General features: G+C 34.0%; 5 protein-coding genes, 2 long non-coding RNA genes and 1 pseudogene across 7 annotated transcripts; 4 read left to right on the plus strand and 4 right to left on the minus strand.

Annotated features, from left to right (window-relative positions):
* Positions 1-975: 975 nt before the first annotated feature.
* Positions 976-5,944, plus strand: LOC135121255 (lysine--tRNA ligase-like; annotated as a pseudogene).
* Positions 5,945-15,528: 9,584 nt separating this feature from the next.
* LOC135121253 (uncharacterized) lies at positions 15,529-17,553 on the plus strand. The gene is made up of 8 exons (XR_010278904.1): positions 15,529-15,652; positions 15,727-15,851; positions 15,911-15,976; positions 16,026-16,187; positions 16,250-16,335; positions 16,386-16,497; positions 16,553-16,699; positions 17,070-17,553. It is a non-coding gene; the product is annotated as an uncharacterized LOC135121253 (long non-coding RNA).
* Positions 17,554-25,761: 8,208 nt separating this feature from the next.
* On the minus strand, positions 25,762-27,630 carry LOC135121254 (uncharacterized). Its single transcript, XM_064045560.1, has 14 exons — positions 27,586-27,630; positions 27,440-27,518; positions 27,317-27,385; positions 27,185-27,253; positions 27,079-27,123; positions 26,920-27,027; positions 26,811-26,866; positions 26,649-26,736; positions 26,484-26,585; positions 26,268-26,430; positions 26,153-26,208; positions 26,055-26,097; positions 25,905-25,951; positions 25,762-25,835 (listed from the first exon to the last, which is right to left on the minus strand). The coding sequence occupies exons 7-14, from the start codon at positions 26,835-26,837 to the stop codon at positions 25,813-25,815; spliced, it is 549 nt and encodes a 182-aa protein (XP_063901630.1). The 5' UTR covers positions 26,838-26,866; positions 26,920-27,027; positions 27,079-27,123; positions 27,185-27,253; positions 27,317-27,385; positions 27,440-27,518; positions 27,586-27,630; the 3' UTR covers positions 25,762-25,812.
* A 642-nt stretch (positions 27,631-28,272) lies between these two features.
* On the minus strand, positions 28,273-28,555 carry LOC135121248 (uncharacterized). Its single transcript, XR_010278903.1, has 3 exons — positions 28,493-28,555; positions 28,396-28,440; positions 28,273-28,328 (listed from the first exon to the last, which is right to left on the minus strand). It is a non-coding gene; the product is annotated as an uncharacterized LOC135121248 (long non-coding RNA).
* A 47-nt stretch (positions 28,556-28,602) lies between these two features.
* On the minus strand, positions 28,603-29,638 carry LOC135121256 (calcium/calmodulin-dependent protein kinase type 1G-like). The gene is made up of 5 exons (XM_064045561.1): positions 29,534-29,638; positions 29,308-29,451; positions 29,106-29,180; positions 28,962-29,054; positions 28,603-28,799 (listed from the first exon to the last, which is right to left on the minus strand). The coding sequence occupies exons 1-5, from the start codon at positions 29,619-29,621 to the stop codon at positions 28,603-28,605; spliced, it is 597 nt and encodes a 198-aa protein (XP_063901631.1). The 5' UTR covers positions 29,622-29,638.
* A 15,278-nt stretch (positions 29,639-44,916) lies between these two features.
* On the minus strand, positions 44,917-47,182 carry LOC135121247 (histone-binding protein RBBP7-like). Its single transcript, XM_064045554.1, has 13 exons — positions 47,136-47,182; positions 46,916-47,069; positions 46,629-46,768; positions 46,501-46,576; positions 46,300-46,449; positions 46,091-46,244; positions 45,973-46,040; positions 45,626-45,752; positions 45,500-45,566; positions 45,302-45,447; positions 45,136-45,246; positions 45,007-45,082; positions 44,917-44,950 (listed from the first exon to the last, which is right to left on the minus strand). Exons 1-12 carry the CDS (start codon positions 47,152-47,154, stop codon positions 45,023-45,025), a joined length of 1,272 nt encoding a protein of 423 aa, XP_063901624.1. The 5' UTR covers positions 47,155-47,182; the 3' UTR covers positions 44,917-44,950; positions 45,007-45,022.
* A 577-nt stretch (positions 47,183-47,759) lies between these two features.
* LOC135121252 (uncharacterized) lies at positions 47,760-52,294 on the plus strand. Its single transcript, XM_064045558.1, has 11 exons — positions 47,760-47,764; positions 47,912-48,020; positions 48,082-48,241; positions 49,535-49,648; positions 49,747-49,815; positions 50,397-50,483; positions 50,561-50,755; positions 51,430-51,604; positions 51,826-51,931; positions 51,997-52,129; positions 52,215-52,294. Exons 2-11 carry the CDS (start codon positions 47,934-47,936, stop codon positions 52,286-52,288), a joined length of 1,200 nt encoding a protein of 399 aa, XP_063901628.1. The 5' UTR covers positions 47,760-47,764; positions 47,912-47,933; the 3' UTR covers positions 52,289-52,294.
* Positions 52,295-63,873: 11,579 nt separating this feature from the next.
* LOC135121257 (AFG1-like ATPase) lies at positions 63,874-65,537 on the plus strand (the record flags this gene model as incomplete). Its single annotated transcript, XM_064045562.1, has 13 exons — positions 63,874-63,961; positions 64,017-64,123; positions 64,181-64,280; positions 64,329-64,439; positions 64,505-64,532; positions 64,603-64,673; positions 64,730-64,781; positions 64,832-64,880; positions 64,935-65,075; positions 65,138-65,186; positions 65,246-65,322; positions 65,382-65,409; positions 65,463-65,537. Coding segments are annotated over exons 1-13 (976 nt in total), but the record flags the coding sequence as incomplete, so codon positions are not given.
* Between the last annotated feature and the right edge of the window lie 14 nt (positions 65,538-65,551).

Genomic DNA, 65,551 nt, shown 5'->3' on the forward strand with positions numbered 1-65,551 from the left:
AAAGCACTGAAATTGATACTCTGTGCCTAGGTTAGTGACTAAATTAATTAGGATACTGGTAAGGACAGCAGTTTCTCAGAGATGGGTACTAAACAGAGGTATTCAGGATCACCTTGAATGTTAAACCATCTGTAGAAACCCTTTAAATGTAGAATTCCTTTCAGGGAAGCGTAAAATTTATACACTATCTGATTACTCTACTTCACCCTCTTGACACTATTTAAGCAAGGCACCCAGCTACAGAATGGCTAATTCTCTAGAAAGCATATTACTCATCGCTATCAAGCAGAGAATTGTTTCCTATCTCGTTTATCTAACTTAAATTAGTAACTTACCAAGTCTTGCCAAGGCTCTCACCAAAAGCCAAAAGAATCTTTTTAATCACCTGAGAAAGCCCCAAGACACAATGTAAACGGAACAATAACGCCACATGTTAAGATCAAAGGCAAGCTTAGTGAACCAAGAAGATTGACTAAGTTATTTCATTCTTATAACTAACTAGTAAACAAGGTAACAATTCACTATTAGAGAAGTTAACAACTCTTTATTAGACAAGGTTTGTCTGCTCAAGATAGTAACATTGCCCAGTCAGCAGGGAAAGAGTTTAAATAGTATCTTCTACAATGCCACTTCCTTTTCCGCATGCGGCCCTATGTCTAAAACTACTGTCATTAAAAGTCTTCTTCTCGATCGAGTCCATAATACTGTTGCGTGTAGCATTTGCAGCTTCGTCAACAATCAACAAATACATTACTATTAAGGTTGGCTAACATCCTGAGATAAATCGTAACATTAGTTTAAAGAAGCTCACAAACTTTGTGGACTGAAGTTTAGCTCTTAACTAGGACCGTCCTCCTGTAAATAGATATATTACAAAGTTAAAGGAGTTATCTGTAGGCTTGTCTTGTGGCTACTTCCCTGTAAAGCTTTGAAACTATACCAGCTCAGCCCTAGACTCATCCAATTCATATAACTATGCCAGTTTACAGTGTGAGTAAACCCCCTGGGTCTATCAGGCCTTATTCTTTCCATTTAAGTTGAATATAGAAACTAGTGTGCAACTCGTGCTGACAAAGTTTTTGCATTATTATGAGTAAAAAGCACTAAAATAAATACTAAAATGTTGAATAAAAAAGGAAAAGCTTAGAATTGTCTCTCCTTTTTAGAGGACGATCAAAGCTAGGGCTTTACCACTTGACCATGCTAATAACCATTCTTAGATCGTATTATTAGTGCTGCTGGACCGTTCATCTTTGTTAACTTGCTTGCTTATCCATAGTTTAGTCCTCCAGCATTTGATGAAGTCAATAAGGACCCCATTCTAGGCCAGTATGCAATTTTTACACCTTGTGTTATAAACCTTTCTTACTAATTTTCGCATAATTCGAGCTCATTCCACCAACCTTATTAAGTTGAGGTGATTTTATTTCTATTAAGGATAACCACAGAGTTCTATCAAACCTTCCTACTAATATCGTACTGGCCAGAATCGAATTAGCTTCTTCCTTCGAAGTTTGTTTGCCACCTCAACTACAATACGATATGAACCTAAACTTCTATTTCTTTGAGCCAATGTTATTACTGTCTTAATGAAAAAAGCCCTAATTTAAGGCTAGTGACGTTCTTTTAGACAGTGAATAATCCTTTTACACGGTCCTATTATTTAGAGGAAACAGTGCTCTTCTCACCTCTTGACAGGCATACTATTATGTGCAACTGCTAGTGCAAAGCTCTCATTACTAAGCCCAAGTCATTCTATTCATGAATGGTTGGAGGATCTTATTGCTAGTTAAGAATGTTTAAGTAATACTTAGTTGATTGTCCCTTCAGCCCTAGTAGAAAGCTCGTAATTAAATTCTATGTTCAGGGATAGATGAATTTTTCTTCAGGACATTTGCTACAGCCACCCATCCCGATTCCCTGAGATAAAGATCTTTAGTATAGACTACACCTTAAGCTATAAGAATAAATCCTTATTTTGACTAGAATTAAACTAGTTTCAGAGCCTTCCCTCCAACATTTGATGAACTAAACTATAAACCAAGAAGCTTTCTGATGCTTTATGAGACTTTATGATAAGATAATTTTGGTTCTTCTTTTTTTCTACTACTGGATTACTAGCCACATTAGAGTGTAAATAAAGTTTAATTGTATTCAAGTTAAGTTAATTTTATTCTAATTTAATTAGATTTATTTAGCTTTAACTTTTTTTTTTAATAAGTTATCTTCGTTTTTCTTAGAAGAATGTACTTAAAGTAGTACTAATGTTGACTAGAACTGAACTAGTTTTAGAGCCTTCCTCCAACATTCGATGAAGTAAGCTACAAACACCCAACGCCGTTTTTACACAACGTCGGGGTAAAGCCACTATTTGGCGACAAAAACAGGGAGCTTTAGAAGACTCTTCTTTAGCTCCGTAAAACAATCAAGATATTTCTAAGCTTATTTAGAATTCTAACCATTTATTTTCTTCATTATTAACCTTCTACTATTTCAAAAAAATTTATCTAAAACTTGAGCATCTTTTAGTATTATTACTTTAATAGTTATAGTTGCAATAAGGTGCAGCATAGCCAAAATCCCCCTCCTTAGAGGGATATAAACCAGGGAAGTATAAACCCCCTTTTACGTGGCTAGATCCTATGGATGACTCCAAGTAGTCACCTCAGAGGCGTGGTCTGTAACTGAGGTCAAAGAAGTGGAAACTCTCACAGATAAATTCAAATCCGTACCTTCGAGTACATGATTTATTAACTGGTAAAAATTAAAATTCTGATGAGTAAAATCTAAAGATATAAGTACTAAAAAAATGAATAAATAATTACTTGGAGCCCTTAAAATTTACTTTATTTCCCCCTAAGTTAATTGGCTCACACCGCAAGATAAACTGTTACTCTATTAAGAAGTAATAATGGATTGTAAAATTATATTGTTTATCTTCTTTAAACTAACACTCAGCTCGCTTATTGTCTAACTATAGCGCCTATAAAATTTAGCGAAGAATAACAAAAGTTATTTAATAACAGTTTTATTGCGTTGGTCGCCAGATATACGAATGAAAATGCATTGAATCAACTACTAAACCAAAATCCACCTCGCGCAAGCTTCAACGCACACCAGAAAGAACTTTCTGAGCAGAGTTATTTATTCCTTATATCGAGACACATGCCGAAGTTCACCATGAACAATCGGGAACATACTGCTAACACAATAAATACTTAAAACATTTTAGTAGTAAGAATTTTTTTCTGCGGTAGGGAATCTATAGTACCAAGAGTACGTTCAAAAACAACATAATAGCAATATACAATAAATGAATTCACTGTTATTTTCTTAAAAGTGTTAGTCCTAGTGGGAAAACTTTATATTGCCCTGTTTAAGGCCTTTTACTCTCATATAATTAACCTCAGCTTCAGTAATACCTAAAAACTCCCTTTTCAGTTTTAAAATATAGTTTACAGACGTTAACCTTGAACTCTTCAATCCAGCCCTGCTAAGTTTTTCAAATCCTTTAATAAGCGCAAGTATTTTTACTGAAAGAGAGTACAAATAATTAAATAAGAGATATTTTTATTTTTCAAAGCATCTTTTGCTAGTAATGCAAAAGTTATCAAAACCAGGTACAAAAAAAGTAATTCCAAAAAAACCAACGAGAAAGAAAAATGATTTTTACCTGCGGAACACAAGTCATTTAATTACTTAACCCCTTATAGGTGCTGGTTACGGTTACCAATTGTCGTCTAAGAGTAGGTCTATGGAAAAATGACCCAAAACGTCAGACTCGGTCCCTGAAAAAATCTCTGGTAAGTTTGAGTACCACGCTCTAACGGATTAGACAGAAATCTGCAAAACATAAAAAAGTGGTAAATTTAGTTACCAGAGAACATTAACTTGAGCATGTATTGCGCGATATCTGTAAGAAGTTTATTTCGGTTAGATAGATAAGTAAACATTTGTTTTACTGTTTTATTTTAAAATATTAGCTGGGATATATAGAATCAAATTTTGAAAAAAATTTTGGACTTTAAAGTATAGTTTCAACACAGGAAGTGATTTCGCAGAAATAAACAATCTATTTTAAGGCCCTGAGTTTGCCCTTTAAAGGGTTAAGTGTTCAAGCTTGGCCTATTGAGGTGTGCGAAAACTACCAGTATCATTATAAAACACGAAAGCATGTGGTCATGGGTTTCAATTTGTTTCGTTAAGCCTTCTTTTATTTGTAGGCGATAGAAATAATGACTGAGACCGATTTTGAAGGCCGTAATGTTTTACCACCTATTCCTTTAACTGAAACAGGCGAACAGGCATTTTCGAAAACTCAGTGGAAAAAAATATGTAAAGAACAGTTTCGAAAGTCAAGTAAGTCTTCGGTACCTACTGAAGCATGTTCTAGAGTTATAATTAAAGAAGGTGACATGGATGCTTCTCAGTATTTTAACTTTCGCTCTAAAATTATCGAAGGTTATAAAGAAAGAAAGGAATTTGAACCATATCCTCATAAATTTATAGTTAATATTGCTTTACCAGATTTTATAAGCCAGTACGACAGCTTAGAAAGAAGTCAACACAGCGATGATCGAAATGTTAGGCTTTCTGGAAGAATTTTCTCGAAACGGGAAGCGTCTAAAAAATTAATTTTTTATGATTTAAGGGGTGAATTGGTAAAAATTCAAGTTATGGCCGATGCACGCTCTCATGCTATGAATATTGACTTTTCTACAATTCATTCAAGAATAAAGCGCGGTGACGTTGTTGGTATTGTTGGTACCCCAGTACGCACTAAAACAGGAGAGTTAAGTATTGTTCCCTCTGAAATACATCTTTTGTCACCTTGTCTTCATCAGCTTCCTGCTTTACATTTTGGCGTTAAAGATCAAGAAATTAGATATAGAAAGCGCTATTTAGATATGATAGTTAGTGAAGATGTTCGCCGAAAATTTATCATAAGAACCAAAATTATTAAGTTCCTGAGGAGTTTTTTAGATGACTTGGGTTTTTTAGAAGTAGAAACACCGATGCTTAACTCTATAGCAGGTGGTGCTTCGGCGAAACCTTTTGAGACTTACCATAATGATTTAAAGTCCAAGATGTATATGAGAGTGGCCCCTGAACTTTACTTAAAAATGCTTGTTGTAGGCGGTTTAGATCGTGTTTATGAAATAGGTCGCCAATTTAGAAATGAGCAAATAGATTTAACTCATAATCCAGAATTTACCACCTGCGAGTTTTACATGGCCTACGCGGATTATAACGATCTTATGTCGTTAACTGAAAGTTTATTTTCAAGCATGGTAAAAGATATCACAGGTAGATACAAGATTACATATCATCCCCAAGGGCCCGGAACTGAACCGGTTGTTATTGATTTTACACCTCCTTTTAAACGTTATGACATGATAACCACTTTAGAAGAAAAGTTGAAAGTTTCTTTTCCTCTCGCAAGTACTTTTGGCTCAGAGGATGCAAGGATTTTTTTGGACGAATTGTGCGTCAGATACAACGTAGAGTGCCCGGCCCCTCGAACGTCTGCGCGTCTTTTGGACAAACTAGTCGGCGAATTTATAGAAACGGAATGCGTTAATCCTTCTTTTATAATCAACCATCCTCAAGTTATGTCCCCCCTGGCTAAATGGCACCGAAATGTCCCGGGTTAACTGAGCGTTTTGAACTTTTCGTGGCTTTTAAAGAGATTTGCAATGCTTACACAGAGTTAAACGATCCTGTTTACCAGCGAAGGATGTTTGAATTACAAGCAAATGACAAAGCTCTTGGAGATGATGAGGCACAGCTGATAGATAATAACTTTTGCGAAGCTCTAGAGTATGGTCTTCCCCCTACTGCTGGTTGGGGATGCGGTATCGATCGCTTGGCCATGTTTTTTACGGATTCAAATAATATTAAAGAGGTTTTATGTTTTCCTGCTATGAGACCTGAGTGGGATTAGCTCATATTATCTTTTTTAATAAATGTTTATTGTTCTATCTTTTTGATTTGTAACATATAAGTTTGTTATCTAGACAAGTTCAATAAGGAATTAATTGCTAGTTTATTTGGTTAAGGTTGTATCTTTCTCCATTAAAGAAAAGTACATATAAAAAGTTTACCATGTTAAGGGTGATATTCAGCCAGTTGACGCTTTAAGAGCATTTTAAATAACCCTACTTTACACTAAACTAACTTTTACTGCAATTGAAGAAACTACAGGACATCTAATTCGCGGGTGCTGCGACCCTTACTAATGTTAAAGCTAAGCCATTAAACCTAATTTCAAAAAGGATCCGAGGTTTAAGGAAAACTTAAAATAGGAAACTCTTAATTTTGGATCGTAAACAATGATTAGTTTATTAAAGCATATAACGATAAATTAAAAAAATATATATCAGAAATGCAAGCTTCCCCTTGGTGTTTAAAGAAAGGGGAAAGATGAAACAGCTAAATACTTGCTAAACACTCCTTGAGTAATTCTAACGACGTGTATTGCTTTTTTTTATTCTAAGCATTTATAGTGTGAAAGAAAGGGCACACAAGCTTAGAAATAAAATTTTGTTAAAGCAGTTTGCGCTTGCATCAAAGGTAAAAATCCCTTATATAGATTATTTTTTTTAACGTACATATATTATTTAACGATTACACTCTAGTCGAACCGCCGGGCTATGATTGTAACCCCGCGCACCTCAAACTAGTTAGAAATTGGAATAAAGGTTTCACTTATTTACATAGCGATTTATTTAAAATATACTTATACATATTAACAAACTTAAACTACGTAAATTATAACTACTGACTATAGGTTACAGGCCTTACATATATTATATTTTTATTTATTACCATTATTTTTTATATATGTATTTATTTTCTTTTAATTACTATTTTTCTTTTATAATATATATGTATTTATCTTTATATTAATTATGAGTCCTTCCTCTATAGAAAGGCTTCGAGCATTTACTGCTAACTTATTGACTATAAATGAAGAACTCAGAAAAGAGTTAGATTCTAGCAAGGCAAAACTTCTTGAAGTTACTAAAATCACTCAAGACAAAAACAAGTTTAAAAGGCGAAATGAACCTTTTGATAATATAACTAACAATAATAATGTATTTTCAACCTTATGAATTCTAGATCAGCCAGCCAGCCGGGTCTTCAAATGATGGCTAACGCCTACATCTCGGTGGTCTTCAAAACTTAATTTCGACTTCGCTATTCTGAATATTCTTAGCCCTGATTTAGGCAGCTGAGGAAAAGATTAGAAGGCTTCGAAAACATTGTAATTATGAGCCTTAAATTATATAAGAAATTTATTTATAGGGGTAACTCTGTTTTGGGACTCGCACGGTTGAAAGACCAAATGAAGGAGATCCATTCGACCCTAGGGTAACATACTAGGTTAAAATTCAGTGATAGTGGCACACAAGCTATTCAACATCTTTCAGCAAGTATGTGCGACCGAAAGCTGGGAGTTACCGTTTTGGTGGACTTTCGGTTTTCACAGTTAATAGCTATTTTTGTCCAAAATGAGTTCAGGGGAATCACTCCGGAGAGTTTCAATTTGCGTGACGCACGGTTCGAAAGAACTACTCAAAAATTATACTATAATTATGCCCGCCCCTGATCGGAGTGCGATCTCTTGGCTCCAAAATTGACAAGTTATTATCGAATGAAAGGTCTTAACTTAGTTAAATTCGAGTCGACATGAAGAAGAAGCGAAGCAAAGATAGCTGTCCTTGCTTACTAGGCCGTTTTAGAGTTTAATTAAATGGATCCGCTTGCGTGTCTTCTACGATGTCTGGTCTTGGGTCTCGGTTGGCATGGTTAAGGTTAAACTCCCACCGCCCTCCCCGGGGGGGGTGGGGGTTGTACGTTCAATGTATTAACTCAATAAATATGCCTTTGAGTTTTAGTATTTAGCTGACAACCACACAATAAGCTATACTGCAATGTAATTATGCTCAACAACAGTTGTTGGGCAAGGTTTCCAGCTTTGTACCAAGGTTACTCGGGCGATGCCCTCGGTTGTAAGCAGCTCCTCGTTGACCTGGGAAACCCTCTGGCAGATAAGGGACCTGTGTAAGATAGTAGATTATTTTTAAGTTAAGCAGGCTAAGTTTTCATCGATTGGAGATTCATTCTCTTTTTGGTTGTTGGTCTACTATATAGCATCCGTTTGCAACTATTGGCTCTTCTTTCTTATTGCTATGACTTTTTATTAGATTAGTAGGCCCTTCTGGCTCTCTCTTTAATATTTTAGCTTTTGTACTCAAGTAAGCTTTTTACATGATTAAGCAAATAACTTGGTACACCTGGCTTAAATGTACAATCAAGTTGCAACAGCCGTAAACACAAGCCGATAAAGAAATCTTTTTTGGATATCTAAAAAATATTAATGAAAGGGACACAACTTGGTAATTAATAAATAAATAAATAAATTAAATCCCAGGCATAAGAAAGTTAACTTTAAGATCAAGGACGAACAATAACATCTAAAATTTAAATTAATCATACCAACTGTCTACATACTAATGCATTATCTCCCAGATAAGTTCTATGAGGAAGGGGACCCCTCCCAGGTTTAAACTATTAAACGTAAATAAAGGTTGACCTTAGAGGCTGCTTAGTAAAGTGGAACCCAGCATAAGGGGCCATGCTAAATTAGGTCCGTGGTGCTTCTTTGTCTTAGGTTCATTAGTTAATAAGTTAGTTAGCTGAGAACCATACATCGATATAAGAAAAATAATCTCTATAGCGAACTACTGTAAAGAAAAGACTTTACTTTTACTATCCAGAGCACTACAGCCATAAACACGACCAACCCGTAATAAACTTGGTAGTCCTTTTCTTGCTCAAAGTTAGAAACACTATTTAACCGTTCGGAGAGTTCATTTTAATTAATAAAGGGCATCAAAAATCCGTTATAGGGGAATGGAACTTGTTCTTTCTCGTTGCTTACACATGCCCTGTATGCTAATTATACCTTTATACCTTTAACTTTACTTTTGTGCGGAATATGCGTAGGCAACCATTTTTGGGCTTTGATCGTAGCGATCTAGGCTGGTTTTTGTCATGGTTTAAATTCAAGCTACAAGGCTTCAGCTGAGCAGGTCGACCTTGTAAGAGTGGGCTAGGCTTTTTGTGGCCTTAAACCGTTAGCTATATTTTGCAGCTTTCGTTCAATAATGTACATTCTTCATGCTTGTGAGGATTGCTCTTTGTCCCTAGGTGCATGTCAGATATGCGTCCACCGGCGCTCTTAGTAACACTCAAATAGGTATCATACAAACTATTTCACTTTGATTCTAAGCTTAGCGTTGAATACTAGACTCGCCTTCCGGAGACGCTCCTTTAGTGAAAATCAATGGAAGATCAGTCGTAGTCAATATATTCACTATTAAATTGTTGACGAAAGCTGCTAAGTTGTTCTGTTAAACTTCTGTCATGTTAGTACCAAAGACGAACGTAGACGGAAGGAGTGGCCGACCAATGAGTGATCCTTTATTTAGAAACTAGTCCTTGATGCATGTTTGACCTTAGATTAGACTTGTAATAGTACTGCTTTGCAGTAGCATACGTCGCGGCTTCTAGCGCATTACTTGTTCTAACTTGTTGAGGTATGCTATTAGCACTGTTATTAGAACAGTGCTATTATATATAGTACTAGTACTATTAAGAAAGTACCAATAGCATACATAACAGCTCAGACAAGTCACGAAAAGCTATGCCGAGCCGCGACGTATGCGATAGATACTAAAATAATAGTACAAGTGCTATACTACATGCCTAACCAATAAGGTAAGATTAAACATGCATCCTTCGGATCCAAAGGAGAAAGCAATAGTAAACATTACTCATTAATATACTAGGCATCCTGTGGGCCTTCGTCTTCGGTACTCACCTTTCACAGAATTTATATTAACTTAGCAGCTTTCATCAACGTGTAATAGTATCAATGTTGATTATGACTGATCTTCCCTTGATTTTCACTAAAGGAGCGTCTCCGGAAGGCAATGCTAGTACACAATGTGAAGCAATCCAATTGGTTACCTATTTGTGTTATATTGTTAGATTTTGCTCTAAAATCATTCCACTTGCGAGCAATTCTCGTGACTAACTCATCAGCTAAATTGAGCACAAGTGTAATACAGGTAAGATAGAACCTGCCTAAGTACTTTACAAACTAACGCCTTTTTGCCATTTTTTAAGAGCAACTGTTTCCAGCCGTGCGTCTCTAACATAACTTGTAACCAAGCTAGTTAACTTTTGCAACCTGCTTCTCTCCACAGAAATGCATGACTCTCGATCCTTACATTGTCTCAGGAAGGTATCGTAATCACGATCCCTTGGGGGTACGTAGTTTGCTATTAAGTTCAAGTATCAAATCGGAAACTAGCTATGTTTGACCTTAGGTTAATGTACATTATCCGTCTAAGCAGAGGGCTTGGAGAAGCATAATAGACAAACGCCGCTGGATAGTAGAGGGTGACATGATCCGGGAAAATAGTAGTCTGCTTTTAAACATTCATTCGTCTGTGGATGGCAACCTATTGAGCGACGTAGATCGAAACCATTCGTAACCCGCAAGGACTAAGGCGCTAGAAAGCGCGAATTTGAATATATAAACACGATCTTTTTCGTGCGCTTATACTATGTTAAACCTCAAGACCGCAGTTGTCGGCAAGTCTGTTACGCCTAACAAAGAGTGTACGCTACAGAGCGAACGCTCACAAGGTTCGAGCAAACAGTCAGAGCCAGAACAAATCGTCCGGCAAAGCATAACCACTAATTATCCGATCTATGCAGTTGCCAATGAATTGAACTATAAATTTACAGGCCTTACCTGCTGCAGTTACAGCTAAGTAGCGGAGGCTAAACAAGCTCGTGTACCGATGAATAAGTGAACGAGAGAAAGTTACCCTGGAGAACAAGTTAATTAGCTTGCTCTCTTAATACGGTGTTTTCAAGCACCTAAGAATGATAAAAATGACCCGAATGGTCAAAAAGAGTGCTTCTACCTATTAAAATAAAAAGGCATAAAGTTAGTTGAGTTTATTTGAGTTAAATCTAGGTAGAAGCACTGATAATAATATATAATATTATGTAAAATAAAAATTTTAAAATATAAAGTATATTAAATATAAAATATAATGTATAGAAATTATATAACTATTAGATAAAAAATATATAAATTATATAAAGATATTTCAGTTTAAGATATTTAAATTTAAAATATATAAAATTTAAAGATATTAATTAAAATAGATCTGTTAGAGGTAGCTTTAGTTATAAATAGTGAAATTTAAATTTAGTTAGAGTGAGATATAAAAAGTTAAATTATTTATCACCTCAATGTAACCAACCTAGGATCGTTATTATGGTCGCACTGTCCAGATCTCTAGATCAGTCGTCAATGCTAGAAAATTAGCACGAGATTACTACAACACCAATATAAACAGGTAGCAGAGTCTCGATTTCGACTATGGTCAAAAAGCAAGATTACTTCCTAGTGGTAAAGATGCTAACTAGTTTCTACCTCTACGAGTTAAAGTTGAAGCATGTTCTTTCACCTTGGTGAATAATTTATATAACTATATAAAATATATAAAATTATAAATATAAAATATATAAATTATTAAAATATAAAAATATATATTAATTATTTCTTTGAGCATCGGTGACATTATCGTAAACGAAATGATTATATCAACTTGAGTCTATTAATATATAAAGTTAAGCTGATTATTGTATTAAATTAAGCTAATCATTGTCTTCTAACATTAGCTACAAAGCTAAAATCAAAATTACTTCCTAGTTTTGATATCATTACTAGTAACTTCCTGTTAGTAAACAGGTTGTTTCTCCTTGTAAAAGTTATAACTAACTAACAGTCTAGACATGTTTAGCTAGTTAATTATAACTTTTACAAGGAGAAACAACCTGTTTACTAACAGGAAGTTACTAGTAATGATATCAAAACTAGGAAGTAATCTTGGTTTAACCATAGTTAACATCTAGACTCTGCTACTAACTTAATGTGTAGTAATCTAGTTCTTGTAGCATTAACGATTGGTTAATAGATCTGGACAGTGATAATCTGGCACCTTATTAAAGGTCATCATTGAGGTAGCGAATTCTTTAACTTTCTATTTTGCTATATAAATATTTATAACTAAGCTACCTCTAACAGATATATTTTCATTTGTGATAGTCGGTTTACGTAATTAATTCAACCGACTAGAATCTTCCTGGTCTTTTAATCAGTTGTCTAAATACAGACCAATTAACTTATGAGGGCTGATATAAAGAAGTGAAATAGCAATTATGGGAAGTTTTAGCTTTCTCCTAACGAAGTTGAATTTATTAAAGTCAAGCCTATTAGTTCGTAAGACGATAGACCAAAGAGAGTAACTCTAATTTGTAGCTAAAGTTATTGAGGTAAACTATAAACCTAAGCTTAAAGATCGAAAAATGAAATAAAACAGTTAAGCTGTAATTTTACTGTAATACTAAAGTTTATACACTGAAGCTCAAAATCGTTTATACACAATGGTAGTAAGGTAAAACCCTTATTAAACTCATCTAGGGGACTAGCTGGCTTTAGAAATTAAAATATAAATAATTTAATACAATATAAATTAATAAAATCATTTAAATCAAAATGAAATAACTTAGCTAGTACTTTAGTACGATCCTTAGCTTGGAAGGTGCCATAATCACTTACATTTTTTTGAAGGTACCATAACCACTTAATAATAATATATTTTATATCTTAAATTAAAATAATTAATATGTTTATATCTTGAATAATAATAATTTATATCTCAAACTAATTTGTTATATTTGAGTGCTTCTACCTAAATTTAACTCAAATAAACTCAACTAACTTTATGCATCCTTATTTTACAAGGTAGAAGCACTATTTGTGATTTTAAAGAGCGATTTTTTAATTCTTAAGCTCTCCAAAATCACGTATAAGAGCAGAGAAATTTGCTCGTTGTTATTTGCTCGTCCTGCGCGGTCATTTAACTTAGACATTTCATCTATCTTAACTTTTAGGGCGGGACGTGCGATGCATCTTTAACTTGACTGCGTCTGCAGCAGGTAAGACCATGGTTTATATAGTTGTTAACTATGGCGACTGCATAGCCTGGTGCTATTAATGGTAGCATTAGGGACGTGTTCTGTCACGAACCTCGGGCTGTTAGTCAATCTTGGGACTTTCGTCAAGTTAAGTACATTCTTCGTGTTCGTAAGGATTAGGCCGACAACTGCCGTCCCCAGGGGCATGTTCGTAAAATTGGTTTAAAAAGATCAGTCATATATATAAAATTCGTGCTAACGAACGCCTTAGTCCTCGAGGGTTCAGGATGGTTTCGATCCACGGCGCTCAAAAGGCTTCCATCCACAGACGGATGAATGCCTGAAAGCAGACTACTATTGTCTCGGGTCATGTCACCCTCTACTATTCGATGGTGTTAGCAAACGTATATCCTTGAAGTCCTCTGCTTAGGCGGATAATGTACATTAACCTAAGACCAACATTAGTATCCGATTTGATACTTGGAATCGTTTAAATAACTATTTACCAACCTAAGATCGTGATTATGGTACCTTCCTGAGACAATGTAAGGGTCGAGAGTCACGCATTTCTGTGGAGAGTAGCAGGTTGCAATAGCTAACTAATTAAAACAAATTTGAGTTATGTTAGAGACGCACGTGTCGAAAGACATCCTCTTAAAACTGGTAAAAAGGCGTTCGTTTGTAAAGTCCTTAGACAGGTGCTAACTTCCCTGTATTCATTGGTACTCAGTTTAGCTAACTAGTTCGTTACGAGAATTGCTCGCTCTTGAAATGACTTTATGAAAGTATTAAACAATACCACACAAATAGATCTCATACAAACTATTTTACTTGTTTGACTTCTTCACGTTGAGTACTAACCTCGCCTTTCGGAGACGCTCCTTAGTGAAAATCAATGAAAGATCTGACGTAATTAACTTGAACACTAGATAAATAGTTAATGTAACCAGCTAAGTTGCTAGATTAAACTTCTGTTAAGTTAGTACCAAAGACGAAAGCAAACGGAAGGAATTGTCTAGCAACGAGTGATACTATACTTTAGCTTCTTCCTTTGGATCCGAAGGATGCATGCTTGACCTTACCTTATTGTTTAGGCATGTAATATCGTGCTTATACTAGTATGATAAATACTATCGCATACGCCGCGGCCTTTATCGCATTACTTTACTTGTGCTATCTTGTCGTTGAGGTATGCTCTTGGTACTATTGTATTAGTACTAGTACTGTATAAAAGCTATAGTGCTAGTACTATATATACTAACGCGGTCGCTCTCCTTGAGGATTCCTGTGGGTTACGATCTATGATTGGCGAATGGTTATCACTCGGGGACACAAGGTAGATGCAGGAGAACCTGTCTTGGGTCATCTCACCCTCTACCGTTCGGCGGGGTCGTGTGCGAAGTCACAGTAAGCTATAACACTTGTCATTGCTAGTATCCTTTTGATACTTGACCCACCTATAACCATTTTCAAACAACGTGGTTATGGTATCTTCCTGAGGGTTGCCTTGGTCTTCGAAAGCTTGTTGCTTAACGCACAGGGTCGAAAGCTCTGTCTTAAAAATGGTCCAAAGGCCTCGGTGTCTTACTCCCGCGGCAGGTTTTTTCATGCCTATATCCAAAGGTAGAACATTATGGTTAGTAATAAGCGTGGACCGGGCGCCTTCGTGTTCATTAACGAGACCTGTTTGACTCTAGGATTGACTTTCGTAGCTTTCAAACAAATTGAGCAACGAGGCTAATTAACCTTGAGCTTTTCCGTAAAAGCTGACGCGTTGTATACTGGCATTGCCTCTTAATGCTATTTATTTTGGTAAGTAGCTAAAAAGAGCCTGTTGAGTCTTGGAGTAGTGCCCTTGGTGAGACTTTCTAAGTTGCCAAAGTAAATTGACGTCAGGTGCGAGCAACTAAGACAAAAGCAAACGTTGTGACTGCTCTGGCAACGAGTGATGACTAATAACACTATACTCCTATCCGGAGCCGCTGGTACTCATATATTTAAATATATTTTTTATAAACTCAGTATGAAAAATTTAAAGAAAGACTTTTTTGTCACTTTGAACTTTTTCTAATAAAAATTTTGCTATTTATTCGTTAATTTTAAAAAATTCAGTTTTTATGTTCTTACAATAATAATTTATAGATTACTATTTATATGATAAATTACTTATTTATTAGTGTTTTTGTATAATTTTCTGGATTTATTTTTTTGTTTTATTCCTTGAATTTTCTAGGCCATGTTAAAAATTTAAAAGCGCATAAAGGAGTTACCTGACTTGTGGTTCATGAACTGAAAAAAGACTAATCCTTCAGTAAATATTTTAATAATTTTTTAATTTACTAAATTTTGTTAAAGTTGAGATAATAACTTTTGTAAAAGATGTAATTTCCATTAAAGTTATTATTGTTTGAAAGGATTTTCTTAATTTTTTTTCTTACAAATTAACGTTAGATTCGTCGCACTCTGAGGAACTTGCGTTAAGTTCTTTACATCATTCTCTTCTCCACCAGTTAAGAGGTGTCTGGTTTCAAACATCTCCTTAAACAAAGTTCACTATTTAAAGAAGTGACCGAACTATTGGGTATTAAGTCTCTGCTTTGATTTTTAATTTCGTCTCAGTTAACTTTCTTTTTCTAATACGAACAACTATTTAAGCGAGTACGACCGTGTAACTTTTTATCACTACTTGGAATCTCTTCATGCATCCTCTAACGCAGAAAACTTTATCGACTTTAAAAAGAATCTGTGGCTCCTGCTCGACCAATCAGCCCTTCTTACAGGTCTACTGCTCGCGCCAAGTTGGCTCGTATCTGTTCTTCGTTCCTGATATAACCAATAGCCAGCAAAATAGGGCGTGTATACAAAAATAGATCAGAACAAACTTCTGGCCTTCGAGCAATTAAATGTAGAGCGCTGTTGTTTTCCGCGGATTGCTAGTATTTATTATTTTTCAGTTATGTATATATATTTCCATGTGGAAAAGAATTCGAAGTGGAAGCTACTAGAAGAAGTACTCTAGGAGATCAAAAGTGGCTTGACCCCGTCGTTTGTTTCCTTGCTCCTGTATGGTTACGGTTGCAACAGACATGAACGCCTACCTAAGTTTTAGAGGAAACGTGATAATCTTTGCTTAAAATGAAATTACCTGCGCCCCTAATTTGAAACTTCTTGTTGGTAGGAGGTTTCCTCTCCATTGTAGCTGCTCTTCAAAACGTTGATGCCGTTGCACTCAGAGAAGAAGATGCTGATGGCTCTCTACAAGCAGTACCTTCAGTGTAAGCCCGCTTTGTCCACTCTAAACCACTCACCGTTAGACTCCGCCGTATGAGCTGCGCTCTTCTTGCATTGTTTTTGTTTTTCTTATTGACTCTGTTTGTGATTAAGAGGAACCCGCAAAGAAGCATTCACAGCATTCATCTAAAAAAGGTTGATCTGCTTGCCACAGAGAGGATGTACGTGGTCATGGTTACTTACTTCCAAGGGCTGCAGCGTCGCCTAGTCCTGTTGGCTGAGGACTCTGCCCCCGGCGCTTGGAAGGTCCGGCACTATCGTAGACGGGCCAATGATATGTAGCCACACGAACCATGCCGAGTGTCGTGAGTGGCCAAAACTGCAACTTAATATCAAGGTAAAACTATTTTAAGTTTTTGAGAATCTTAAAAAAACTATATTATTTACTATAACATGAATTTTGAAGGCTTAACCATATTCTTCTTTGAGGTAGCTTATTTATTTAGGGGTAAATACTTTATTAAAAATAGAATTTGTAGTTTAAGCCTCCAATAGATGAGTTAAGTATTGTAATTTATGTGGTAAAATATTTTACTTCTAGTTTGAGATAAAATTGTAGCAATGAGTGAATAATCGGCCATTTTTTAGTTGTGCAGGCTAACTACAAAAACAGTAGTAAAGTGAACAAATGAGTAATAGTTTTCAAAAGGCTTTGGTTAGTTGTTAATTTTTTCAATCGAGCTTACCAACAGTGATTCTCTTCTAAGGCAGAGAATCGTGGAGGCACTAAAACGGCTATAAATGAAACAGCAGCAGAGAGGATGACAATTACCACAAGACAGGTCGTATTAAACGGGATTATGATATAAGTGGTCCTATAACGCTAATGGCTACCACCGGATTCTCCGGGCTAAAATGGTATAATGATTTACTTCAATAATTAAGCTAACCTAACTCTAGTAGAATCGACTTCATGGTGTGCGGTAGTAAACCCCGTAAGCGAAAGTAACATGTTTCAGTTGAAGTCGTGGTCCGGAAGGCAGGGCACCAAACGATTGGAGACCGTTGTAAGCTTGGCCTTTGAGCTGATAGCGAGTTATAATATAACTGATCGCTCACTGAACGCTCAATATAAAAAATGAGTACTACGTCCACGTAGAAAAAAAAAAAAACTGTAAAAGGAAGTTTTTTGACTTGAGTCTTATAATACGACAACACATGTGTCGCTTCAGTTAGTTCAATGAACGTTATTCATGGCTGTCGAAACCCCAAAGTATTATTAAACAAGTAACTACCCCTCTATACTCCTTTACGATTTTACTTAAGACGTCTGTAGGCACTTAAAAGAAGTGATGGACAATATTAAGATCGGGTAGTATCACAAGAATATAATGATAACGATGAAATGAAAAAATTGACTGTAAGAGGTAAAAAAGACGTTAAACCTTTTTACTTATTGAGCATATTCAGCCATTACAGATGCCTCGAAAGCACAATCACTTTAATTAACATAAATTCTACTTGAAATGACAGCTAAAAACTAGCTTCTCCTATTTAAAATGAATAAGTGATCCTAACTAAACAAGATACACACACTACAAAGAACGTTATTTCGAGGGTCATCTTAACAAGTGCGTAACAGAAACAACCACGGATTTTAAGTTACTAATAAAAACATTTCAAACTAGCATTAGTTGTGAAACTAATAAGTTATTCAATACAATTAACGAACTCCGAAAATGAGACCGAGGTAAGAAATACTAGCCCAAAGTTTAAACTTAGTCCCAATTTAACAATAAATAATTAACGACCTATACTAACTTAAACGTGTAAAATAAAGGTTACCTCACGGGCATACACGAAAAAAGAAAATATTTACAACCATATTTTTTTTGGTACCATGCGATATATGTATGAAACTTTAAATGCCAAAACGAAAAAGCTACTTAAAATAGAAACTTATTACCATATCTAAAATGGGGAAAGCAGTTATGCAAGCGCTTTACCATAAGCTGTTCTAACTATGCAAGGAACATATACGCTACTATTGCCATAAATGCTGAAGCTATAAAGGTATAAATAAAGTTACATAACTAAAGAAAGCATCTTTTAAAGCTGTGAGTAATAAAACAAGGAGGAGCGTAAGTTTAAATAATAATACATTGCTGCCTTTTTAAAAAAAATTAAAAGGGATAACGAAACTAAGTTAATTATAGGGAACTTCTCAAATGTTCGGGTAGCCAACCACTCTCAAAGACTGTCCACAGTATATTATATTCTCGGCGAAAGAGCAAAAATACATTTCAAGTAGCAATGAGTTTTATTATATTCGGGCCTGCTATTAACTAGCCCTCTTTTACAGATGAAGCATACGGGTTTAGCTTTAACTCTAGCTTCAATCCCGCACACCGCACAATGGATGTCCTGCAAAGGTGGGTAATAAACATAGTATTAAGTATCTTTTGTGGTTCTGTGACTGAGCACTTGATTCCTTGTGCTCTTAGGCTAAGTGCAATATGTACAAAACATGCTAATTAGCTTGTTCTTTTCAAGTGGAACAAACACCTTATGTAACACTCAAAGCAATTTGAAAGCGTCCTATGGACCGATATTGTATTAGGTATCTAAGACTCAAGGGCTAACGGCCATACGGTTATACGACCGTAAAAGCGTAGGCGGATTCTAACCCAGGATTGAAAGATTATTCCTTAGCGAACTAGGGCGATCTTGTACTTAAAAGTGCTTTAGAGTGGTAGTTTACGCCAGATCAGAAAATTTGCTTTAAAAATAATAAGAAACCTAGCTATACCTATGATCTGCGCAAGTAAGATTTTTCTTGCCAATCTCTATGATAGAGTAACACTGAAACCAAGCCTAGTTTAATAACGTGGAAATATTCTAATTACGTCAAAGCATATGCCATTTTTAAAGTTAAAAGTTTGTATTGAGCTTTAAATACATTTAGATATTAACGCACGGTTCCCCAATATACAGGGAATAAACTCTAACGAATGCAGGAAAAGTTGCATATTACTTTTTTTTTTAACAACAAACAAAGCTTCTGGGACCATCGTTTATAACGTAGAGGTGATGATTTTTGAATTTTAAACGTTGGTATCCGTTTTTCTTCTTTATTCGAACGCCAAACGTTATTTAAGCTAATAGACGCTCTCTTTTCTTAAAGTATCCAGAAATTGTGCAAATAATTAAAATTTAAGACTTTAATTTTCTGAATTCGATTAGGTGTTTTTTATTGTAAGTAAAGCAAATCGCATTAACTAAGGTCGGCCGGTAAACATTTTAAGGAGGTTGTAATATTAATTCTTGAGACTGCAAAGCAGAGCAGGTGGACTATATACATTCTGACTTTATATATAAGAGGTAAATTTTAGCTTCAATTAGCTTCTTGAGGGAGGTGTTAACTTTTTAACAAGGTACTCAACAAAAAGCTTACAAAAACCTAGAGTTAATATTAATTCGAAAGTATTTTAACCAATTACACCCAAAAAAAAAAAAGAGAAAAGTAAATTCTGATTATCACCTTTAGGCAATAAACATCGCATAACATTTATTAAAGTTTACCTTAACTTACCCGTCAGCAAACCGATTTCAAGTAAATAAAAGCAGGCCTGCTAAATTAATAACAATGTAGGTGGTTTTGAATTAGTATATATGACGGTATCTCAGGGTACAAAGCTAGGGAAAATCTGTTGGCAGAAAGAAAATTTCGCCACGGATATAAAAATATAGTAAAGATATAATAAAGAGCTCTTGAGGGCCTCAGCTTAGTAGATCTTAGCAGCGAAAAAGTCCTTGCTACGAATAACCTATTGCCAGCAAAAATCGCAAGGCACGTGTTAAAATTCTGGCCCGTGCTTTATCTTTATAAACATGCCTATCTTGACACACTTTATCAAAAACATTTTCAAATTTTAACTAACTAGTTGCGATTTTTTATAATTAAAGGTTTCTAAGTTGTTCGTCAAAATTTTTAATAACTACTGTGGTGTTGGCTTAATGCTCAAAAATTTAATGAGTGAAGGAATAATATTTGCAGACTTTGCCTACATTTGTAAGTGGGAATAAAGTATGACTCCAGCAAATCCGTTAACCCAGGAAAGTAAACTATTAGGTTACTTTTATGGTGTAAAAGTAACTTCTAATGATTTCCAGCTTGTAAAAAGTACTTACAACGGCCGCTGCATGAAGAGATCTTTTAGCATCAAACTCGATATAACATCCGGGTTTAAACTTTTTAAGTTAATTTTATTAACTTCGGGTCGTAAACACTTGAGGATAAGGAAATAAGGAATTTTAGCGGAAGGAAGTTAATTGTGGTTATGTACGTAGTATTCTTTTGTATTACAAATAATACTGAAGGGATAGGGTTAAGGGTTAGCCATATGTATCCCTTGCCAAAAGCAAATTTCATTTAATTCTTAATTTTTTTTTAAGGCAAGGGCACTATGTAAAATTTAGTGACACGAGTGCTAATGTTTTGCTTTTGAGGGCATATTATTATTATTTTTATGTTTACAGGTGTACTATGTTTTTATCATATATTTGTTTTGTCTGCGGTTGGTCTTCGCGTATTACTTATACAATTTTTTGTTTTCTGGGTGTCAAAGGTATAGAGTTTTAAATATTTTGCGTTATTTTTAATATAAGAATTGTACTAGATTTTATCTTTATGCCCTCAGGTGGAATTGTCTCCGTTGTTTGTTATTTATAGTCGTTAACGAGTACATTAAAATTACAATCTCTTTGCTGGGTATTCTTTAGGGATGTTATCCTTGTTCATAGCACACTAAATTTCTTATTTTATTAATTTTTTTTTACTATTTTAATTAAGGATTCTGCATTTTTTGTCTTATGTTCCGCCTAATGATATAAAAAATGTCGCCCTTTCTTAATATTTTTGCTTAGTAAAGGGTTGCGGTAGATGGCTTTGAACTAGAGTGGCAGTTGGTTCTATTATTTTTCACGAATTTCATATTTCATTTGGAGTTTATTGACAAGCATTGTATGAGGGGCTCATGGTATTAAAAACTGCTTTATTTATGGTTTCGTCCCAGTACTTTGGTTTCTAAAATGTTTTAAATTCACCTTAACATGTTGGAAAGAATCTGTGTCGCTTATACGTTGAGCATTTATTTGAACAATTTTTGGGTTAAGTGGTTATCCTCCCAAATTGTATACGTAGTTCCATGGCCCACCCGAATCTCTACAATGAGGGCAGCGTGACTTAGTTACTTTGTATTTAATTTGTCTATTTTTGATTAGTTGCCCGTTGTTAAGTATTTGCTTGAGCGGGTTTCCTGTTCTTAAAAATCTTATAAATACTTTCTCAGTTTTAGCAGCTGTAGCAACAACGGCCTATTTATACCCGTGTATGCATGCTCCCAACGTAGTACTTTTTCGGATTTTCTATTAAATTGTGCATTATTATATCTGCTAACGCTTGTTTAGTTGCTAAAATGGTTTATTGTTCAGATTACATAATTTATGAATTTATAGGGATAATATTATAGTTTGTATTCTTTTGGTAGCTTATTTGTTTTCCCTAGTCGTGTGTACTGTAAAGGTGATCTTTGTTTAAATATTTAATTTTGTATAGTCCCTCCACTTTGTGATCTTGAGGTAGTGTTTAATTTTTGTCTGTAGATTAACACTATATAATTCTTAGTCGTTTATACGTGTCCACCAACCTCGAACTTTTCTTCTGGTAATAAATTAAGTTTAAAGTTAAGGTTGAGTTTTGCTTTGCCTAAAACTAATTATTTATAAATTACCGTTTACTTCACATAACTTCTGCTATTTACTATGTTAATTATATTAGTTTAGTGTTTGATCTAAGTAAGTAGCGTTATTCTTCTACTGTATGTGGGTCAGCGTCTGTCTTTGCGATGAGGTCGTAGGGGCATGCGAGTCTACTCACGTCTTAATTTTTTTGATGGTGAGTGTGCTTTGCTTTGAGTAGGATTACCTGCTTCGTCCTTGTGGAATAGACCATCGTCAGATTGCGCATTAACTTATGTAAAATTACATGTGAGGCCTACGTATGCTTTTGGAGGCTCTTTAAAATATGACCTAATTTTTAACAGTAGGTGCAGCTAAGCGTACGATAGTGTTGCAAGACGTGACTGTGCTTTCTCTGTCTTTATAACAATAAAACATGCTATTTGTTGGGTTTCAAGAATTTAAGTTATCTATTTGGGTTTAGTTTTAGTAGCCAGTACATGACTTGTTGCGCAATCCTTGTTACTAATAAATGTGCAAACTACTTATATTCATTTTATTATCGGCGTGAAATAAAGTGTTTAGCTCTATACCTGTCTATTTTCCCTTCATTGTTTGCTTAGCGTCGTTCTAAAGATACGGCCACGTATTAATATTGCTTTCCTTCTTTGTACATGATTAAAATCAAATTTAAATAGAGTCATAAAGACATTTATGTGGAGTTTAATTTGTTTACTATTACAGTTTCCTAACAATGCTGATATTTGCTCCATGCTCTAAGTATATTGTTAAGTGCTCTCGTGATCCCCTTTAGAAATGTTGCATAGTTCTTAGTAAATTGGTCATTAAAGTAACCAGCCATTTTTTGCCAGAATACTTTTACCCTTTCGTAGCGTGATCTTTGGACTAATAAGTCAGCTCTTAAAGTCTTGATTTAACTTCTTTTTTAATAATTCTTCTTTGCTAATGAAATTTCCTCCAATTTTTTCATCTTTATAAAGAGTTCATGAATACTATTTTTTGTTTAGCGCAATTTTAGTCCCTTAACCGTTAGCCGGATTCCCTGATATCTTTTTCTTTTCATGTAGTAGGTTGTTGTTCGCATCCATTTACCTCAGTGTAATAGGGACTAAATGCTAATACTGTGAAAACAATATACGGGAAAGCAAAAGAGCAGAGAAAATGAAAACCTGTTGCTAGTTTATGTAGTTAAAGTTGATTAATTAAGTACTAAGCACATTATAAACCAGATTACCTCAAAGTGTTGTTGTGCGGTTGTTACATCTTAAATTTAGATAAATTTTCCTGTTACAACTAACTTCGAAGTACAGATATTTCGTATGTTCAAATAACTTGCAGCAAAATTAATCAATTAATTTTAACACTTTTTTAAGACTAAAAGAAAACGGGAATAAATTTAATGTTTTTTATAATTTTTACTTTATAAAAATGAGAGGGAAAGGGGGCCCTGTTTATACCATATTTACGCGATAATATAACTTTGGTGTGGGTGAAACCCCAATTCTTAGTTATTTTTAAATTACTGTTTGTTTTTATAAAAATATAGAGGAAAATGACCCTGAGCTCTTTTTCGAGTGGAGAAGATAAGTGTGCTACATAAATTTAAGATATATTAAACGTCTGTAGTCTTGTTTACTAGGCGCATGGACCCTCAGCCTTTGTATCCGATTTCTTACTACTGTACAACAAGGGCGCACATGGAAAATCTAGTACCAAACATTGTCGTATTTGGTTAATTATTTATGTATTTATACGAGAGAACTGAACGTCTATTCTCTCTGGTCTTTGTCTTTTGGATGCGTTGATTTTTAACTGATTGACCGAAAGAAACTTTTTAAGAATACTTTTCCTAGTCAGAACTCATAAAAATTAGAGAATTCTTCTCCTCTGAAAAAAAATTAAATGTAATATACGGTTTATTTAAAATTTATAAAAATGGAAAACAATTTTTTGATAGTATATAGCACCTGGTTAGCAAGGTTAAAAAAAAGGTTGAGGGACATTTGCGTTCGGAGTCTGTAAAATATTCTAGCTCTGGAGAGATCTTTTGTTAAACTCATTTATTTACGGGTCTTAAACACCCAGGATCACTTTTTTCTTAGATATGACCCTTTTTTTCCGGATAAGTGCATGTTTTACTAAGTATTCTCATAGCCTCGTTCAAATTATATATTAGACTTTATATGTTGAGGTAGTCTATATATGCTGTCTGAGCTAAAAACATCTAGGCATGTTGCGAAAATTGTCAAGATACACTGAGGTACAAACAAGGCCAGTATTTAAAGTATTCTCCTAGTACCAAAAGGTTGTTTCTGTACTCAGCAACTACACCAGAAACGTTTGATTACGAGTTTACTAAATTAGGGCCAGATGCTTTATTTCGTGGTTCCCAGTGTTAAAAGCAGTTCTTTCGAGCCATCCGAATTAGGAGTACATTGCCGAAAAGAGGCATGCAAACCTAAGTCTTAGTTGTAACACACATACTGTATCATTCCTTTTTCGCTAAGCATGAGTATTGACCAAAACCAAAAAAGGGATCGTTTCCATTAAATTGAATAGGAAAAAGAACGTTGCCTATAAAAATCTTAACGACTTGTAATTTGTTTGAAAATAATAGAACTAACAGGAAGACCAAAAGAAGTGGTTTTGCCACCGATCCGCAGTGCCAAATAAAGCGTACATAAAATCAGCTTCCTACTGGAAACCTTGAATTTTGCAGGATACGCATTAATTTCTTAATAAGGCATTTTGCATAAATTTTAAATAAAATTATTCCGCTTTTAGGTAATGTGGTAAAGTTTTATTATAATCACTTTTATAACGTCTTGGTCTTGAGTAACACCAGGTAGTTTAGGAGCTAAGACAACCTCGTGTTTCTCTGGCCATCTCTTTCGAATATTTTAGGTACCTGCTCGCTACCTATTTTAGCAATTATAATTCCTTTTATCATTCCTCCACTTTGCAATTCATCTAAACAAGAATTTAACTACTACTATTTTAGAAGATTTAGATCTGCTCTTAATGACCTCAGGATAAAGATACTAAGATAGCGTAAAGTTACAACACATTTCTTTTTTACTCCCTCTTTTAAATGTGAGGGTCACGCGTGTCGAGAAGCGTAACCAGCAGGTACACAAATCTTGAAATTAAAGTTGTTAGGTTAAAGCTTAAATATAAAGCACCCCAGAATTTATATGGATATAAACCTCTCTAATTATTAAAAAATAAGGTCGTGGGCAAATAGTTTTGTAAAACATAAAACCATACTTTTTAAAAAAAAAGAAAATAATAGTAACTAAAGGTAGAGTATATATAACCATAAAACCTACGCCCGCGCATATATTTACTCAAGTAGGGAAATTAAAACGCAGATAACTTTATGCCTTGCTAAAAAGGCTCAAGTTTACTGTTAGTACAAGCAACAAGAGAGTACTAACGGTTTTTTGCTTCTTCTAAGAGTTACTCTCTTAAGTCAGTTTACTGTGCGCTTATTATTTTTGACCACATTATTTGTTTTCAAAAGAATAAATAATACTAGTTTTTAGGTGCGAACGCCAATAACGAGAGAATACTGAAAATATATATTAAAAGCAGGTGTAGTCGTATTAATTAGGAGTCTTGCTGACGCGTTTGTAAGTGTTTTATCGTTACCATTAAAGGAAAGCTTTATTGTAGTAAATAATAAGGTAAGGAAGTTTAGCCGTGAAAGTTGAATTGATTTTGTAAGCTGGTACACCATTAAATACTTATTTAATTCTTTTCAATTTTCAGACCTTACCAAAAGTATACATAGTTCAAGGTAAGTAGTGGTTGACTGCAAACACTATTAACAAAGTCAATACCTGCAGAGTCGAACAGCTTAGCCCAAGCCGAAAGCTCCGCGTTGGAACTGCATGATATAATATTTTTAGTGTTAGATATATTTAAAAAAATATGAACTAAAATTTGTATAAACGGTCATCGTGAGAGCTTAAAGCAAAAGTATTGCTCACCGTGCTTCTAAAAACTTCTTTCCGATTTCAAAATTTGCTCTTTCTGCGAAAAAAAATTAAAGAACTCATAAGTGAGGAAAAAGAGATACAAAAATTACCAGAAGAGTGCTCAGAGGCGGCCTTATAGGTGATGCTGTACTTCTCAAGATCAAGACTGGCAGACAGCAAAAATTGAATCAAGAGACGTTCAGTCTTTTACATATGAAAACACACCAAAACTTTGGCTTCTCTCTTTTCCTAAAAGAACTCATATTGCTGTAAAAATAGAGAGATTTTTCAGAGGTTTGAAAAAAGCAGATCTTTTCTCGAAACTTTCTCTTGCCAAAAAAGGAAAAAGAATCTGACCCCGCTATAAAGATGCTTCCTAACTTTTGTTCTTGGTTATATATAAAAAAGTTGTTTCATAAAAAAATAAACAATACAACATACTCGTAATTTTTTCAACTCTTTCATCGATAAAATGTTTAGTGTTAGAAACCACTCTTTCCACTTGGGTAAGATATTTTTTTAAGTGGTAGTTTTTTTCAGTAGCTAAAAAAGTTAAGACAAGTAGACAACGGATTGGAAAAAAGGGGTATTGAATATATATATAACCAAGGGAGAACTCTTCTTTCGAGATATAGCCGTCGTTGTTTTCATCAGCATCCTTAAATTCCTCGCACAATTTCCAGTAAGTAGCGTCCTAGTGGAGTCGATATGTGGAGCAAAAAAGAAAGAGGTAGAATAAAAACAAAGGAATCAGTTTCTTTTAAGAACTTTTGAGGGAGTCAAGGTTCTCAGCATACTTACAAAGTCGTCAAGCTCCAGGAAGCCTTCATAAACTAGTATTTTAGCAATAGAAGGGGTTGACGGGATAAAGAGATACCCTTCCCCTGGTAATCAAAAAGGTCGAAAGCGTAGCCTAAAAACTGTTCTCGCGGTAACTTCAATTTCGCTGCAAGAAGCAAGAAGATCTTCCGCGGGTCCACCTTGCCTATTAAAATCAAAGTGAAGACGACAACAAGCGAGCATAAGAGGCAATCACCGCCGCTTTGATAGCTTTCGACCAATTTATCACAAAAGCCGTAGTCTTTTTTATTATTTTATAGTAAGTCGTGCCAAGCGCTATAAAGCTGTTCAACTCCTCTAACCTGGGAGTTGGATAGTTTTGCAAAAAAACTTTTTAAAAGTCGCTGCTTCAACCCAGTAACTCTGGTTGGCTATCGAAGTACCCAAGATATATTAGTTTGAGAGCTTTCTTTGTTTAAAAATATTAGTTATACCTCGAAACTTTTCTTTAAGCAACTGAAAGAGATTATGCACATCTTTCGCCTGAACGTCAAACTCAGTGACTGCCTAACAGGTAAATAGAAAGTTTGTCAAAATTTTGTGAAAGCCACTAGCACATGCCAGCGAAGTGTATTCGTTTTTGATGCCCTCCGTTAGCTGGAACAGCCGTTTGGTAGCAATAATAGCTTTAATGACCTGCTCATTAGCGAGTGCAGTGCAAATGAACACGTGCCCCGTAGTGTGGTTAAAAACAAAAAAATACAGCACGCAGTTTATTTTTGGCATTAAAAAGTCTTAGTGCTTCAACTGTCTCGTTTATGCTTCGGGTGGCAGCGGCCTCGCCTACTTAAAAAATGAACGAAACGACTTCGGGACACAAGAGTTACGTATTTACACCGTGCGAAGTAAGGTTTACAGTCACGTTAAAAAGAAAACGACCTGTCATCCATGGATCTTCAAGGACCTCATAAATATTCTTTCGCTTTTCTTTCTGCTATAAGAACCATAAAAGATTTTAACAGGTTATTGTAGGAAGGGTAAATCATAGCGCTTTTTCTACACTATTATTTTATTAGCCTTTCTCTAACTATACACTATTAGAGAAGTTTATCTTCGCGTTGAATACGAAGCGGTTATAAGGAAAAGTGCAAAGCAGCTGAGTGGAGTCCTCTACCGACCATCTTTACAAAGTCAAGAACTTGAAAAGCTTACTTTCGACAACAAGTTCCTAAGCAACTCTTTGCAAGGAGACGATATACGCAAATCTATTATACAGAAAATGAAGTGCGTTACGGCTAGTTAACTCAAGTAGTTAGGGAAAAGAAATTCGCCCTTAAATCGTTAGTATTGAGGTTTGAGCCTCTTTGCATAAATTTTAAGTCCGGAATGTACACCGTTAAAACTTTCTTAAATTACTTAACGGAAAAAATTTAACTACAGAGACTTTACCTTCATAAGAGGGGTGGTGCGAGGAACATATCATACTTTTGGTTTCTTCGTCGGTACCTGTTTTAAAACGGACGACTCAGGCATTCAAAGGCAAAACTAATTAAACTTGAGCGGAGTAACCCACCATAAAAAGGAAAACTGCCTTTAACTAGAATGTACAAAATTACACCTGAGCGATGGAACAATTAGAAGTGTAGTATGTCTTGTAAGAGCGGTTTAACCTATACTCCAGATGTCAGAGGTTTCGTTATAAGGCTGGCTAAGGCATCTTTCCGGTGCCATGTAGTTGAGGGTCCCGATTCCACTGTGCTTTTCTCTTTTAATATTGACTTTATCTACTTCCTTCATAATGTTGGTGAAACCATAACAGATAAACACCAAGAGTTTGTACTATTGCCAATCCAAAATCACAAAGCTTTAATGCATTTAGAGCTATTTTTTCATTAAAAACCGTTCCTCTGCGTACAAGAACATTTTCAGGTTTCAAGTCCCTATGAATTATTTGGTTTTTATGGCAGTGCGCTACTGCTAAAATAACATTTTAGTTAAACTCAAGTATGAAAATGGATGCGTAAACAATTAAAGTAAAATAACAGCGACGCAAAGTTAGGCGAGTCAATATCAAGCGACAAATTGCCAACAATAGCATATGTAAAAGTAGGTATTCTAGTGAATTTGTATTTTTAATACCATTGCAAACTTGTCTTAATATCAATGCAACTGTGGCCTCACTATAGGCTTCGCCGTTCTCCAAGTTATACAAAAGTATGTCCAATAATTCTCCTATGTAAAAGGAGTTTACTTTATTTTAAATCATGACTTCGAAGGAGAAACCTCCTTCCATGTATTCAAGAACAATGTAATAACAAGTAGGAGATTCATAAAGTCCCACGTACTTGATAATGTTTTCTAAGTAAAACAAAAATTATCAGCGCTTTTATAAGTTGTAGGCTTAAAGCTAAGTTAAAAAGCGCATTCATTTATTACAGTTAACGGTATGACAGCAAGGGACTAGTATATATCTTAAATTAAAAACCATGGCGTCCAAGTTTTCTGAGTAGACTGCACTCTACACCTAAATTCATGCCTAAAAATGCTTGTGTTTTTTTGATCCTTTTTATGGCCACCAAGTTACTTTGATCATTTAAAAAATGTCCTAAATAGACACTAGAAAAAGCCCCTAATTGAAAGGTTGAATTAAAATAATTACGGAAAAAAAACTGAGCTGGATTGTATTTTAAGAAACGTGATAAAGTGAAAACCTTCTCCAATAGATTTTAGTAAAGTAAAACTTTCTCTTGCCTGCCCGTCGATCAATGATCTCAAAGAATTATTTAACTCTTTTTCCATTTTTTCAAATATTTATATTATCGACCTTGCTCTTGCCTGTGCATGAATGTACGGATGCCCAAACTACTTTCGGATGTAAATTGCTTGGCGACCCATTCCCTATCTTCGTAAGGATATCATAGTGATACCAAATTTGGTAATAAAGTTTTAGTTTAGTTTCAGGTATTACGTGGTTTAATCACAACTACAATTAAATTGGTTACACTTATACATAAATATACATATTTTTTCTCTAAATTGCCTGCAACTTGTACCCTTCATTAACTCTTTTTAACTCATTTATTAAAGTTCCTTATATACAATTCAAATTAGTTGAGTCTCACCTCCCGTAATTCTTACGTAGCATTTGAATGTAATTAGCCGATTCAGAACTATAAACACTTAATACCCCTTTTTTTTAGGGCAACGAAAAGTTAATTTATGAGCGTGACTGTTTTAACTCCACTTTTCAGAGGATTTGAAAGCGCAAAAAAAGTTTAATTGAAGTAGCGTTGCTAAAGCTGGCATTTTCTTTTCACAAAATTAAAACTGGTCACTTTTTTTTATTGCCAAACCACTGAATTGCTATTATGTAATCTCCCCGAAAACAATTACCTAATAAGTAAATTTAATTGTTTTAGTTTTGCGTTTATTGCTATCAGGGTCTACTACTCTACGCTTTCAAAAATCTTCTCATCCAATTATCTCTTTTAATTAGAATGCAAAAATGGATTATTTTTGCAAAAGCTGGGATTAAATGATTCTTTTATCTTGCGGAGAAAAACTTATATTGGGCGTTAGTTACTGCTTTAATCTATAAAAAATTTTTAATAATCATAAGATGTCGGATTTCTTTACTGAGCGTGACATAGTTACAAATGACAAACTGTATTAAAGGGTTCCTTTGAATTATTTTCTTAAAGGTATCATGCCTCAAAGTTGCGGATCTATTTTTACTTTGTAGAACAAGTAAACTTCCATAGCATTATTGATTACTTCTTTACAAAGATGCATACGAGGTATTGCGCTTAATCATAAGTAGACAAAGTGTAAAAGCCTGAAAAAAAAAACCGTCTAACGCTAAAATCTATTTGGTCATTTAAAATTAGCTTTGTTTAAAATTTTTCAACTAGTAACAAGCTACGCTTTAAATAAATTACCAAATAAAAAAAGAACTAAGAGCCTAAGAAGAGAACAGAAAAAGCTTAGACTGGATAGAGAGAATAAAGAATTCGGCTTCAATTTTGGCCAGTGCCGGAAGTTTATATACCCTTAACTTTATAGTTATATACGAAACTTTTTTAAAATATTATTTTTTACTTTATATAATACGACTATATATGTATGATTTATTATTTGTTTTCTAAAAAGTGGTAGAATCTAGCTCAGAACTACTAACTGAATTGCTACCAACGGTAAAAAGACTTGGAGAAAAAAAAAGTTAGCTCATAGTAATCAGAGATTTTATATTTACGACCCAGTTAGAAGTAATAACACCAACGCTAATATTAGAAGTGCAAGAGTATTTGTAAACTATTAATAAAAATAGCAATATTATAATAATATAATAACAATAGTATTATTTTTAGTAACCCTAACATTCCCCCATCTTGCCAAATTTTGAACGTTCACCATTCTTAATTAAGGTATGACACACCCTTACCTTAACATATAATCTACATTATAACTTGAATTATAAAATACAGTTCGTAAACCATTATTTATAAATTTATATAAATTTGGTAATAATTATTTTTTTTTTGAGGGGGGAAGGGACGGTATTAGAACTTATGAGGACGAAGTTAACTACACGATCATTAAAGACCTAAAAAGAGTGTCCCGTCAGTGGAATTGAACCCATGACCTCGAATGTGAGCGTTAATGTTCTTAACAGCTGAGCTACGACGAGAACTTTCGATCCCGGTATGATGGTTTAATGTATTTAACCTGTTAGACGGACTCAAACCGGTGCAATTACACCGTTAATTTGTTATTCTAGAATGGCATTGTCACTAGTAGTGACAATAAAAGCGTAGGTATATATACCAAGGTGAAAGTGAATGTATAAAAATTTATTAGACAAATTATTAATAAACATTAGTAATTAGGTTGTCCCCTATACCACAAAACGTCCCACGCAGAAAGCAAGGGCAGAATAACTTGTGCACCTCTTCAAGGGTATGCTGCCTGTTTATATCCGTGGGCATGCTGATCAATAGACGCACGTGGCTAACAAAATTTTCCACCACGTTAGAAAGTAGCCCCCACCTCAACCTTTGTACGGATATGCTATTTTTATCACATATACGGACAGGTGTGTCTGGCAGACTCATTAAGTCTTTCTTTATAAACAATTTTTTTCAAAAATTCTTACTATTGTTACACCTATTATTAAATAAACCTAGAAAATATCGAATTTAGCTAAAATTTTTATCTAACATATACTTTTACTATGTATCAAAGTTCTTGGGGCATGCTTGTTGCGTACACTACTTTGCATATATTGCAACGTTATCTCTGCATCCTAGATTTTAACAAAAATAAAATAATAATTGCACGTTTTCTTATGTACTAAGATAACGGGATAAAGCTTTCCAATGATCATAAGAATTGCATAAATATGGCAATTTACTTTAAAATTTATGAACTTAGAAACTGATTTAATAAATTACGAATTGGAGTTAACTTATCTTTTTTAAAAGCTTTCTGTTCTCGTACTTTCAACATCAAATTTAGTAATTTCGAGAAGACTTTTGAAACGACAAGGCTACATTAGTAGCTCTGAAAATTGGAAGGCGGTAGTTAGGTTCCACAAAATTTCGTAACTTATGTTGTTAAGTTTTGAATGATCTAAAATTTCTTTTGCATCTTTAACTGACACATCTCGACATGAAGACATTCTAATATATAATTTATTAATTTATATATTACGCAAACCAATTCTTTCAAAATCTTATATGCATGATATATACCAGCTGCAAGTTCACTTAAAGTGATTTACTAATATCTAGGACGTAACACTAAAGTCGTAGCAATAATACAAGCTGATCACTACACCAGTTATAGCATGTTTCAACACGTAAAATGTGCATAGGATACTTTGCGCCCATTTAACTCTCATTTTCCGTTTAAAGATTTAAAAACATTAGCTTACAACATTTCGAGGTCGGGTAAGCAGAACACAATATAATTTCAGTAAAAGGATCTATGAATGTTAGTTAAAAATCCATAAAGCATAAAGCTGTAATTTTAATATTAACCTTTCGTTAGTGTGCTGCAAAATACCTTCATTAGTGTGAAATAGAAGATACCCTCCCCCCAAACAAAAAAATAAAAAATAGAATAAAAGATCTGTAGTTAATTTATTTTCCAAAAAATTTTCTCAATATTTTTAATAAGTTTACTACCTTTATCCGGAAAAAGAGGGACTTTTACTTTTAAGCTAAACATTAAATAATTTATTCACCCACTTTCTATCATATGACAATTTTATTGGTGGTAAGAATAACGTCTTGTTACTAAAAATCGTGCAAAGTTGTGAGAAATCAAACTATATTTTATAAGAACAGAAAGATTAACGGTAAAAAATATAAAAACAGCATGTAAATGTGATAAATAAGAAAAATCCTATGATTATTTAAAGTAGCGCAATCTTAGTACAAGATTGCATAATCTAGGCACAAGGAAAGATGGCATTTAATTTTAGGGCGGCTCTGCCTTATTTTTCGATAGCCCTCTAACATACCATACGTAACTTTTTTTTGAATGACTTTTACCGTAATCTTTAGTATTTGTTCTGTACATTATCTGCGCATTGACATTTCTCTGTTGAGTAAAGAGTAAAAAAATGTCATTATTCACCACCAAACATCACCCCTCCCTTCGTCTTGTATAGAATCCTATTAATTCTAAGAGTTGCTTCTCTAAACTTTTCTTAATATACTCGTCGGGGTGCTGTAGTGTAGAAATCAAAATTACAAGTTAATTTTTTTAGGTGTATGAAACGGCCTTAATTTTAGATAAAAATTCCAATTTTTTTCAGTGTCTACAGAAGTATCATGGTCCTATCATCATGCCCTTTCTAAAAAGCAGTCCATTATTATAAAAAATATTACATTATAGTGATTTAAACTTTGTTATTTTCAAAATAACTGAAAAAGTCGCATTTCGTGTGTGTTTATTAAGCATTCTTTTTGGATGTGAAATAGACACCGTTCAAGGTCAACAATGATTTAAAAGTGTTATAAGGAATCCTCTCCGTCGAAAACAACGATATGTCGGTGGTTGCTAAGTTTCTAATGGAGCCGTAAGGACACAGAGGATGTTGAACGCTCTGGAGGTTCAAAAGAAGCAGGTCCTTCAGAAAACGTTTTAAAATCCACAAAATTGTCGTTGATGATCTTGAACTGAAGGTGCATGTGTTAGCTGACATCGCAAAGATATTAATGGAATATGTAAGCTATATTATTCACGAACATTTGGGCATGGAAGAACTCTACTCCAAATGGGCACCGCGTTTGCTCTCAGTGGGCTAAAGACAACGTGTTGCTTAATTCTGGACGCTGTTTAAAGCTGTTTAAGCGACATAGAAAATTCCATTAAGCGATATATAATAGATGAACCTATATTCCAGCATTACACTCCAGAATCCGACCGGCAGTCAGTTGAGTGGAAAGCACAGAGTGAAAACCGCTCAAAGAGATCCAAAACTCAACGGCTTGCCAGAAAAGTTATGGTCTCCGTATTCTGGGAAGCGCATGGTATAATAATTATCGACTGCCTTTAAAACCATGAATAGCGAATATTATATAACACTTATTTCGATTGAAGGAGGAAATTACTAATGAAGGCCCCAAAATGGCGAAAAAAAGTGCTTTTTTATGAAGAAAAATACACCTTGTCTCAAGCCGATGGTTAACGATGGAAAAATTGCATGAACTAAAGTTCGGTTTGATTCACACCACTGTACTCTCAAGATCTGTTTCCCAGAGTCTAGTATCTTTTTGCAGATCTTAAAAAAAGGCCCCACAGAAAGGGGTTTAGGTCGAAAGAAGAAGTCAACACCGAATCAGAGACCTATTTTAAGGCAAAGACAAATTGTTTTATGAAAAAAGTATATATCTGCTGGCGTAGCGTTGGATTGGTTGTATCGCTAATTAAGGAGACTATGTTAAATTATAAGGTTGATTTTTGTAAAAGAAGTTTTGTTTTATTAGATAGTCCGGGGACTTTTTAGGCGACATGTTAGATAGCTGGTGTATCAGTTGTCAAACGTAATAATTCTTTTGATTCCTTGACAGGATCTGCTAGTCGCTTTATCACTTTTCTGTATGGTCCTTCCGTTTGCATCCCACGTAAAGCTCCATGTTTACGCAATAAGTTTTTGATTCTACAAAAGCAAAAACCTTTAGACCATACTTAAACGGTTTTTGGTACTGTACTAACGAAACGGAACTCGACCTCAAAAGGCTTTCAATTTTTCAACTATTGTGAGATACTCTAGAAGTATAACAGTTCTGACCTTATATAATAAATCGGCAGGAAATGGCTTTACCTCCCCCATTTTGCCGAGTTCCCATAGTTGAGTTTTACTTTGAATATAAAGAAAACGCATGTGTTTTGGTTTGAAATAATATGAAAAATCTTAATTTTGGAATGGTGGGTTTAGATAACTCTACTCACCGGAAGTTACCCAGATTGCCTGTTACCTTTATACAATTCGAGCCTCATATGGTAAGTCTACTACTGCTTTCAACTGTTATATCCATTGGTTTCATCAAATATTAATTAGTGGCATCATAAGACTGTGATACTGTCAGTAGTTTCACGTTTGTATTTTGTGTTATATAATTTTAGCATTTAGTCTGTTAAAAATAATAATTTAGAATTCAGAATGTGCGCATGATTCTTGCAATTATTTTCCCTTGGGAAGGTGGGTGATCATATTCGCTGAACATTTTTTTTGACCATCATTATTTGCTTTTAACAAAATAATGTTCTTCATTACCAGTGGAATAATAGTTGCATCTTCCTTTTCTTCTTTTGCTTCTACTTCTTCTTCATGGAACTGAGTAGAAGTGTTAGTCATATCAAACAATAGGGTCTCCCCTTCGCCGATTGATTCATTATTAGAGAAAGCGTCAAACTCGTCCCATTAAACCCATACCCGTTGTCTGTCCTCTTCTAAAGAAATCCTACAAAGAGTTACTTAATGAGTTTATGTCTTTCCTTATATAATTCTGTCTTTTCTTGGTTAATTACTCCGTTTTTACGTTTCAGTGATATAGGCGAGGCCATGTTCTTTTGTTCATGTACTACTTCTTTTTCCTCTATATCAGGTAGAGAAAATAATTGTTTGTTTAGTGTGCTATTGTGTAAAGGTTTAACGTAAGGGCAGTTTTATTTTCTTTTAAAAAGGTTCTTATGTCTTTATAAGTTGTTAGTATATAAAGGTAGTTTAAGGGTTATGTTTTTTTGTGTTTCAGTAAGTATATAGGACTCATTTAGCATCGAATAAAATATTATTGTTATTATTTTCTAAACTTTTAAATAAATTTTATTTATTATAATTTATTGGCTCTATGCGTTCTTTCTTATCGTTGTGTTGTGCAGAGGTCACTCTATGTCTAAACACATTATTTGTTGCATCATCATTTTTGTTTTCTTTTATCTTGGTTAACATGGATTCTAACAAGAACTCTTAGTGGGTGGTTTGTTCAAAATTTTCTTTCGATATGTCGTAGCCTTTAATAGTTAGAGCGTTATATATCGCAGACGTGTTATTTATAGCTAAGGCATACTAAAAGAAAAATATTTTTCAAAATATATAACGTTTCTGGTTTTTCATATTTTGCCAGTCTTTAGGTTAAGTATTCTTTATTGATCTGCAATAGAGTCTGTAGGTTTTGCAAGCATTATTCCGTTGAAAGCGCGGTCGTGTGATTTTGCTTTAAAGTTTAAATTATATATAAGAATTTACAACCTAATGGTTTATAATTCTTTAGATCACAGCACTTTCCGCCATACATGTTATTAGGGGTTTTTTATTTCTCTTTTCTTAGGGAGGTGACTTATTATATATGTAACATCACGAATGGCATCACTCCAGTATTTCAGTGGAAGGTAAGATTTTAAAATATTACATCGGGTCATATTACAAAGTAACTGAATAGTTCTTTCAATCCTCGTGTACTGTTGAGCATCTGTGGGTGCCGAGGTCAGGGCTATACCTTCATTGTTTAATGCTTTCCTGAAAGCCCTATTAATATATTCATGTCCCCTATCTGTACGAATTTCTTGAAATATGGCTATTTGTGTATTGTTAGTTGTGTATTGTTATTCAGTTTGGCATTCTTTAAAATTTTATTATGAATTCTAGCCCAGTTAACAAATTCTCCTTTAATCCCGCCTTTACCTTTACAAAATAATGTCGTTACACGCTTATTGTTTAGCATTAGTGCCTACAATTACATATCAGTATCCGTCATATGAAGTTATGTCCCACTGTAATGTATCAATGTAAAGTTTTTCACCTGTCCTTCAATTTTGAGGAGGCACTAGCCTTGCTCACCTTTTGTTTTTTCATTTTACAAGCCATACAAACTTCACATTGCTAGTGTTTTATTGGAAGCTTATATACTTCATTCTTATTATTAAGTGTTGAGCGCAATATCTTTATCCTTATTTAATACTTAGACCACGTTAACCATCCTTCCCTGTGCTATTCATTGACCCCGTTTTTGGTTATAACCCTTTTTTGCCGAACGATATAGTAAAATTATTTTCATCGAGTTTGCCTACAGATCTCAGATTGTGTATAAAACTGGGGTTGTACTTCGCTTTGCTTTCATCTATAATTTTAAGGTAAACAGCGTTATAGGCTTCAAAATTTTTATTAATCGTTTCAAAGGTAGACTTATCTTCTATATTATCAATTAGATTACTGGACCTAATATGATGAGGATGGGCTCATGTGTCAACTATAAGATTTGCTAAATTATTTTTTAAATGGTTAATTTCTTTTTTAAAAGTTGACATTAAAATTTGTCATGTAGTTCTTCGATTTTAGTTTAAAACAAGCTCTGGCGAAATTGTTAGCCACGTGCGTTCATCATTTTAATATATGGTTATAAAAAGAGATAGCAAACCCCCGTAAGGGGGATTTATTTTTTTCTGCTCGTTGTTTCCTGCGTGGAACGTTTGCTGTGGTATAGAGGGGCAGTCTAATTACCGTATTATATATAAGGTTTGTCTAATAAATTTATTTATACATTTATTCCTACCTTGGGTATAAATATATCCACGCTTTTGTAGCCCCTACCTGAGATAGTGCCATTCTAGGAAGAACGATATGTCCAAGTTTATTAGCATATTGACATTTTTCTTTTTTATATTGACAGTCATGTGAATAACGGCTTTCATTATATCTAAGACAGAATAAATTTTTGGGTTAAGTTGGTAGTATCTTACTAATGTTGGTTAATTCATTAATCAGTGTTTACTGAAGTTAGAGAGGAGTTATGTTCAAGTTATTTTGTCTATGTTAAGCTTCAATCACTATCGCGTGGGAATAGCCAGGCTCTCGTTTGTCCGCTATAAAATGTTGCTCAATAATTATATTATTAATACAAAACTTTTCTCCAGACCTTAGACGTCATAGCTCGCGCTTGGACTATAGTTTGCAGGTCAGGAAATGCTTGTAAATTTTTGAGTTTGTGCATAATTGTATTATGGTATCACTCAAATGTTCTAATCTGTTAGCATACTGTTTAAGTGATAACTTATAATCTTTCTTAAATTATCCTGAAAACCTTTAGCGGTTTTTGCTAACTTCTCCTTGTGGGATACAACTTTATTTCATCTTTAAGGATTTACAGTAAAAAGAACTTGTTGTTAACTCCATTTTCATTAATTATAAATTTAATTTATTTAGTCTAATGTTGGGGTTGTTCTGGCCTTTCCAATTGATCGCTTCTCCAAAGCTCTTGAAAATTCTGAATATTTAATGACATATCCATTTGTATATTAAAAAGTATAAAATAAAGTAAATATAAAAATAACGTAAAAAAAAAAAAAATTAAAAAAAATTAAAAAAAAAAGTCTGTGTTTGTTTAATTATACATCGCGTTTCCTGGTGCTCGATCGAGTTAACTTATTCGATCACACAAAACCTCAAACAGGTTTTTAGTCGTCCAGGAAGACAAGTAAAATTATTATTTTAAAATGTGTCCTTTACTTTCAATTTTAACCCCTAACTTAACTTTCACCGTCATGCTAAGAGTACGTCGCGCGGACGGCGGTAATGTGCGCCGACTCACAACTTGTAAGGGAGCTCTTCCGCTAATAGGTCATTAGCGTGTCCAACTGTCCGTTCGTAGAGGACGAACGTCTTTCTATGCAAGGTTGTTGCCAGCAGCTCAATCTGTAGATCGCACTATTGTGTTACATTCCTATTCGTATGTAATTTGACGGAAGAGAAAAAAACTAAAACTGTTCGAGAACATGCCTAAACAAAAGTTACATGGTTCTCTTTGTTAAACTGATTTGAATACCAAAAAACTGCTATTACCAAAATTATTAAAATTAGTAATTAATCTATTAGCATTTACTCTTATATGAACAATGAGCTTAAACCAGTTGGTGTAAACTCTGCTATATCACGTGCAATCGCACTTCTTTTTTCTCCTTGTCCTACATTTTGTATTTCTTTCCTGCAGGTATACATATCCCTCCTCTACGGGACAATAAAATGATCGCTCCTCTTCTTTTTTCCGTCACAGTTCAAACAATTTGCTTTGGAACTTTTAGAAGCTTCTTCATTTCCATTAATAGTTTATCTCTTCCTTGTTCATATTTGAACATTTAATTATAAAAGAAGTCTACTCAAAGTAGTAAGAAGGAATTGTCTTCTAATATTAATATAGATAGTGTTGATAAAATGGTTAAAAAGCTATATTTATTATGAAATTTCAAAAGCAAAGGTTAAAAGGTTTAGTACAAGGGTGAGTATTGCGACAAAGCTTAAAGGAGGTTAAGAGTATTTAAACGTAAACTCAAGTCCTGAGCTCTATTTTTACTTATGCGAGTCTCTTTATCAACCTAGTCTCAATAAACTTCGATACTTAACAAAGAGTTTCTTAAGGTGTCTGAAAACCCAGGTAACCAATTTCTCTGAGGAATTATCTGGTACAGTGGGTTTGCACCTCGGTGTGGGGACGAACAACCTAGGTAATATATCGATAGTTTTAGTCTAATTACCAATACCTTTGAATCTTCTTTTCTCGAGCTTTTATTTAGAATTTGATGAAAACATTTTATCTCAAATTTGTTTATATCAGTTCATGAGGATAAGAGTGGGCTTGGCGGCTAGTAGTTACTGAACTATTAAATTGCGCGCTGTAAAGAAGGGCTTCTATCTACTAACATCTTAGTAAACTCATACATGAACATGACTCTCTTCATCTCAACTGCAATTTGTTATTTTCGCCAGTTTCATGCTGGGAAATGATGGTGGGTTGTAAATGGTATTAACACCTGATTAATCGCCAATTAATTTATTTTGCATTGCCATAATGCAATGATTTCTACTCTTTTGAACAAATCGTAAACCAAAAGTCACTATGAAAGCATCACTTTTTGGACTTGACAAATCACAAGCAATTAATTTTTTAATGCGCATATAAAAGTGAAATAATACCCGTATTACAGTGTCGGAGTAGGGATACTACATTAAGGTAGTGCACCATATCAAGTTTTGTAGGTTTTGATTAGAGCTGCGCTCCCAAACTTCAAAGTATCTAACCTCCTGGTTACAATTACAGATAATAGTTATGTGGCTGGTAAGCTCAAAATTTTTAAAATATTCTTGTTATGGATCTTGTTAAGTATTTTTATTAGCCTTTTTTAAAGATCAATGTATAATCTAAGAAGATATCATAATTTAGTTACTTAACCACCATATAAGCAATTTTTTATAACTTAATTTATAGTATATGGCACTTGCGAAGAAAAGAGTATAAGTTAAAAATTAAATTGTGAGAAAATATATATCAAAGTTTATCTTCTTTGATGCTCAGGTTCTAAACTCATGTGGTAACATAAAAAAATCACCAAAATAAATGTGTTTTTTGAAATTGTTAAATATAATGTTTAACATAAATATACTTATTTCGTCACTCTCTATATCATACAAGTTATAAAATTATAAGAAAAAAATTCCGAGATCCTCTTTCACCTAAAAAAAAATAGTAAAAATTCTAACCTATAACCTCATTCGCATTAGCCTTATTGGTTAATTGTTCGTGTTGAACATTATATACGTTACTTAATAGCAAAAAAAATATTTCTGATGGTATCCGTACTTAGCTCAGTTTACAAAACTTTCGACTTAGAATTTTTTTTTCCGCACACACGCCATATATAGAAGCGACTTACCATTAACTTTTAAAAAATAAAAATATGTAATTTTATCCCCCACCAAAAACGGGCTTTAAGCATTGGAAGCTCCAAATATAGTATCTTGAATGTCCTTTCAATAAATTTTAATTCCGTCGGAAATCAGCCTTTTAAATAGAAGAGAAATAAAGCCTTAAATCATAGAAAAACTGGCCTCACAGAAGATTTTCAGTAATTCAAAACTAACTGTAAGATGTGTGTACTATGTGGCCATTATATTTGATTTGAATCTTAAAAGTTTTCCTAACTTTGACAAAGTCATAGTGACACTTATTTTACACACTTTATATATCTTGAATAAAACAAAACTCTCGGTGGAGATGTAGTTGCACCTCGAGTTCCTTCTGTTCCTTCTTAGCAACTACAGTGGTTACAGTGCTAACAGTTAGTCATTTTGAGGGTTTGGTGAAGTATGTCCAAAATAGGATATTCAGAGGAGAATGTAAGCTAGATTTATGTGCAATACATAGTTAATATTAATGTATACAAGCTTTAATTATAAAAAAAGAGAAATCTAGCATAACTATGAACTTCCCGTAACCTTTTTTACACTAAGGTCTTTAAGAAAATTTTTATAAGAAAAAAAGTAGTCTTTTTTTACAGCTTATCATTTCATATAATATCAAAACAATTGTGTACGAAGACAGAACCACGTTTTAAAAGTGAAAGTAATTTGGTGCTACCGCTTGAGGGGCCTTCAGAGAAGTAATTATATGAAAAAACACAGATGCACATTTTTTTAAAACTAAGTTAAATTGGATAGATAAATAAAAATTTAAATACAAAGAAGCATATATTATAATAATGTAAAAAATAGCATTTTACGCAACTTTTGATAGAAAAACCAATTATTAATAACAAAATTTTCTTAAAAGTAAGGTGAAAGAGAAAAACACGAAACGTAGGCCCCACCACTTAAAAAAGTGTTCCGAAAACAGTTAACATAATTCTTCCCTTTTATTAAATTATAAATTTCAAATTTGTATAATTTTCTTTTATTTCTTAATTAATTTTTGACTATTTTAAGGGAACCAAAAAATAGTTTGAACCTTTTGCAACAAGTTGACAATTGCAATATATTAAATACAAAATGGTAGAATTCTTAATCTTGTGTAAATGCATAATTAAGGTCTAACTGAACCACAGAAGAATACAGTCGAGATATCAGTTTTTTTTATTAGTTTGCTATCACTGCTTAAATTTTTGAAAGACATGAAATAGTTTCCTTAGAGGATACTAAAAAAGTATTTTACGGTTAAGCAAGTCCCCATATAATATAGATAAACCTCTTTTTAAACCTATACTAACGTATATCAGATAAATAGGAAATTTAGAAAGGCATTTGGTTTTTATATCCTACATATGCCATAAAAGACATTTTTTTGTGTTGTAAGGGCATGTAAACACAACCATAAACCGCTTTAAAACTTAAGTGTGAAGTTAAGAACTTGGCATACGGTCTATGTAGTAACTAGTTTTCGCAAGTTTTTTTTTTTACTGCTTAAAGGCTCTGCAAAATAAAAAAATTTTCTTATTACTTCGTAATACCGTTAATGTCACTTGGGGTTATATGCTAAGACTTAACAAAATTTTATCGTTAAGTCCTGTGTACTAAAAGGAAAGCTTTGTGAGAAAAACTTAGGTAAAAATCTTAAGTAAAAGATTTAAATTCAGCAGTGAAAGTATATAGTACATTCATAGTATCTCTTTGTCATTTTGAGTGTTTTCCGTAAAACAACTTAAATGTATGCACAGTAGTAAAATGTCCTTTGCTGGAGGGAGAGCTGATCTCGAAGGAACCCTAATACCTGCGATGCTGAGGGCAAACTAGTAAAATTTTTATTTGTATCAGAAAAAGCGTATATTAAGGTTTAAGTATAATTGGAAGACAAGACGACCACAGTAAACAACAAAATTATTGAAATAATACAATTTATTAAACCCAATTTTTAACTTTTTTAAAACTGATTTATTGTTACAAAAACATTGAAACTTTTACTGACAGCTTTGTTAAGTAAATAAAACGACTTTTTATTTTAAAAAAATGCTAAAAAGTATTCAGAATGTTGGTCCTAACATAACGAATAGTAGAAACAATTTTAAAGATGGGAATTTTTTTAGATACAAGATTAAAATTCTTTTTGTCCCTTATGCACAGTAACCTGATCTAACATCTCCGCTTGATTTTTTGTGGAATTAATTTCAGTTGCGACCAATGCACCTGATTTTACTACCTTCTCTATAGCGTAAGTGCCTCTCGCTTACTTATTTAAAATCTTTTTCTTATACTGTTTCCATTTTCGAGGTTCCTATTCATATATCAAGCGCTTATGTAAAATTTTTATTCTCGCTTGTTCACATCTTTGACTTAGTTGTGCCTTAGCCCCAATCTTGTTATAGTATCTTAGTTGGTCTCCCCACCGACTTATTTTAAGCTTTTATTAGTTACCTTTTTTTATCATCTATATTATTACTATTTTTAGCTCTCAAAGAGTTCAATTGTTGGCGCTTACTATCTTTTGAGAGTCTCACGACCTTAGGATCGTAACAATGACGACTTCTTACGATCCTCTTGTCGCGTATTAGGTTAAGGCGAGTGTTCCTTTATAATAGGGCGCTGGAGTGAGGTTTAGTAGAGCTAGACTTGAGTAACAAATTATTTACTATAGTCCGACATTGAAAGTTGTCCTCGTAGCTCAGTGTTTAAAAGTCTTGACGCGCGAACTTAAGCTCCAACGGTTCTCTTTTTTCGGTTTTAATTGGGTGCGCACTCTAACAAAACTAAATGAAGAAATAAAAGAAGAGGTGTTGAATAAAAATTTCAGTTTGTACGGCTTCTATACGTGGAAAATATTCGGGAAAATTAAATATGTTAGAAATGTTCTCAATTACATAAAAATTTTATGTTTTAGGAGCTTTTAGTTTATTGCAAATAACCTCGCCCTCATATACTCATGCAGGCTTGCCTTCGCCTTACAGTAGTAGGTATCCTCGAGTTTTGGCTGTTACAGTTTCATACGATTAGCATTCTTAAGCACCTCACGTGCTTACTACCGGAGTACACTAGAGATCTTTTAACCAGGTTTTATTACACCGTTGTTATGCTTTTTCGGTTTGTGGTGGGCAATTATTTTAGCTTTTATGATAATATATACAATTTGTGTTTTTTAATTCGTACCAAATGGTTATGTTGGCTCATTAATCGCTCAAACGGAACAATTTTTTCCTGTTTAAAAGGGTTTATTGTCTTTTGCTTTTTTTTTTGTTTATTTCATGCAATACATTATATAGATTAATTTCTTATAATCGGTCTTTTTTGAGAGATGACGGTAAAGTAGAAGGCTTATTAGGTGACTGCTTTTTGTTAGCAGCCCCTAAGAATAGAACAACGAAAACTGTAAAAAGAATTCGTAATGCTCTAGTTTACGGGCGAAACTTACGAAATATAGTTAAGTGTCAAATCTGTGGCTCACCTAAGTTACAGCACCACTTGTGCAAAGCTTGTTTTGAGAAGCAGATCTCTGAATTAAAAGAGTTGAGGAAGAATTTACAATTTAACTTGGAGGATCACCCCTTTTTAAAGAAGGCCTTAGAAGTAAGAAATACGAAGAAAGAAGCTTCGAAAAATATGTGGGAGGTTATAAAGACTCACCTTTTTAGGGATTCACCCTAAATCCGGATGTTTGTGTTTTTAGCTTTTTTTTATTAATAAATTACGCACTGTACTGAGCAAATTTTTATATTATTTAGTAGATGAGCTATCTTAGTGACATTCATTCTTTGTATGATTGTTTTTAATAAATGTTAGAAATTATTTTTTGCAATAACGGAAGAAAAAGAAAGTTAAATTGGAATGCAAAAATTTTTATTAAAAGTAAATTTCGAATTGCCCTTCGCTTTGATTTTTAAGTAATTTAACGAGTTTTAGAAAGTTTTATAAACGAAATCTCACGTTAACATTGAAGCTTCTAGGCTTCTAATTCTGTTGCCTCGATTTCGGGTTCCTCTTCCGAGTATAAAGCTTTCGCCTAAAAAGTATATATTACGTGGATAATTACTATGTATACGAGATCTGCGGTACCACTTCCCAAGCTTGGAAGACATTGTCTTCGGCCACGCTACAGATCAACCAGGGCTTTTCGAGATGCCACGAAAAGTCGGAGATCTTAGCAGTGTGCCCGCCGTGCCTAAACTGTATTCAACCGTCAGCGACCATCAACTCAGTAGACTCTAATGGGATGACCCACCAACAGTTCCGGAGGACCGTCCTCCGCGTCCTCTGCAGTTTGCTCCTCGCCTATCTTGCTGAGATCCCAAATATTAAGACGTTTATCTGAACCGCAAGACCCCAGGACGGTCTCTTCGTGGGGAGACCACAGCACCTGGAACACTTCTACAAGAATTCATAAGCAAGCCTCGTACGAGATGCGCTAATTATGGGTGACCATCAGTGTGCGACTCGAACGAATGTAGCTTTGCCTTTAAGTTTCGCAGGTCCCAAAGGGCGACCGTCTGCAGACGTTTTTCTACTCAGCGGGGCTAAAAAAATTTGGGAAGGAACTGTGGAGTACCCTGTCTGCAGAGCCGGTGCATAGTATGTACTCGGAAAAGTTGTTGAACGAAAGACAGTTGACTTCCGCCGTGTGCGCTTCAACGCTGTGCCGCGGTCGGCTTGATTCAAATTCCCTTATGTCCCATCTAAAATGTTGAGGGGAAAGGTAAGAATTTAGTTATAATGCAGACTAGAATTAGACACCCTTTTGAGCTAATACTTATGATTAGGCAAAACCTTCTAAATAATTTGAGCTAAAGAATGGGATATACATTTATTAGTAAACGTGGTAATCTTTAAATAATAAATAAGGAAGCCCAAAGAAATACCTTAATTAGGTGAAAATATATTAAAAGAATGACGTACATCAATAGGCGTTTGTCGTCTCCCACTGAACCAAATATGCTTCCGTGAAGGGGATGCCACTGCACATCCTTTAAAAAAATATAAAAACCTAACGAAAGTCTTAGAAAGCTTGAAACACCTCAACTATTTTCGTATGGCCAGAAAACTTATTAAGAGCCCACAAAATTTTTTCTTCTTTTGAATCTCCCTGTACATCCCAGAGGCAAATAAGCTTGTCGTCAGCCGAGCTAAGCAACTGGCCTTTGGTTTGCAAATTCCAGGAAAGGCCATAGCTAAGTATATACGGTTATGGAGTAAGTTTAAGTGCCTTTGATATAGCCGCCATACCCCTCTTTTTCGTGGCCTTTTAACCGTAACTCAGGTTTACAAATTCCTGAGCGATCAGAACTTTCATGTTTGTCATAGGCAAAAATTAAAACGTCGGCCTGCGGTCCTTTGGTGGCTATAACAAAATGATTTTGAGGCATATATCTTGCTCTACAGAGAATAAAACATTTATAGAGGTTAAAAATCTGATAAAGGAATGACCTGTTCACCTCCCCTTCATGATTGACTTTCTGCTCAATGACAAACATATCTTCGTCAAGTCCGAAAGACCCAAATTCTATATGAGAAGGTTAAGAAAAACCATAGTTAACACAAGTTAAGAAAAAGACCGGATTTATCGACCACGCCTTTGTCAATTTCTTCCCTATCGGGAATTCGGAGCTTTGCAATCATTAGGTGGTTGGGCTCCTGATTGGAAGTATGTGTACCAATTAAAAGGCGATGTTCATAATAATCATTTTCAGGAATTCTTAGGATAATAAAAAATAAATAAGTAAAGTATAAGTAAGAATCATGAGCCGTTTTACTCGCTAAAGAAATGGTGTGTTGGTAAATACGTAGGAACCGCAATATCTAAACTCTTATAAAGAAGTTAAAGATAAGGTAGACACCATACTTATGAACATGAGGCATCCACTGAACAGTAAGACTGGGCCATTCTAAAGCGTGTGTTAAAAGGTAATCATACAAGAAAGGTGAATTTTTCTTCCAAATTCTATACTCTTCATTAGTAAGTTTTTCCTCCAAAGAAGGATCATCGATCTCTGTTACTTTAATGATAATATATATAATAATATAGGTCATAAATAGTTAAAATAAAGTTTTATTAATACTACCTTCCTTAGACGATGTCATTAACACTAAAGGCAGTCATGTAATAGATGATATGTTCGCTTTTTAAGCAAAATTCGCTCTGTGCGATAAAAAAAAGGTAGGCAAGCCCTTCGTAACACGCGCTATGGAACCTAAATTTTTAGCGGAGTTAATAAGGAAAATCTACTTTACTTTGGATGGGTGCCAATACTTTGTCGTGCACTCCATCCTTACAGGCCAAAACATCCGTAAAAAAAGGTTATGTTTCTGTTTAAACTTTCATGAAAGCCAAAAAAAAAAATGGTTTTATATTTCATAACTAACTTTAAAAGAGAGCAGGTTTTAAAAAGCGACCAATGATGCATGAAGGAAGCAATATTATGCTTAACAACATATCAGTAACAGCGAAAGTCAAATATGAAAAGGCTCTAACAACATTTAAATGTTTTTCAACTCTTGTTTTTATTAGAATACAACTTTATTTTTTAAAAAAATTATCATTTTGAGAACAGATAAACCGGGCATTGGTGAAATAGTTTGAATTACATCAGGACTGCCCTCATGTATTTCTCCACACGTGATCTTGCAAATAGCTATATTGTTTTCTAATTTTTAAAAACGGGTGTACTTTAGGAGTACCCGTTACTCAGAAGTTTGTAATTTACCGCTTTTGCTTTTTTATTTGGTGTTTACTGTGTAAAAATTTTTGTATTCATTTATAGAATATTAGGAATGTTAACATTTGTATGTATTCCTTTGCTTTGGTTTTTTTTTGGTTAATTTTATTTTTTTATATTAGGCACATAACACTTTTAACTAGAATGCCACCGAAAAATAAAGGGGAAAGTATAGAACCCAAAGGGGCTGTAAGATTTGGCAGGAGTAAAAATAATTTAAAGTTTGGTTTGGTAAGTTAAGTATGTTTTTTTCCTTCTACATTTTTATAACCTTGTAATCTTAAACCAAAAGGTTGGTTTGCCCAATGTGGGAAAAAGTTCTTTTTTTAATCTTTTAACCGAACAAAATGCCCCTGCTGAAAATTTTCCTTTTTGTACTATTGATCCAAATGAATCCCGTTGCGCGGTGGCCGATTCTAGATTTGACTTCCTTTGTCAGCATTTTAAACCTCGTATGCTAGCATTTCCACATGATAATTATATAATATAAAGTTTTATTAGTCTACTTACTTATTACCTACTAAATTTTTTTAGTTTTTGTGAATGTTTATAAATATCAAGATGTATAACCGGTAGCTTACTATGTTTCTGCGGTTATCTTGATAATTTTTAACTGCCTTTATAGAATTTTCTTGTTTTCCTTTTAATTTTTTTTATAGATTTAGTTTTTTACAGTTAAAAAGTGCGCAACTTTTATTAACCCCAATATATATATTTATTACTATATGTGTAAACTAGTATTAATTCCCTTAAGAATATAAACCTTGTAAAAAATTGCAAGTACTTTTAAGAAATACGCAAAATCAAATTTATGAAAAAGTAAATAATTAACTTCTTAAAGTGCGCGGATATGCATTAAAAAAGCAAAAAATAATTTATTTTTTAGGACGCAAAAATACAAACTTAAGAAATATTTAAAGCCTTGAGTAGATTTGTAAATATGGGTTTAATAAAATATGTAGGAAAGACGCAGAATACATATTACCTTTATTAAAATATTTACTAATAATATCAGATGCATTAAAGTATATAAAGTATTTATATAAAAGTATAAATTTATTAAAAAATAATCATTTTCATATGAAATATACTATACGTGTGTATTGTATTTAATAAAAGAAATTAAAATATTGACTTACATAAATTTAAATACTATTTTATACATTACTTATCAAAGTTAAGAAAAATTAAAATATATAAAAATATTAAACGAATATAGTGTATATAAAAAAATATTGATACTTGTTTAACTTAAATAATAAAAAGCAAGCAAGATATAATATTATAATATTACAATAAATACAAATGGTAAGAGTAATTAAAATGAAAGTATTATTTATAACTAAGTTTTAACGCGATATATATTACATAAAGTAAAATAATGAAAGTTAAAAGGTACATATTTTATAATAATATTATAAAAAATAAAGTTATTATTAATAATTAAATAAGTGTAGAAGTTTTTATATAAAATTTAACAAAATTTTATATAAGGGCATATACTATTTTAATTAAAAAGTGTATATATCATTAATAGTAAACAATAAGTTATTATATTAAAAGAATTCTAAAAAAAAAAAACTAGTCTGTAGAATCTGCGAAAAATTAAAAATCAATAATAATAAAGTAAAAAATTTATTTGAGTATATTTATTATCTTAATAAAGTAAAATTCATGTATATAAATAATTATTTAGGTAGCATATTTTATATAAAAATAAAATATATTATTACCACTACTGTTAGTCTCTGAAGTTCCAGCATACCTTCACGTCGTCGATATTGCGGGGCTGGTGAAAGGGGCTCACGCGGGTGAGGGTTTAGGGAACTCGTTTTTATCTCATATCCAAGCTGTCGATGGTTAAACTTATTATGTAATATTCTGATTATATGTCATATAAATTTGTTTGTCTGCGTGAAAAGAAAAGTTTTATTAATATAACATCTTTACTTTAAAGGATATTTTCACATTGTTCGCGCCTTCGACGCTCCTGAGATTCTTCATGTCGAAGAATCCGTGGATCCAAGTATTATACTTTTTGTTTTATCAAAACTGGAAGACCTCTTTAGACTTTTTCAATACGTCATTGAGTTTTGGAGGATATTCATATACTCAATTTTTAACAAATATTATTTATCAATTCAGTGTTGCCTTTCATGAGAATTTTAATTTTATATAAAAATATTTCTTGGATAAAAAGGATATTTTTAAAATTAAGAAATAATATTAATTTTTGGAATAAAGGTTATTTTACTGTTACTTAGTCTATAACTCTTAAATATGCATAACCAAGAGCCTCTTTATATATTATTAACTTTTAATTACTAGTAATTAAATATAAAGACATAACTAATAAATTAGAACTGGTTTGTAAACTAATGACGCATGACTACAATATAAGGAGGATCATATATCAGCCGCTGAAAAATAGAATAATTTACTTTAAAGCTAATGAAACGTATTGATTACTGTAGTTGCAATAAAATATTTTGTTATTTATAATTATTGATTAAAAAAGTTGGCGTTACATGAGTCCCAATCGTTTACTGAATTCTTATACATATTAATAAAGTAGATACTTTTAATACTAATTTATTATTAATAAAGTACGTGATATGGAAACCATTTCACATGAGCTCTGCCAGAAGGACCTCGCAGCTTTAGAGAAAGCTATCAAAGACGAAGAGTTAGATGGTTATTATAATCTTCTATTCTTTTCTCCTAGTTTTTTTACTCGGTATTCAATTAATCTCCAATTATTAAATCTTCAGTGCGCAAAAGTCCCGGCTATAAACTCTCTGAACTTTTTACAACAACCATGGGAAAAGTTCGTGCTCTTCTTGAAGCTAATAAACCTGTTCGGGACGCTGCATGGACCACTCCAGAAGTCGAGCTAATCTGCAAAAAGCTATACATGCTTCTCACCACAAAACCCTGCGTTTACCTAATAAACCTATCTGCGGACGGTAAGCCCCCTTCTAAATATAAAATTTTATTACGCTTTAAGTTATTGGTTATTTTTTTCCATTAATTAGAATTACTATTATTATGTCATTGTAGTTGTATAAGAGGTTTATGGTTGCGGTGGCTTTTTTTATTATTATCCCTATTATTTGAAGTTGAGCACATATTTATTTTTTTATTATATGATTATAAACTTCGCTTAAAGAAATAATAATCTCAAAACTTGTAATACATATTCATGGCAACATTTAACAAATTAACGGTAAGTCATAATTGAACAAGCATTCTGATTATGAAACATGAACCTCTTCGTAATTTGTACCTTTTGTTCAAACGTCTCCTAAACCACTAACTTGTTTCATCAATATTCCAATTTTGACTTGCTTTCGGTTATATATCACTATTATTATAGAAAACGTCAGCTTAAATGGTATAAGTATGATTTAAAGTTGTTATTATGCAGCCACGCTATCATTGAACAGTACTGCAAGGCACGCGTTCTTTTACTGATGGCACAGATCCGCTGTGTGCAAGTTGGCGTCCATGCATTATTAAGGCTACCACATGACATAATCTTATTTTCTGCAACGTAGTGTAGTGCCACTCCTTCCATTATGTTTTTTTTTTCGTTCGGTGCAGTAATTTTTTTAACAGTACTTTAATACAACGTAAACAGACTTCGTGCGGAAAAAGAACAAGTGGCTTGTTAAAATAAAAAGCTGGATTGACGGTCACGGCGGAGGTGCAATGATTCCCATGAGTGTGGAGTACGAGCAGGCGCTTCACAAGATGCGCGATGACCCACTCGCCTATAATGAGGCGGTAAAGACAGCCAAAAGTGTGCTTCCCAGGTCCTTAGTGCATCTCGCCTAATCGTTTTGTTTTATTTTATATATATAAAAAACCCCTTTTTTTTGTTGCTCTGTTTATAATGTAACATTAATAATTTTATTTGAAAATTAGCATTACACTAACAAAAGTATCTTGGGAATTATATTTTATATTATTTACTATAAAGCTTCCTTTTTGCAGCAGTAGCCTTGTTTTTGTGTATTTATTATTGTTGTTGCAGAGCTATTAAAGTTGCCTATCACGAGTTGGGCTTGATTCACTTTTTAACGGCAGGAGAGAAGGAAGTTCGGTGCTGGACAGTGTTGAGCGGCGCTACAGCTCCGCAGGTTTACTTGTGCACTTTATAATTAACCCTTTTTAGTTAAAAAGTTTATATTATTTTATTGTCTAGGCCGCTGGAGTAATTCATTCTGATTTTGAAAGAGGATTTATTAAAGCCGAAGTGGTTAGTTTTGAGGATTGGAAAGAGTATGGGAAAAACGGAATGGCCGGCGTTCGGGCGGCTGGAAAGCAACGCCAAGAAGGTAAGCAACCCAAAATGTACTTCAATATTATTTCGTTAATTGTTAACATTTCATTTATATATTTATTGTTAATTTTTACTATTAGGCAAGTCTTACATTATTAAAGATGGCGATATTGTTCACTTTCATTTCAACGTGACGTCTCAAAAGAAGAAGTGATTGTACATTTTCAAATTATAAAAATTGTGATAAATTTCTTGTTGAATTTATAATAAAGTTATTTTAGCTTTTTAAAAATATTACGAGGTGCCTGTATTTATTTTAAAAATATTAGGTAATATACATAAAGTTTAGGGCTTTTTTTTTACTTTATCATTATGTCTTTTAAAAGTAATGGAATAGAGGCATTAATTAAAGGAACTGGTTTAATTGTCAACTAACACTATTTAACGGTCGTGGCCCTTAACGTCTTCCTCCTTTTTGCTGGATAGTAGGTGAGGCTTAACGACTGACGATAGCTGCTGGAAAAAGTATAGCGGTTCAGTAGTAGCACATAACTTTGCAAACACTTTGAAGAAAACATGGCAAAATAGCCTTATGTTTGTGGAATTGTCGGCAATTCGCCAGGAAGACACAACCTTGAATAGAGTGATGTTTTTTGTTTGATAAGTAATGACAATTTCTATTAATTCTAGGTGCAAGTAGCTTCCCAAGCCTTCAGTAAATAATATTATTAACACTATCTTAAGAATATCCTAGTCTAGCTCACGTTTCCAGCTTTTCTTTGGTCATAGTAGTTTAGTTGCGATCATTGCATTTTTTAAGTTACTCATAATTGTAGTGGCGTTATGACTAATATTTAAGGCATACTACCTTAAGCAAGACTTTGTGTCTGTAATCTTTTGTACATTTAAGCGTCTTTCTCTTTTGTTTCCAGTTCGAAATCTATCTCTATCACAAGCTTATAATTAAATATCATTCTCACCTGTGCATAGCTTTAACTTAGATGTGCCTTACCTTCATCTTCCTCTAAGCCTTTACTTTTTTTTTTTTGATTCTTTTTATTAAAATATCTATCTTTAGTTCTCAAAGAGTTTAATGGACCCTATAACGTCAGAGAACCAAAATTTAAGTTGATATGAAAACACAAAAAATTAAACGTGGTCAAATATTGATAGCAACAGCCAAGCAAGATTATTGGCAGACAAAAATTAATTTTTTCAAAATTCAAATAATTCTAAATTATAATAATTATAAAAACGAAGATGTTCATTGGCTGAGATCTTGAATTTTATTGGTTGGCACAATTGACAATTTAGTATTGTTTAGATTTCCCACCCCTCCAAAATGTGGACGCACTCCTTAAGAGGAAAGAATATCAAGTTATCAAGTCCTAACAAATATATCGAGAGAGCTATCCAACTAATAAACACCCTTTTTTAGCAATTTTTTTTACCCAATTACATTAAATTAAATGAAGAAGGATATCAAACGACTGCCCTTCCCTAAAAGGTTGGTTTAAAAAAGCTAGTACATAAACGTAAGAAACGAAGCTCAAGGTAGACAGATGACTAAACTTTTTTGAGCTTATTGCTTTACCCATTTATGGCAAGATGCGATAGAAGGCTAATCATTGTATACTTTAATTAAAAATTTACAAAAAAATTCGCATTTTTTTTTGGCGGCTCTCTTGTTTTTATTTTATTATGAGACAAGATTTGAACCTTCTTAACCTCTCCGCAAAGGAGATGTGAAACAATTTAATAGTTTTGGACTTGCATTATCTCGGGTGCATCTCTACAGGTTGTTTATCGTAAGGAAACGTTAAAACCAATCTGGATTAAGCTTGCGAAAGGGTTGCCAATGTGCCCTGAACGAAAAGTAGGTTAATGTTTTTAATAATTAAAAACTTGCTTGCAATTTCTTGATTTTTTCTTATTATATAGCGATCTATGACAATATTGTGAGGGCCAATGTTATTTCGCTACCCAACATAAACCGAAAGAAGAGTCGCGTTAAAGGAAGTCGTGCCAATGATCTGAGTTTTGCGCGTTAATGCTTTTAACCGCTGAACTACCACGACAACTTTCAAGACCGACATGACGGATTTACGTATTTAACCTGTTAAACTCTAAACTGTCATGGACTTATCAGTCAACCGATGTAAGAGTAGATACATGATTATCTTTATTTTTAATTTTCTTTCAGTTGGTGAGTTAAATATTAATTCTGCTCCTACACATACCCCTATATGACGGAATAAGCCTATGCACCTAAATAAATTAGAAAAGAAAAAAAAATAAATAGTCTTATATAATTTATTTCTTTAATGTACATAAAGTCAACGTAAGTAATTAAACCTTGCCAAAGCAATTGTACTTTATTTTTTCTTTATAATTTAAGAGTGATACTCTTGAATATTTATAGTGTACCATAGCCCTGCTTTCCCTGGAGTATTACAGTTTTAGCTCAAATATTTTTCTTTGCTAATGTTCTATTTATCGCTTTCGTTACACCTTTACTCGTAAACCACTCGACTATATTACAGATGAGCCACTAATAAACTAGTCAATTTTCTCCCAGTGTCATCAAATTTTTAATAAAGCTCGACACTTTTGATCTTAAACTCTACTTCTCGAGCGTCGCAGTCCTCACATTCTCTAGTTTTTGAAGCCTAAACTTCTTTACACACTTATCTTCCGTAGTTTCTGTTTTTTCGAAGATTCACTTTTAATTGCCTTTTTGGTTCGGACAGTGCATGAGACTCGAGGTGCACTAGCCTACATCTAAATTTTTTGTAATACCTCCCTCTTAACAGTACATGAATACCTTTCTAAGGCTGGCTATTTACGTTTAAATATATTTTTGCTAGGATTCGGTTTATAACAACAATTAACTCGACAGTACCGAGGGGATTTTGTGTGTTTCACCCCAGGTATAGTATATTAACTTTCAATGTTAATAAGTTCAGAGTGCTCTCCAAGTCTGTCGTAAGTATATAACTACCCTTTGATATCTAGTCAACCAAAAATACATTTCTAGCTCTCTAATTTACCAATGATACTGATACCATCATTAGCAGTATTATCGATTAAATTTAATTTATAGAAGACTTCTCCTTCTTAAAATTGCTAGGACAATTTGGTAGGTAAAGCTTTCTATTATTATTAGCACATATTTTTTTTTAGTTTAAACTTCAGTCTAGTCGCCTAAATAACCAATCTATAGTTTTTCAGTCAATGTCACCCATCTATTTTAGTTTTATAAACTTAACTTCTTAGCTCATTTTTAATTTATCATAACTGACCGTTTTTCTTATTTTCAAGGCTCTTTTAGGTCTAAAACATCAAGAAATAGTAAAATATAAACAAAGAAGTAAAGCATTATAGTATATATTAGAAATTTAATATAAAGTATGTTAAAGCCTAGAAGCACTAATAATATATCTGATAAAACCGCTTACCAAACACTTTTTTTAATCAATGTTGCGATATAGTTAGGGCATGCAAACTTGATCCCACGGGATCCCGCGCTTTGCGGGATTGAAAATAAAGTTGTAATTTATTATTTTATTAATTAATTTTTGCAAAAGTCCACACAAATCAATTTCAAATCCTTTCATTCGTGATTTTAAAAGTTTTTTCCTTATGAGGTTCTTATGAGGTTCTTATGATTTAAAAACACGAACATGTTCTGTTCAGTATCGTTTGTCACGTGGTTTTAAAAATAGACTATAACGGGAATAAACTCACACTGTTAATTTTCGACAAAATTAAACTTGTAACCCACTTGTAACCCATATTTAGATGCTGTCCCTTTATTACTACGATGAAAGTATTTCCTTTGAACACGTGGGGCCCAGCATCTCCCTGGACTTCTTAAAAAGTACGGATAAAAATCTGCAAAGTGCAAAGTTCCAGAGTTCTAAAATTAAGTGCTGGATCGATAAAAGGATTACATACTCAATTTAGAAAACCGTTCATAAGATTGATTTAAAATTTACAAAAGAATTAACACCATCCAGTAGTACTGAAAAGGGAGCGAAGTTGGAAATAAATCCGGATGACAATCTTGATAAGCCGACATCACTCGTTCACCAAAAAAAAGGAATTGGAGGATTATTTTCCATCTTTCAAAAACGAAAGCACTGAGATGATGATATCGAGAATGGTGGCCTTAGATGGTTTTCCATTTAAATCTTTTACTACTCCGATGAATTTAAGAAAGTTAGACATTGAATCGGGACATATTTTACCGGATGCGGCCCATACTGTTAAAAGTATCGTAATAAATAAGGAAATTCCGTTTAAATGAGGAAATTCTTGCGTTGCTTCGCCATCATAGGTAATATTTTCCCCTTTTTTTAATTTAAATTGCATTTATAAGTTCTTTTTTATCGTAGATATTCAATAACGTTAGACGAATGGACCTCTAAAAGAAACCAAAGCTACATAAATGTAAACGTTTATTACTGTTTCAAATTCAAACCATGTTTACAACTTAAAACTCCTTCCGTTGAAAGGAAAATTGTCCACCGAGAATATTATCGAAATTTCAGAAAAGGGTTAAAGTCATTTAATTTGTCGTTCCAAAAAGGTATAGTAGTCGTTTGTATTAATGGTGCTAGTGCAGTGATAAGATCGGGGGAACAGTTAATTGCAGGGCCAGATGTCGGTGAGTTGAAATTTTAAAAGTCATTTAAAATTTTACTTTGTTTAAATAAGCGCCTTTCTTGTAAAACAACGGCTATTTTATCTTCATGACCTTCAGTCAGCGGTCTTTATAAGAAAAAAGAAAACGATAAAATGGAAGAAATTGAAACTGAGACTGAAAGTGGAAAGGAGGATTCTTCGTCGGATGAATAGGATGACGAAGCATTCACCGAAGTTGCAAACGAAGAAGCTTTTTTAAAAGGAATAGTGGAAGAATATAAAGAATAATTAACAAAGTCTGTAAAGTTGTAAAATTGATCAGAAAGTTTTCACTAAAAAATAAGATTTATTTGGAAAATAATGTAAAAGATCAGTTTGGAAGAGAATAAAGTTTGAAGTTGGATAGCAAGACTAGATGGAGGAGTCTACACGATATGGTAAAAAGGTTTTTAAAGCTAAAGAACTGTGTTAGCATTGTTAAAGTTGCGTGGGGGAAATAAGATTTTGTGAAACGATAGGTCAATTACACCCAAATAACCATAGCGCGCTTGAGCGTAATAAAACGACCGTTGAGGTTCTCGATAAGAGCAGCACGAATTTATTAATAGCCATAACCATCATGAAATTTTTAGTAAAAAAATGGGATCAACAAAAGAATAAGTTGAGCAGAGAATTATCTACAGCGATTATATAAAGAATAACTGAATGAAGGACTGTACTGTCCCGGTCTTAATTTTTCTTCATATTCCGAGAGCGTTCGAAAGAAATTTTGTTGACCCTATGGCCTTTACTTATTCATCGCGATATATTATCCGGAAAATAATAGAAAATTTGTTAAACGACTAACCTGTGAGGACGAACGTCAACCTATTGAAGAGAAAGAAGCCAGGAAAAATAATGACAAAATTCCACAAATGGAGTATTTGTCGGTCAGGAACAGCTTCATATGGCTATTGCCACGAATCTTTCTGGATCAGAAATTAAAAGCGATCTGAAAATTTTGTATGGAATTATAAAGGAAATAATATTTTGGGAGCAAGGTCACCAGTGAGGGAAAATTTTAGATGTACCAATAACTTTTTACAATTCCACCGTCAAGCATCGAGGTAGAACTATGTATTCAAAGGCAGGGAACTTTGTACGAAATTAAGGTTTCGTATAAATGACACCTTAGATATATTAGCTTTTTTGAAATTCTATTTCCGATATCATTAAATTAAGCTCTGAAAACAAATTTAACTAACTTTCAACTTTTTTTTCTTTTTTTGTCTTGGTGAAGGTTTCTGAATTTTTGCTAACTTGTAAGTAATGGAAAGCGTCTAAGTAGGATAGGATTTTTTAGCTAAAATTTTATTTTTCTTATTTTTCCTCTTGTAGGTACGCATAATATAAAGAGAACCTACAAATTTGCAAAATATAAGTTAATTTTTTATACCTGTCAGTTGCGGGCTGTAACGAAAACTAGCCTAACGAGTTAATTTTATTAATCCCGCGGGGTCGGCTCGAGAATCCCAGCGAGTGTGTCCCCTATACACAGTCAGCCCTCAGCTACATTTGAAGATGCAAATTTTAGAATTATTAAATAATGTTCAAATTATTTCCATCTTAAGGAAACGACTTTTAAGGCAATGTAGATAAAATGAATGGGCTTAAAGTAACTTGGCTTGACAGGCAAGTGCAAGGAAAGAGTATGTAGAGGAACACCAATTGAAGGATGATGGATGCAAAAGATCAGGCTGATCACGTGGTATTTGGTGAAAACCCACCGTATAAGGTGCGCAATAAGAAAGACGGACTCCCATCAAATTTTCAAAAGCTTTAGATAAATTTTGGACTATATAAGGCTTAGTGAAAAAGTTTTTGTAAAAATGAAATCTAGCTGAACAAACCTCGCTTATTTTAGATTTCGGAATTGTTTAACAAGGCGCTATCAGTACAGAAAAAAAGCATTTTGAGACAAAAACCTTATCTAGGAGGAAAAGCAAAAATTAGCCGGCAGAATCGCTGAGATAGTGGATGACCGATTAGCTGTATGTCAGCAAGCTTATTAATCATACAGTACTTGATGAAGAGCATTTACTCAGGTATAAACTTTACTACATGTGATATTGAAAAGGTTAAGATATTCAGTTTTGTAAGTAATAAAATTAAAAAAGCGATAATATCAATAATCACAGTAAAAGATAACAGTTTTATAATACTAAAACAAATAATTACCTTAATGCACTCTAATAACTATCATGATGGAAATAGAAAAGGAAGTTTTTTTCTTAACAAGTTTAACTACTCTTAACCTTTTTTTTTTTACAAATATCGCTACAGCGGTTATGTTCATGGATACTTTTTTAGTAGACATGAATCATAAGTCGATTTCCTTGAGAAGATGATAACTTTACAAAAACCCTTCTACCTACACATTATTTATGCATTTTGGGTTAAAATATACTTAACGACCGCGCAATAATTTTAAAGATATTTTAAGTTATACGTCTACACTGTTTTAGTCATTCATGTTAGATTAAAGCATTCTTATAATCTGAAAGGCTCAATTATTAAGATCATCGAGTATCAGAAGTTTAATGATCGTTAGATTAATTACTTTTTAACTAAAAAGCTAAAAACGACTCGCTTCCAAGTGTTGCCAATAAACTTTAAGTCGGGTTATAAAGAAACGTTACGGCTTTGTTTGAATGATGAACACTGACATTTTCTTACAACACTCAACTAGGCGTATCAGCTGGTTGCTACAAGATACAAGGTCTGGCGAAGGGCGCAACGTTTATCAGAGAGCAGATCCTTAAGAATCGTAAGGCAGTAGCTTTGCTTGATATCTGTGTTCGCGAACCTCAAAATATAATTTTTAACAACAAATTACCACCGATCTAAGGCATATTGAAGTTCATGAGTTTTCAGTAATAAAATGCACAGTCTACGGCCCCGGTTGCCAGAAGAAGAGCCAATGCATTCAACTAATTATTATTTATAAATCTAGAATGACTCCTATAACTGGTTTGAAGGGAAGATAATGTTTCAATCTTTATGGCGGATATCTTAAAGTCTCCCTCCAGTCTGTTTTAGTGGCTCTGTCCTACATCGTTCAAAGATATCGGATACTAATACAGATTTGTATCTTAGTAACCGAACGTACACTTAATAACTTAAATACCATTTTATAATTTTTCTCACGGCCCTATATAAACCTTATTTCTCTTCTTTTCAATGAATTATTTCTACGCCTCAAGCCCATCTACAAGAGAATAATATAAGTTTGAAACCCTACGGCTTATAAGAGATACGAATATATCAAAGTAAGCAGCGTATATGAGACTTGGGCTGTATGAAAAATTTGTGAGGGTGGGGGTTAAAGATGCCACCATTAAAATTCGAAAAAGAGAGTAGCGTCGGTGTGAATCGAATTCACGACCTTGAGTTTGCGAGTCAATGCTCTTAACTACTGAGCTACCAAGACAACTCTCGATCCCAGTATGATGGTTTTACATGTTTAACCTGTCAGACTGTAGCCATTTTCTGTACGCAATAATGATTACTTGACCTTCTCAAATAATAGGTATGAGTACAATTTAGACCCCAAAACGAAAGGTACTGAAGGAAAAGTTTGATGCCAGCAACGCGGAAAATTAGCTCGTATATTAGAGATGTTGCAATTAAAAAGCTCGTAGATATACCTTTTGGAAACCAGTTTTTAAGTTTGACATTCGATCTTTAAATATTTACTAACTTCTTCTTTGTTAAATTGTGCAGTTAAGATGGGTATTAGTATAAAGTTAAAAGTGCTAACTTCAGATAAAGGTACGTGCGCATCAAGCTTCTTGGATTTGGTTCTCAGTGTGAGCGTGCGAGCCGCGGTTCCACCTTTAATAAAGTTCTTGTCTTATATCTATTATTAATTATTAAGGTTTAATTTATCCTAAGATTGAGGGCGAATACAACAAAAGTTATATATGAAAAGGGAAATGATAATTAACGTTGCCACGACAACTCGTGAAGTAACCTAGCGCCCCAATCGCTTATCTGCCGACGTCATCATCTTTTCTGAGGCAAACTTGCGCTTAATCGAGTGCACAGATGCAAAAGAAAGAAACCAATGGCCCATTTCAACAATAAATGGGAGGCCAAGCTACCCTATATATCAGATTCTTGTAGAGTCTCTCCTTTTAGAATTTGTTAAAAGGATCAAAAATCGGAGACTTGTCGCAACTTCCCCTTTTTAAAAGATAAATAGTGACCGAGAGTGATAGAGACAAAGCAGGGCTTTTCGGTAATCTCCTTGCCACCCAAAAGCGCCAGCTGCTCTCTTAACTGCCAATAGTGCGCTCCCTCAGCTGAGCTTACCCTCTACGTACCGCTTGAGCTAGTTAGTGTTGGCGAAATACAAGCGCTTGTCCTATATGGAGCCCCTAATAAGATACCGAAGAAAATTGCTTTAACGGGGATGTATTATTTGTACCTCTTATTAAAATCCGCGATGGTCCTTGGCATATTTCCGATCAGATGGGAGATGACGATCGTTGTAATGATACCAAGGACACTTAATTCGGAATAAGCAACTTGCAAGTACCGACCCATTTGCCTCTTGTCAGCTGTCGGCAGAGTGGGTGAGGCTGTTTTAAAGAGGTCGTTGACTCTCGGGACGCCTTGTCAGAGTTTCATCTTGGATTTCGACAAGAGCTCTCTCTCACTCTGTGGAGCCTCCCCTTAACTGAATGGCTCCTTGCACCTTTTAACATTAAGAACGCAACAGCCCTGTCTTCCATAACGTTGAAAAAGCATTTGATCAACTTTGACATGAAGGTCTGCTCCAAAAACTGCGCTCGTTATTCGTTCCTCCTGGCCTTCAAACGTTGTAGTCATATCTCAGCGTTTTTAGCGTGCGCAAAGAGATGCGCAGCCACCTTGCGATCTCTAACAGCAGGGGTCCTTCAGGGTTAAAATCTCGCCTTCTTTTCCAATTTATATGAGCGCCTTGCCCTTGCTGTCAACTCCACACACATGAATCCCTTTTTACGCCGATGATATGGCTATTTCCTCGTCGTGCGAATTCTTCCGCCTTGCTATGCAAGCATCTACAGGGTTATCTTGAAGCCCTTGCTGACTGGCGCCATAATTGGAAAGATGCTATAAATTGCGATGAAGAACCAAGCGCTTTTAATTACCAGAAAACGAGTCCCTTTGCTGGTCCCCTTAACCTTGGATAGCGTAAAAATATGGCGGTGTTCTTAAGAAAAATATCTCAGTTCTCATTGACAAGTTTACCTGGCAGTCACATGTGGGCTATGTATTGACGAAGGTCAAGGCTGCAACTAAGACGCTTTACCCTTTACTATGTGGAAATAGCAAGCTTTCTCTGCGAAACTAACGGAAATTGTATAGGTCTTACATCCAGCCAATAATGAAACGCGTTTGCTGATTGGACCTACGATTCCACTGCAATAGGGACGGCCATTCGTGCGAGTAAACAAATTGCTGCGCATGATGACAGATGCGCCGTGGTTTGTGCGCAGAAGTTCTTCACCGGGACCTTCTAACAAAAGAAGAACAATGCTAATACGTTGAACCTCTCAAAAATTAAAGAATTATCACATATATCCCAACCCTTATTTTGGAAGTTTTTTTAAAAAAAAACTATAAAAAGGCTTATCTTTTCTTTTTTTTTTTTTTGTCACTTTCAGCTGGACCCCTTGGACATCGTCTTTCCACGCAATGGCAATTCCCTTTACGACAACCTAGGAGGCGCACTAATCGACTGGTGGGGAGAGGACTTATTGGCGAGTCATTAGAAGAGGAGCGACATCTCGGCCCACGTGACGCGCGTAAGCGCTAGTTTTTCTATGTTAATTTTAACACACCGATTAAAGTTATGTCTGCGATCATTCCTGACTGAGATCTCGAGCAATCGAATTAGTTGAGTCGATCGAGCACCAGGGACAGTCATCTGGGGTTTGCAACTCTTTACTCGAAGAGCTACACCAGGAGTTTCAATAAATGTTTGTAGTGCTTTATAAAGCGTTATTGATGTCAGCAGTGAGGCCAACTTCAAGAATATTTCGAGAAAAAGCCATACTTTGGCGGCAATTTAGTGGTATAAATGGTATTTATCTAATTTTAAGCATACTTTATTTATATTGGAGTCATAGGCCAAAAATTTACTGTAGTTTTGTATTTTTGCTCTCACTGAGCAAGATAGGGATGTAACGCCAGTAGCTTTTTTTTAGTATTATACTTGTAATATTTTTATTATGTGTCGTACGTACGTAAACTTTTAAATAACCACAGCCGTTTAGGAAGTTAAGTTAAACAAAATAAGTTATTAAAAGGTATTTATATTAAAACTATTATTCTCCCAGTAAGAAAGCTAAGAGTTTTTCTAAATAAAAATTTAGCTTTTTTTCTACTTTTAAAAAGGCTCTTTACTTAAGCTTGGAATTATTTTATTCATTTCCCTTTTAAGGTTTCTATAATATGTCTATTGTTTAAAACCGTAAGGATTACTGTATTAGGTCACTCTCTTATAAGTTAAGTTTAAAAGAACTTTATTTACTAAGCAACCTCACCTTTGCTTAAGTTGCTTTCTTGGTTAAAAATACTTATTTATAAGAAATACTTAAATAATTGTCGCTGTGCTTTAGAAGCTTTTTAATATGAAATGCTTGAACTTTTAATAGAAAAATCGCCTCTTAGTCGATATGAGGCTAACGTAAAAGCCGGGATTTTAAAAGAAGATAATCTTCAAAAGAGTAAGCCTTTTTAATCTAAAAGTTCTTAATTTTAAATTATTTGCGAGTTTTACTCTACTGTTTATGCCAAGCAGATTGGGGCTCGTTTCTAACATATATTTAAACCTTCGCGCATAGGAATAGTGCACAAGCTTGAAAATCTTTATGAGGCCTGCGAACGATTTGAACGCTCTGGAAGCCTGCGAAGGGCCCTTTACAAGCTGCTGTCTGTTCGTATACTTTTGTCTTTCTAGCATCCTAGTGCTATGACCCCGACTCAGTTGATACCGAAAACGGCGATAAGTCGGAACACTCCACGTGGTTTATACTTATATGGAAGCGTAGGTCTGCGTTTACCGCTGGGCACTTAAAGCGGAATATCTAATAAAAGATTCCTAGGGCAGGCTGCGGAAAAACAATGCTATTGGACCTTTTCTTCGAGTCCATAAGTACTGCTCGCAAAAGACGCGTGCACTTCCACGAGTTTATGAAGGACTTCCACACTCGTAATAAATTCTACATTGCATGTGTCACAAAAGGGATTGTATTGGCCGCTTTGAGGGATGCATGAGACCACGAGGGTGCAGAGGGACGGCGAAGATCCCGTAGCTTCGGTGGCTGAACAGATAATTTCAGAGTCATGGGTCTTGTGTTTTGATGAATTTCAGGTTGGGCCATGTTTTTCCTTAAAGATAATTCATCTCAATTCTATTAAATTCGCGGAGGTGACAGACATAGTCGATGCTGTTGTTCTTAAGAGACTTTTCTTTCATTTATTTTCAAGGGGGGTCATCCTAGTATCCACGTCGAACCGATCACCAGACGGTGTTGTTATTTAAGTTTTCGTTATCGCTAGTTTTATTTTTCTGTTAGACCTTTACCTTCATGGCCTACAGCGAGCCCTGTTTCTTCCTTTCATCGAACTTTTGAAAACTAAATGCGATGTATACTGTATGAATAGCAACAAGGACTATCGCCTACAGGGTTCACTACCAAATATTTGGTTTTTGTTAACGTTGCCCTACTTTGTCCTCTTTCTTTTTATGCAGAGAAGCTGCAAGTCCAATGTTATTACTGGTTAGTCATTGTTTTTACAAATGTTTTTACTTTTCTCTTATGACAACCGTTTGTAAACTTTAATGAAAAGTCCTAACAACGTTGAAAATAATCTTAAAATCGACAAACTATATAAGCGGTTAACTGGGAAACCAATAACAGGTTTCCAATAATCGCTATAATAAAGTGAATTTTGCAATATATTTATATACTTAAAGAATCTCAAGTTGTCACACTGACTGTTTACGGCCGAGCAATGAAAGTTTATAGGTTCATCTTGTTCTTATACTATATTTTATTCATTAATATTATTATTATAGGGCTATGAATAGCATATGTCTCTTCACTTTTTTCGAGTTAATCGCACAGGTTTTCATGCATAATTATTTTAGCTCTATTACAGTAACTATTATTGTAAACTAGCCTCACAGTGCCGCTGATTATTTGGAACTTTGTAAGAACTTTGATGTGATTTTTCTAAAAGATATTCCAAAGCTGCGTTACTATCAAAGAATTGAAGCTAGACGATTTATAAACTTGATAGACACCATCTATGACGCCAGGGTTGCTTAGCAATCCAAAAAAAATATTTTTACTTTGCATTGTTAATTTCTTTTTGTTTCCAGCGAATGTTGATTTGTAGCTGTGAAGTCGCGCCGCAGTATATTTTTTCTGGTTTTAAACTAATTAAGATATAAGCATTTTAAATATATTTTTGCTTGCTTAACATAAAGATCTAATTACTGCCGGTTTGAAAAATGACCCAAGCGAGCAGGACCGTCTTTTAATCGACGATTTAGGACTCTGTCAAGTTTTTTATTTATAAGTGCTACTGTTTATTATACTGTCTTGCTTTTTGTCAACCTCTAGGGAACTGCAACGTCCACCGTCTTTACTGGTTAATTATAATTTACTTAGCAGGTTTAATTAGTATTTCTAAATATTTTTAAGGGGAAGATGAAATATTTGCTGCGGAGAGGTGCGTTTCCAGGTTAGTTGAATTGCACTCTCAGGATTATTGGAAGAGTTACTTAGTGCAC

Source organism: Zophobas morio, unplaced genomic scaffold, assembly GCF_036711695.1.
Source record: "Zophobas morio isolate AGI-343-1 ecotype UQ-CSIRO unplaced genomic scaffold, CSIRO_AGI_Zmor_V1 ptg000541l, whole genome shotgun sequence".
Classification (NCBI taxonomy): domain Eukaryota; kingdom Metazoa; phylum Arthropoda; class Insecta; order Coleoptera; family Tenebrionidae; genus Zophobas; species Zophobas morio.

Excerpts from the sequence above, each read along its gene's own strand:
- LOC135121256 (XM_064045561.1), bottom strand. The coding sequence starts at position 29,621 with ATGGAAAAAGAGTTAAATAATTCTTTGAGATCATTGATCGACGGGCAG. Across the intron at positions 29,055-29,105 it reads TCTTGAATACATGGAAGGAG|GAGAATTATTGGACATACTT; the intron begins GTTTCTCCTTCG and ends CCTTTTACATAG. Across the intron at positions 28,800-28,961 it reads ATTAAGACAAGTTTGCAATG|CAGTAGCGCACTGCCATAAA; the intron begins GTATTAAAAATA and ends ATGTTATTTTAG.
- LOC135121247 (XM_064045554.1), bottom strand. Across the intron at positions 45,753-45,972 it reads GACGACAAACGCCTATTGAT|ATGGGACATAAGGGAATTTG; the intron begins GTACGTCATTCT and ends TCAACATTTTAG. Across the intron at positions 45,448-45,499 it reads GTTCGAGTCGCACACTGATG|AAGTGTTCCAGGTGCTGTGG; the intron begins GTCACCCATAAT and ends GAATTCTTGTAG.
- LOC135121252 (XM_064045558.1), top strand. The coding sequence starts at position 47,934 with ATGCCACCGAAAAATAAAGGGGAAAGTATAGAACCCAAAGGGGCTGTA. Across the intron at positions 49,816-50,396 it reads CGAAGAATCCGTGGATCCAA|TACGTGATATGGAAACCATT; the intron begins GTATTATACTTT and ends TTATTAATAAAG. Across the intron at positions 51,932-51,996 it reads GCGGCGCTACAGCTCCGCAG|GCCGCTGGAGTAATTCATTC; the intron begins GTTTACTTGTGC and ends TTTATTGTCTAG.
- LOC135121254 (XM_064045560.1), bottom strand. The coding sequence starts at position 26,837 with ATGCTGAGAACCTTGACTCCCTCAAAA. Across the intron at positions 26,098-26,152 it reads CGCCTCTGAGCACTCTTCTG|AAAGAGCAAATTTTGAAATC; the intron begins GTAATTTTTGTA and ends TTTTTTTCGCAG. Across the intron at positions 25,952-26,054 it reads AAGAAGTTTTTAGAAGCACG|TTCCAACGCGGAGCTTTCGG; the intron begins GTGAGCAATACT and ends TATATCATGCAG.